Genomic DNA, 72,089 nt, shown 5'->3' on the forward strand with positions numbered 1-72,089 from the left:
AAGCTGCATGTCCGTATAAAAACACAAAACTGCAAATCAGAATCCAAAAAATTCTTGTCCAAAGTCAAATGTAAAAAAATCTCCATGCAATAAAGAACTATGTACAAAACTACCAAGGGTCCATGAGCCCAACTGAACAAAGGAAACCTACTAAAAAACCTACCTAAAAATCAACTATATACAAAAAGTGGAGCAGTGTCCGTCGACTCCAAATCAGAATAAGAAAGAAAGGAAACCTAAAACTAAAGAACTATATACAAAGGCGGCGGGCAAGTTAGCGGCTCACTCCGTGGTGTCCCGTGCCAGGGCATCATCGAACTCCTGTTTGATGTCCCGGAGGCGGTCCAGTTCCATGGCTCCGAGGGTCCGCAGGGACGACGCTGTGTCCTCCTCCAACCCCCTGCGGATTGCCTCGAGGCACTCGGCCCGCCTCAGGGCCCTCCGCATGGAGTTCTCCGCCCTGACCATTGTGAGCCGCGCCTCTTCCGCCCGCCGCCGCTCCGCACCTATGGCGTGGCCCAAGCGCTGCCACACGGAAGACACTCTCTGTCCTGGGTCCCCCTGCCCTCCGGCCGATGCCTGCCACTCCGATGTCGAAAGCCCCGAGCCTTCATGTCTCCCACCATGTTGCTGCTGCTGCTGCTCTGCCTCTGCCCGTGCACTGCCTCCTGCTGCCTGCACATCCTCCGCCGGCTGGGGTGCAGTTGTTGATGTGGCCACCCCTGCTGGACCTCCGACTCCCGACTGTGGCAGGGATGCCTCCTCCACCAGCCTGGCCGCACCGTCAGAGGCAGCTCCACAGGGCACCCAGGTGACTGATGGGTGGGAAGATGGCACAGAGGACGACTGGCGCGTAGGGGGTCCAGTTGAGGAGGGGGTCGGAGCAAGCCCCATCAGACGGAGGAATCCGGCCTGGGTGACCTGTCCCAGCAGGCTGACGTGGTCAACGAGCCATTCGAGATGACGTGCAGTCTCTCCATGAAAAGACTGCAGGTCACCTCGCATGGCCCGTTGACGCAACGCCACACCAGCCAGGACAGGCTCAACCCGGACCTGGATGGCCACGTCCGCAGGCAGAGGAAGGCCAGTTGACGTCAGCTCATCCCCTGCCTGAAAACGGGTCTGGACGTAGGCATCCCTGCTGGTGCAAGATGATGCAGGGACAGGATCGGGGACAGGATTGCACACAGGCACCTCCGTGGCCACCTGTGCTGCCTCCTGCCCCTGGTCCTGCACTGCACCACTAGCACCAGTGGGATCCCCACCTCCAGACCCCGTCTCTGGTGCTTGCATGGCCTCCTCCTCCACCAAACCCCCCACCAACCTGGATGACTCCGTGCCATCTTCCCCTGTTGGGCCCTGTGGGGTCCCAGCTGCCCCTTCTGCTGCCGAGGAGTCCAACTGCAACCTCCGCCTCTTGGACCTCCCCCCGGCAGCTGCGGCCTGGGACGCGGCACCGGACTCCTCACTCCCCGACGAGATGACAACACGGGAGGGGAGCCGGGCCTTGCGTCTCTGGCTGGCGGTCGGATCCCCGCCGCTGTGCTCCACAGCACCTTCTCCGCCCTCTTCATCAGTTGACGCTGCAGACAGGGAGAAACAAAACACTGGCATCAGGGCACTGTACAATGGACACATACACGCATGACAGTTGCACATGAGTGGCATTGGCAAACCTCAGACATGTCATCACAATCCCCAACACACATGTCACTGCAACTCGCACACATGAGCCATACCACAGCCATATTGCAACTGCCACCACCATCCATACACATACAACAGCATGAGCAGCCAAAGGGGAGCCAGACATCACATGCAACACAGGAAGTGCACCACACATGTACACACACCACCACACTTGCATGCATGTCTACACCTCTGCCAAGTGTCGCACTGTTCAGACGGGCATCCATGTCACATCTGCCAATCAGGCTTCCACATACCGCTGTCACATGCATCCATGTTGCATCACTGTTGCACCCTTGTCAAATACACACACATGCACATGTACACAGTGCTCATACATGCAGCCGAAAACAACATACATGCCTGACATGACGGACATGTCTACTTACATACACATTCATCCAAACATGTGTGCACGCACAACTGCATTTGCCATGCAAGCCCACACACACAAGCACCATCCATGTCTCACACATTACAGCCCTCGCATGTGTCAGCCCCACGGCCCTGTACACCCCCACCCATACTCGACCCCATACAAACAGATGTGCAACCGGCACAATGCCGAATAATCACCACACGCACTGCTCACAATCAGGATGCATGTACACTCACCGCTCGACTCCAGACGGGTCTGCTTCTCTAGGACCTGGACGTGGAGCACCGGGATATGCGTTCCAGGACCCCCATCTGTTCTTCCGACAAGTGGCCCCGGCGCCCCTTGGCATCCGCTGCCTTCAAGAGGCGCCGGGCCTTGTTCAGGGTCCTGGACCTGAAGTCCTCCCAGCGCTTCCTGACATGTTGTAAGTCCCGGACTGCCACCCCCTCCGCGTTGATGGCAGTCACGATGTCAGTCCAGATCCGAGTCCGTCCTTCCTTGTCGGCGCGGGAACTTCTGAAGAGGGCATCATACTTCCCCAGGACTTGCTCCACCAGGACACCAACTTCAGTGGCACTGAAGCTGGTGCCCCTCTGCCTCTCTGGCCGGGGGTTGTCAGTGGTCACAGATGGTGTTTGCCCCGACATGACAACCCCAGAGGCAGGAGTGGGTGGGCAACTGGGTCCTGGGGCTGGGCTGTGGAGCGATGGAATTCCAGTCGGGAGTCTTCGGTTCCAGCAGGGGTGGTCACAGCAACAGCACCCCTGGCTGATGTGCAGGCAGCAAATGGCAGTGCACGTGGGCAGCAGGCAGTCAGGCAGCAGCAGATGGCAGGTGGGAGCATGCTCGGGGCTCTGGGGGGCAGTAGTTCGGCCTTCTGGGCAGGAGCGTGGTCTTCCGTGTGCTTACGCGTGGCCAGCTTGGTACGGAGTGATTTGGCACGTGAAAATCCTGCACGTCAGCGTGAAAACCGAGGAAAGGCCCTTAGCGCGTAAGCGCGTCAGCACGCATACACGATTCTATTGGACCAAAGGCCCTCAGCGCGTAAGCGCGTCTGTGACGTGACCCGCACGGGTGTTTCCCACACAGCACGTGATGACAGAGCACACGTGGAAAGACTGCACGTCAGAGTGTCATCGCGTGTAATTGGACAGCATGTCAGAGTCTCATCGCGTGTAATTGGACAGCACGTCAGGGTGTCATCGCGTGTAATTGGACAACAGTGCGCGTACACGTGATTGGCCTATGTACGTGTATATCAGGTGTGCGCGGACACTTACACACGCAAGTACGTCAGCGCACCTGTATCCCGGTGTGCGCGGGAATTTCCACACGCTATTGGGCTGGGTACTGGATTTCAGGGGTGCGCGGGTCACACGCTCGCCTACAACACGCGCAACGCATTAATTTGCGCGCTAACAAAATAACAAGCTCAGACCCAGGATGAGCATACCGTTCCTAGCAGCAGTGGTCGTGGCCTACCAAAGGAGGAGGAGGAGGATAGTCAGGGCCAGAATATTCACACCCAGAACCAGCCTTTTCGGGATGCCTGATGACCAGGTGCATGGGAGGTACAGGTTTCCACCACACATCATACTGGACCTGGTGAGTGAGTGGGAGTATGACCTCACATCACCCACCCTGTGCTCCCAAGCACTCAGCCCCCTGGAGAAGGTCCTCAATGTACTGCACTTCTTAGCCACTGGATCATTTCAGCGGACAAGTACCATTGTGGGTGGTGTATCACAGGCCACCCAGTCACGCTGCCTACACCAGGTCTTGAACATCATCACTGCACGCCCATCAGTCAGCAGGCACATATACCTGCCCAGAACCCCTGCAGAAAGGCATGCTGCCGCCCTGGATTTCTACGCTGTGGCACGATTCCCCAAAGTGCTAGGTGCCATCGACTGCACCCATGTGGCTCTACGTCCCCCCAGGGCATCTGAGCACATCTATAGGAACCGCAAGCACTGGCATTCCATCAACGTGCAGGTAGTATGTAATGCCAAGGGAATCATCACCTCAGTATATGCCAACTATCCCGGGTCAACCCACGACAGCTTCATTTACCGAATGTCCACCCTAAGCCGGGACCTAGAAGCTGGGCGGCATGGCGATACATGGCTGCTTGGTGAGTATGAATGCCACTGCACATGCATGCATGTCAGATACTGAGCAAGGTCACAACCCCACCAATGATACCAATCACCACCTCCACAGGGGACAGTGCCTACCCTCTCAGCCCCCACATGATGACGCCAATTCGGAACCCCACCACGCCACCCCAGGTAAGATATAACGCAGCCCACATTACAACCCGGGGCATAGTGGAGCGCACATTCGGAGTGCTGAAGTCACGCTTTCGCTCCCTTGACCGTTCTGGCGGGCAGCTGTTGTACGCTCCCCCAGTAGTGTGCAGGATCATAGTGGCAGCATGTGTCCTGCACAACGTTGCAACATGCCGGGGCCTGGCCGTGGACATGGTGGTGCCCCCCCATCCCCAACCACATGCACAGCCGCTGCGCATGGGAGGGGAAAGGGCACGGGGGGAGGCAGCCCGTACACAGCTAGTGGCTAATTACTTCACATAGAAATCACACCCCTGTGGAGTGCACACTGCCCTGGCACATTCCATCTGACAATCAATGATGACTCAACCTGACACTGATCCTGAATGTCTGGAGAAAGAACCGTGAAAACCATATCAGCCTGAGATTGTTCACCTGGAAGTGTCACAATGTGTGCATCCCTACCCACACAGACACCACCAATGCAGTTTTGTGAAGTTACACATTCAAGCAGCTAAAATGAATACCCACTTGCAAAATGCAACAAGAGGACAGTGCCATGTCAGCCAACCCAACCCCAGCACCGCCACACGACACACCGTGCCACGTCATGCTATTTGCAGGTAAACAAAGTAATCCCCACAACATGACACTAGTGTCACAATGTACAGTGTCCCTATTAGAAACTTGAAACACCTGAAATGCTCACAGTAATGCCGGACCAACAACAAACTTGAGCACGTACTACCATTAACATGACATCACTAATGTTAAATATTAGTAGTCTCACCACCTGGAAATGCCTGCACTCCCACCACTACCAACTGTGCAGTGTTGCCGCCATGTAGAGTTGTAGGTGCACTGCTGCCAACATGGACCACATCTCCAGACTAGAGGTCCTTGTGTAGACATGAGGAAGGGACCTGCAAATTGGGAGGTAGACACAGAAGATGAGTTACACATCAATGCAACATGCAGTGTACAACACAACAGCAATATGCACTAGGAATGTATACACAGTATTGACTACAGACTGCCCACACAGCTCATGGGAGTCCAACGTCACTGTGTAATTCACTGTCACTTGGGCACACCCTTTGCAAGCCCATGGAAACTGGAAGCAGGAGGGGTGTGTGTGACTCAAACCCAAGCATCTGAACCAAATACATTACAAGCCTGCATGTGCCCAGCCACAATGCAGCGTATGCCCACAGGAACCACGGAAGCCAACAAATCGTCCCAAAAAAATTGGGAATAAAATAAATAAAAATAAAAATAAAAATGAAAAAAAATCAAAAATGGCCATTGAAGGGACCGGGGGTTTGGGGAGGCCACCCAGGAGGTCCGAGGAAAGGATGCACACCAGAACCCACCTGCGTGGATCCTGGGAAAATAAAACACCTCCATGGGCTCATGGCCCACACGGCTACCCTATTGTGGGAGTATCACTGCTGTCGCTATTATCACCCTGTGCAGCTGCATCCGGAGGTGGTTGCACTATGGGAGGCAGCCCACGCAAGGCCCTAGTCTGCTCCTCCATGGCTGCAAGCATGCGGGTGTGGTAGGTCTGGTTCTGGAGGATGAGTGTGCGGAGGTCCCCATGCAACAACTCACGGGATGCCCGGACCTCCGCCCTCGTTGCCTGCATCTCAGCTGAGAGCGTACGGGTGAGACGCTCCAGCTGCTGTTCTGTCCTTTGGTGTGTTGAAGCCTCAAGCTCAACAAGAGTCGTCCTGAGGTGAAGGAGCTCCTGCCTCAGGGCTTCCCTGTGGCCCTGGGACTCAATGGAGATGGCCTCCTGCAGAGTCGCCAGTGCCGCCCGCCTGTCCCTGTTGGACCCCAACATGTCCTCCCTGTGTGACTGGCAGATGGAGTCGGTTGCCTGCTGTAGTCGCTCCATCAGCCTTTCAGGGGGGACAATGGAAGTGGCCACCCTATCCATGGCCTGAGCCATCATCTCGGATGATGCTGCCTGTTGGGTTGCCATACCGTAAATGGATTGCGTCGGCGGGCACCACACCTGTCTGGGGCAAGGCGAACTGCGCCTTGCTGTGCCGGCACTGCCTGAGGCTGCAGGACTGCATTCCCCCCCTGATCTGCTGGCCCAGGAACAGGATCAGATGTCGCGGAGTGTGACCCTGCATCTGTAACCACCAAAGGCGTAGCTGCCAACACTGACATCCCCATTGAGGGTTCTGACCCTGGTGCAGGTGGGTGAGACAGAACAGAATCCCTCCCTGGAACACTCACCTGCGACGGCACGTAGGTCTCATCCGAATCAACACCTGAGTACAGCTCGGGGGAGGTGCAGCCAGAGACACCCCTTGAGAGCACGACCTGCAGCACTTGTGGGTTCTCACCCACCACCACACCACATCCCTCACTGGTGGTTGGTCGGCCCTCGGACCCCTCCTGGGTCTGCACCATCTCCACAACCCCAGCAGTATCAGGTGCGTCTTCCCCTGCAAAGACATAAAAACAAAGAAATGGAAACAGGCATTAGCACCATGGCACACAATGAGGGCTGAGAAGCAAGAGAACCAGTACTTGTTTGACACATGTCCCACATGACTAAAACCCTCCCATGCATGCACCCTCACTGCGTATGAAGGGTAGGCAAATGGCACACACTGATGACACCAAGATGGAAGATGAACACATTTTCTGCATGCTGCCTGGCAGTGGCATCACACATTGGCCTGTGATTGGCAGGTGAAACACACATGCCATCACACAGATGGCATGTACCATTGCTATTGAGTGAAGATGGAGAGGAGGGCAGCACCTATTCATTCAGTCCAGTTCCCGCATGTAATAGCTTTTCTAATTCAAACAGGTCAGATTCTTCACCTGGAGCTGCCAGTCCGAAATGGTGCAATTGCACAGGGACATGTCTGAACAAATGATATCCAGGTAACAAAGTCACTCCACTTTACCATAGCCATGTCAGACATGTGACTAGAGGACTGCGACATGCCTAGTAAAAGTGGTGGAATGCAAACAATCTGACTAAATGAACAGTGAAAAATTAAGCAACAATGTTGTGGCAAGGTGACACTTCAAGGGCAACTGGCGTGCAGTTGGGCTAGATGTCTACTGTTGGCAGAAGGGATACTGCTATGGCCAAATGCAGCTGCGCAGGATGTATTGCATGAAGCACATGGCTGACCCATACGACTCAGGCGCACACACTCTCACCTGGCACACAAACAGAAGCCCTCACACACACCATGCACATGGATGACACACACATGCATGTGCACTCACCGGACAATGCCTCGTAATCAGCCAAATCTCCCACGCCTTGGATCTGTTCCTCCGTGACGTAGGTCCCAGCGACTGACTCATGTGGAGTGAGTTCCATGTCTACTACTGGAGACCCACCTCCAGTCACTAGAGTTGCGGCATGACTTGAGGCCAGCTTACTCTTTGCCCTGCGCTTTAGGTCATTCCAGCGCTTATAGCAATCATTGGCTGTGCGCCTCACGATTCCAAGGGCACTTACGATGTCCGCAACGGTCTGCCAGTGTGCCTGGCGTTGTGCAGGTGTGGTCTTGGAACCTGCAACAATGACCATCTCGTTGTCATGTGCGGGCACATACTCGACAAGTGCATTCAGTTCGTCATCCGTGAAGCTGGGCTTCCTGGATGGGCCGGACTGTGTAGCCGTGTCTGGGGCATCAGCCTGTGCCGGACGAGCATTCTTCCTCTTCCGCTTGGAAGGTGGTGGTGATCCTGAGTGTCCTGCGCCGCTCTGGACACTAGGGGCAGGAGCCCTGGTGGACTCTGTATCAGGAGTGTGGGATTGCACACTCAGCATGGGAGTTGGTGCAGGCATTGGCTCTAGTGTGATGGTGTCAGGTGGAATGTCAGCAGCATGGACTAGGACCGACACTGTCCGGGCTGGGTGTGTGAGGGCTGGGGTAGATGGAGCCGCAGCTGCCCCTGCAGCCTCTTCGCCCTGCCTACTTGGTGCAGCAGATGACCTTGCTGCCCCAGATGCACGTGGCATGGTGACATCAACGTGCACCAGCGCACGTGTCATAGGCCTGCTGACCTGGAAGTCAGCCATGGAGTCAGCCAGGTCTGGTGCCACAATGGGCTGGTCCAACAAGGGCTGAGCATGGATGGTGTCAGCCACATCAGCCTCAACGGGAGGGGTGGGTGGGGGGATTATGGGTGCTCTTGACTGGTCCTCCACACATGGGGGGACAGGCTCACCCTGCAAGTAACGACCACGTCCCCTACCGGATCCACCACGGCCACCACTTGTGGCTCTTCCACCTTTGCCACCCTTATGGAATCCTCGCCTCCCAGCCATGGCACTGATGTTAATGTGCGTATGGGAGTGGCTGTAAAATATTGTCCTGGGCAATTGGGGGTCAAAGGGGTTGGGTACCAGATGGTAATTGTACCCTAGTGCTCTTGCAAGGCTGATTGTAACAGAAAGTTGACGGGTCATGCTACGCACAGGAGCCCCAAAAAAGGGAGATGACGTGCACGCAACCCCTCCTAGACCACGTGTGCAGAAAGAAAAACCTGCACTACGCTGTGGCCTCCATTAACACAAGAATGAACGTATGCGTGTCACACGCAGCCTAGAATGACCTCTGAAGGGGTAGGCTACACACGGGGCAAGCACAGATGTTAGATACGTGCGTGACTCACCGTCTGCCAGGTAAAAGAGAGTGAAAAAGGAGCGCGTTTGGTTGGCAACACCCCCGCCAAAAGAAGATTTGTACGCTGTCTGAGGAGACAGGACAACAGTAGAAGGGAACACTGTTTGAGGGAACACGCCCAGGTAAACCAGTAAAAGTGAAAAAAGAGAAAAAGCTGTCAGAGGTAACAGGGAATACGAACTTGAAACGCCGTGAAGTAAATCGCGTGTGAAACGACAAGAAGTACAGAATTCACCCACTCGCTCTCCACGAAAAGCACGTACAAGGAAATGGTGTTCTACGCGTACCTTTTATACAGGCCCACACGTCCAGCGTCACTTACGCGGCGTGTACGCGCTAGGGCCATTTCCACCAATTACACGCTTTGTCACTTATGCGTGTAGGGCCATTTCCACCAATTACACGCTTTGTCACTTATGCGTGTAGGGCCATTTCACCCAATTACACGCTTTGTCACTTCTGCGTGTAGGGCCATTTCCACCAATCACACGCGATGACACTCTGACGTGCAGTCTTTCCACGTGTGCTCTGTCATCACGTGCTGTGTGGGAAACACCCGTGCGGGTCACGTCACAGACGCGCTTACGCGCTGAGGGCCTTTGGTCCAATAGAATCGCGTATGCGTGCTGACGCGCTTACGCGCTAAGTGCCTTTCCTCGGTTTTCACGCTGACGTGCAGGATTTTCACGTGCCAAATCACTCCGTACCAAGCTGGCCACGCGTAAGCACACGGAAGACCACGCTCCTGCCCAGAAGGCCGAACTACTGCCCCCCAGAGCCCCGAGCACGCTCCCACCTGCCATCTGCTGCTGCCTGACTGCCTGCTGCCCACGTGCACTGCCATTTGCTGCCTGCACATCAGCCAGGGGTGCTGTTGCTGTGACCACCCCTGCTGGAACCGAAGACTCCCGACTGGAATTCCATCGCTCCACAGCCCAGCCCCAGGACCCAGTTGCCCACCCACTCCTGCCTCTGGGGTTGTCATGTCGGGGCAAACACCATCTGTGACCACTGACAACCCCCGGCCAGAGAGGCAGAGGAGCACCAGCTTCAGTGCCACCGAAGTTGGTGTCCTGGTGGAGCAAGTCCTGGGGCAGTATGATGCCCTCTTCGGAAGTTCCCGCGCCGACAAGGAAGGACGGACTCGGATCTGGACTGACATCGTGACTGCCATCAACGCGGAGGGGGTGGCAGTCCGGGACTTACAACATGTCAGGAAGCGCTGGGAGGACTTCAGGTCCAGGACCCTGAACAAGGCCCGGCGCCTCTTGAAGGCAGCGGATGCCAAGGGGCGCCGGGGCCACTTGTCGGAAGAACAGATGGGGGTCCTGGAACGCATATCCCCAGCGCTCCACATCCAGGTCCTAGAGAAGCAGACCCGTCTGGAGTCGAGCGGTGAGTGTACATGCATCCTGATTGTGAGCAGTGCGTGTGGTGATTATTCGGCATTGTGCCGGTTGCACATCTGTTTGTATGGGGTCGAGTATGGGTGGGGGTGTACAGGGCCGTGGGGCTGACACATGCGAGGGCTGTAATGTGTGAGACATGGATAGTGCTTGTGTGTGTGGGCTTGCATGGCAAATGCAGTTGTGCGTGCACACATGTTTGGATGAATGTGTATGTAAGTAGACATGTCCGTCATGTCAGGCATGTATGTTGTTTTCGGCTGCATGTATGAGCACTGTGTACATGTGCATGTGTGTGTATTTGACAAGGGTGCAACAGTGATGCAACATGGATGCATGTGACAGCGGTATGTGGAAGCCTGATTGGCAGATGTGACATGGATGCCCGTCTGAACAGTGCGACACTTGGCAGAGGTGTAGACATGCATGCAAGTGTGGTGGTGTGTGTACATGTGTGGTGCACTTCCTGTGTTGCATGTGATGTCTGGCTCCCCTTTGGCTGCTCATGCTGTTGTATGTGTATGGATGGTGGTGGCAGTTGCAATATGGCTGTGGTATGGCTCATGTGTGCGAGTTGCAGTGACATGTGTGTTGGGGATTGTGATGACATGTCTGAGGTTTGCCAATGCCACTCATGTGCAACTGTCATGCGTGTATGTGTCCATTGTACAGTGCCCTGATGCCTGTGTTTTGTTTCTCCCTGTCTGCAGCGTCAACTGATGAAGAGGGCGGAGAAGGTGCTGTGGAGCACAGCGGCGGGGATCCGACCGCCAGCCGGAGACGCAAGGCCCGGCTCCCCTCCCGTGTTGTCATCTCGTCGGGGAGTGAGGAGTCCGGTGCCGCGTCCCAGGCCGCAGCTGCCGGGGGGAGGTCCAAGAGGCGGAGGTTGCAGTTGGACTCCTCGGCAGCAGAAGGGGCAGCTGGGACCCCACAGGGCCCAACAGGGGAAGATGGCACGGAGTCATCCAGGTTGGTGGGGGGTTTGGTGGAGGAGGAGGCCGTGCAAGCACCAGAGACGGGGTCTGGAGGTGGGGATCCCACTAGTGCTAGTGGTGCAGTGCAGGACCAGGGACAGGAGGCAGCACAGGCGGCCGCGGAGGTGCCTGTGTGCAATCCTGTCCCCGATCCTGTCCCTGCATCATCTTGCACCAGCAGGGATGCCTACGTCCAGACCCGTTTTCAGGCAGGGGATGAGCTGACATCAACTGGCCTTCCTCTGCCTGCGGACGTGGCCATCCAGGTCCGGGTTGAGCCTGTCCTGGCAGGTGTGGCGTTGCGTCAACGGGCCATGCAAGGTGACCTGCAGTCTTTTCATGGAGAGACTGCACGTCATCTCGAATGGCTCGTTGACCACGTCAGCCTGCTGGGACAGGTCACCCAGGCCGGATTCCTCCGTCTGATGGGGCTTGCTCCGACCCCCTCCTCAACTGGACCCCCTATGAGCCAGTCGTCCTCTGTGCCATCTTCCCACCCATCAGTCACCTGGGTGCCCTGTGGAGCTGCCTCTGACGGTGCGGCCAGGCTGGTGGAGGAGGCATCCCTGCCACAGTCGGGAGTCGGAGGTCCAGCAGGGGTGGCCACATCAACAACTGCACCCCAGCCGGCGGAGGATGTGCAGGCAGCAGGAGGCAGTGCACAGGCAGAGGCAGAGCAGCAGCAGCAGCAACATGGTGGGAGACATGAAGGCTCTGGGCTTTCGACATCGGAGGGGCAGGCATTGGCCGGAGGGCAGGGGGACCCAGGACAGAGAGTGTCTTCCGTGTGGCAGCGGTTGGGCCACGCCATAGGTGCGGAGCGGCGGCGGGCGGAAGAGGCGCAGCTCACAATGGTCAGGGCGGAGAACTCCATGCGGAGTGCCCTGAGGCGGGCCGAGTGCCTCGAGGCAATCCGCAGCGGGTTGGAGGAGGACACGGCGTCGTCCCTGCGGACCCTCGGGGCCATGGAACTGGACCGCCTCCGGGACATCGAACAGGAGTTCGATGATGCCCTGGCCCGGGACACCACGGAGTGAGCCGCTGGACTTGCCCGCCGCCTTTGTATATAGTTCTTTAGTTTTAGGTTTCCTTTCTTTCTTATTATGATTTGGAGTGGACGGACTTTTTGTTCATAGTTGATTTTTAGGTAGGTTTTTTAGTAGGTTTCCTTTGTTCAGTTGGGCTCATAGACCCTTGGTAGTTTTGTACATAGTTCTTTATTGCATGGAGATTTTTTTACATTTGACTTTGGACAAAATATTTTTTGGATTCTGATTTGCAGTTTTGTGTTTTTATACGGACATGCAGCTTTTTTTTCTCATTCACATTGTAGTTTGTTTTCTTTCTTTAGCATTCTTTATTTTTTTCAATACAATTTTGTTTCCATACTTCACTGTGTGGTATCATCTCATTGGTTTCATGCATGTCATGTTGTGTGTTTTCCCATTCAATTGCAACCATTGTGTGTGACGGACATGGGTTCATTAGATTCATGAACATTGGGGGTGTAACATGTGATTTCCATTTCCATGTGGCTGAATGGGTTACTTGGTAGGGCTTTTTGGCTGTGGAGGCTGACCATTACGCACATGATTGGGGATTGTGAGGACCTGGTGGGGGCTGCCCATGGTGGCAGGGGGGTGGGGGTGGTGGGAGACATGAGTGGGGGCCTGGTGGAGGGTGACCCTGCACTGCTGGGGGGTGGGGGTGGTGGGAGACATGAGTGGGGGCCTGGTGGAGGGTGACCCTGCACTGCTGGGGGGTGGGGGTGGTGGGAGACATGAGTGGGGGCCTGGTGGAGGGTGACCCTGGATGCTGGGGGGTGGGGGTGGTGGGAGACATGAGTGGGGGCCTGGTGGAGGCTGCCCCTGCACTGCTGGGGGGTGGGGGTGGTGGGAGACATGAGTGGGGGCCTGGTGGAGGGTGACCCTGGATGCTGGGGGGTGGGGGTGGTGGGAGACATGAGTGGGGGCCTGGTGGAGGCTGCCCCTGCACTGCTGGGGGGTGGGGGTGGTGGGAGACATGGGTGGGGGCCTGGTGGGGGCTGCCCCTGGTGGCTGGGGGGTGGGGGTGGTGGGAGACATGGGTGGGGGCCTGGTGGAGGCTGCCCCTGCACTGCTGGGGGGTGGGGGTGGTGGGAGAAATGAGTGGGGGCCTGGTGGAGGGTGACCCTGGATGCTGGGGGGTGGGGGTGCAGGGGGACATGAGTGGGGGCCTGCTGGAAGCTGCCCCTGGTGGCTGGGGGGTGGGGGTGATGGGAGACATGAGTGGGTGCCTGGTGGAGGCTGCCCCTGCACTGCTGGGGGGTGGGGGTGGTGGGAGACATGAGTGGGGGCCTGGTGGAGGGTGACCCTGGATGCTGGGGGGTGGGGGTGGTGGGAGACATGAGTGGGGGCCTGGTGGAGGCTGCCCCTGCACTGCTGGGGGGTGGGGGTGGTGGGAGACATGAGTGGGGGCCTGGTGGAGGGTGCCCCTGGTGGCAGTGGGGTGGGGGTGGTGGGAGACATGGGTGGGGGCCTGGTGGAGGCTGCCCCTGGTGGCAGGGGGGTGGGGGTGGTGGGAGACATGAGTGGGGGCCTGGTGGAGGCTGCCCCTGCACTGCTGGGGGGTGGGGGTGGTGGGAGACATGGGTGGGGGCCTGGTGGAGGCTGCCCCTGGTGGCTGGGGGGTGGGGGTGGTGGGAGACATGAGTGGGTGCCTGGTGGAGGCTGCCCCTGCACTGCTGGGGGGTGGGGGTGGTGGGAGACATGAGTGGGGGCCTGGTGGAGGGTGACCCTGGATGCTGGGGGGTGGGGGTGGTGGGAGACATGAGTGGGGGCCTGGTGGAGGCTGCCCCTGCACTGCTGGGGGGTGGGGGTGGTGGGAGACATGGGCGGGGGCCTGGTGGAGGCTGCCCCTGGTGGCTGGGGGGTGGGGTGGTGGGAGACATGAGTGGGGGCCTGGTGGAGGCTGCCCCTGCACTGCTGGGGGTGGGGGTGGTGGGAGACATGGGTGGGGGCCTGGTGGAGGCTGCCCCTGGTGGCTGGGGGGTGGGGGTGGTGGGAGACATGAGTGGGTGCCTGGTGGAGGGTGACCCTGGATGCTGGGGGGTGGGGGTGGTGGGAGACATGGGTGGGGGCCTGGTGGAGGCTGCCCCTGCACTGCTGGGGGGTGGGGGTGGTGGGAGACATGGGTGGGGGCCTGGTGGGGGCTGCCCCTGGTGGCTGGGGGTGGGGGTGGTGGGAGACATGGGTGGGGGCCTGGTGGAGGCTGCCCCTGCACTGCTGGGGGGTGGGGGTGGTGGGAGACATGAGTGGGGGCCTGGTGGAGGGTGACCCTGGATGCTGGGGGGTGGGGGTGCAGGGGGACATGAGTGGGGGCCTGCTGGAGGCTGCCCCTGGTGGCTGGGGGGTGGGGGTGGTGGGAGACATGAGTGGGTGCCTGGTGGAGGCTGCCCCTGCACTGCTGGGGGGTGGGGGAGGTGGGAGACATGAGTGGGGGCCTGGTGGAGGGTGGCCCTGGATGCTGGGGGGTGGTGGTGGTGGGAGACATGAGTGGGGGCCTGGTGGAGGCTGCCCCTGCACTGCTGGGGGGAGGGGGTGGTGGGAGACATGGGTGGGGGCCTGGTGGAGGCTGCCCCTGGTGGCAGGGGGGTGGGGGTGGTGGGAGACATGAGTGGGGGCCTGGTGGAGGCTGCCCCTGCACTGCTGGGGGGTGCGGGGGGTGGGAGACATGGGTGGGGGCCTGGTGGAGGCTGCCCCTGGTGGCTGGGGGGTGGGGGTGGTGGGAGACATGAGTGGGTGCCTGGTGGAGGGTGACCCTGGATGCTGGGGGGTGGGGGTGGTGGGAGACATGCGTGGGGGCCTGGTGGAGGGTGACCCTGGATGCTGGGGGGTGGGGGTGCAGGGGGACATGAGTGGGGGCCTGGTGGAGGGTGGCCATGGTGGCAGGGGGTGGGGGTGGTGGTAGACATGAGTGGGGGCCTGGTGGAGGCTGCCCCTGCACTGCTGGGGGATGGGGGGGTGGGAGACATGAGTGGGGGCCTGGTGGAGGCTGCCCCTGCACTGCTGGGGGGGTGGGGGTGGTGGGAGACATGAGTGGGGGCCTGGTGGAGGGTGGCCCTGCACTGCTGGGGGGTGGGGGTGGTGGGAGACATGAATGGGGGCCTGGTGGAGGCTGCCCATGGTGGCAGGGGGGTGGGGTGGTGGGAGACATGAGTGGGGGCCTGGTGGAGGCTGCCCATGGTGGCAGGGGGGTGGGGGTGGTGGTAGACATGAGTGGGGGCCTGGTGGAGGGTGACCCTGGATGCTGGGGGGTGGGGGTGGTGGTAGACATGAGTGGGGGCCTGGTGGAGGCTGCCCCTGCACTGCTGGGGGGTGGGGGTGGTGGGAGACATGAGTGGGGGCCTGGTGGAGGCTGCCCCTGGTGGCTGGGGGGTGGGGGTGGTGGGAGACATGAGTGGGGGCCTGCTGGAGGCTGCCCCTGGTGGCTGGGGGGTGGGGGTGGTGGGAGACATGAGTGGGGGCCTGGTGGAGGCTGCCCCTGCACTGCTGGGGGGTGGGGGTGGTGGGAGACATGAGTGGGGGCCTGGTGGAGGGTGACCCTGGATGCTGGGGGGTGGGGGTGTTGTTAGACATGAGTGGGGGCCTGGTGGAGGCTGCCCATGGTGGCAGGGGGGTGGCGGTGGTGGTAGACATGAGTGGGGGCCTGGTGGAGGATGCCCATGGTGGCAGGGGAGTGGGGGTGGTGGTAGACATCCATTGTTGATCAGTAGTGCAAGGTGACATGTGGGTTGGCTGGGGGGCATGCCCATGGTGGATGGGCTGCCTGCGGGACATGAGCATGGGTGCAGGGTAGTCCCCCGTGGTGTGGGCTGCCTGCAGGGTCCGTGGAGGTTGTGGAGCGTACACCTGGGAGGGCCCACACGGCCAATTCACGTGTGGTACTCCCCAGAACCCCTGAAATACACATACCCTGCTGAAATCGCGTGTGGAACTTCCCGCGCACCCCTGAAATACACATACCTTGCTGAAATCGCGTGTGGAACTTCCCGCGCACCCCTGAAATACACGTACCCTGCTCGCACTGGGCCAATCGCGTGTGGAACTTCCCGCGCACCCCTGCAATACACGTACCCTGATGAAATCGCGTGTGGAACTTCCCGCGCACCCCTGAAATACACATACCTTGCTCGCACTGGGCCACTCGCATGTGGAACTTCCCGCGCACCCCTGCAATACACGTACCCTGATGAAATCGCGTGTGGAACTTCCCGCGCACCCCTGAAATACACATACCTTGCTCGCACTGGGCCAATCGCGTGTGGAACTTCCCGTGCACCCCCGAAATACACGTACCCTGCTGAAATCACGTGTGGAACTTCCCGCGCACCCCTGAAATACACATACCTTTCTGAAATCGCGTGTGGAACTTCCCGCGCACCCCTGAAATACACGTACCCTGCTCGCACTGGGCCAATCGCGTGTGGAACTTCCCGCGCACCCCTGAAATACACATACCTTGCTGAAATCGCGTGTGGAAATTCCCGCGCACCCCTGAAATACAGGTACCCTGCTCGCACTGGGCCAATCGCGTGTGGAACTTCCCGCGCACCCCTGAAATACACATACCTTGCTGAAATCCCGTGTGGAAATTCCCGTGCACCCCTGAAATACACGTACCCTGCTCGCACTGGGCCAATCGCGTGTGGAACTTCCCGCGCACCCCTGAAATACACATACCCTGATGAAATCGCGTGTGGAACTTCCCGCGCACCCCTGAAATACACGTTCCCTGATGAAATCGCGTGTGGAACTTCCCGCGCACCCCTAAAATACACGTACCCTGCTGAAATCGCGTGTGGAAATTCCCGCGCACTCCTGAAATACACGTACCCTGATGAAATCGCGTGTGGAACTTCCCGCGCACCCCTGAAATACACGTACCCTGCTGAAATCGCGTGTGGAACTTCCCGCGTACCCCTGAAATCCACGTACCCGGCCAAATCGCGTGTGAGACTTCCCGCGCACCCCGGTATACACGCACACGTATTTTTTGTCAGCGGGTGTCCGTGTTTGTGGGTACCCCTTTGCACGTCATTTGTCCTGGAGGGCCACAGTATAGGACATTCATCATGGCAGTATATAGGTGCTATTTGTTGGCGCACCTTTTGGCGCACATTTCTTACAGCCGCAGAGACGCTACCGCCTGCTTTCTTGTGGCGGTCGTGTTTGTGCCTGTGCGCTGGTTTGAGCGTGCGCTTTTTTGCCCTATTCTATTCCATGAATACGTGTTGTAGGCGAGCGTGTGGGCGTTCCGCGCACTATTGCCCTGTACTTCCCCCGTGACGCCCACGTTTTGGCAAGTTGTTCCCCATTCCGAGTGTTACGCCTGTGTTCCGCCTACTTTTGTTGCGTGCGCCGCGCTATGTGCGAATTTCGCTGTGGCCTGTGCGATTTTCGCTGTGACCTGGCGCACGCTGTTAGATGGCCTGTGCGCCAACGTGCGCCGCGCACTTTTTTATCGCACATCCGCTGGTTTTCTCGCGCACGGACTTCCATGAATCGATGTGCGCTGCTTTTCGTGAGATTTTCGCACTTGCACTGCGATTTTCGCTATTCCACTGCGATTCGCACGTTTTTGCCCACTTGCGCCGCGCTAATTATTCCATGAATCGGCCTCTATGGCTTTTATCTATGACTCTCTGGCACCCAGGATGTGTATTGGGACCAGACATCCCAGCCCACATCCTGTAGGCACACACAAGGCATGCAGAAGCCCGCGAAAGCGTTGTGTTTCGCGGTAAAGTGCATGACCAAATAAGGACTGCCCCAGGTCGGCTGGACCTGGGGGAAGGTGAAGGGGCAGGACGGTCAGCGGACAGGATAAAGAACCTCGTGGCATGGCCATTTCGGAGCCAGGCCACTTACTCGTGCCAAACGCGGTAAGCGCGGATAACATGGCAAAAAAGGGTTCAAAACACAAGACAAACGATAGCTGCCACCAGTCCAATCCGTGACACACTTGCACAGTTCATAATAAGTCCAGCGAGAGGTTTCTAGGGCCTTTGGAATGACTAGAGACCCAAGAGCGCGGTAAAGTAAGTTACAGTGCACCCTTGTTTCATGTTACACAAAAGCTGCAACATGAGGAAAGGACTAAGGGAAACAAGGTCTCCCAGTACTGACTGTCTTAAGGGCATGTCAGTTTCCCCATAAGAATTGAGCGAAAGCCCAGAGGAGTGCGGCGGAAGGCTGCGCTTCTCTGGCAAAATCTAGATCAGGGTGTAAAACAGCAGCAAAAAGTTTGGGTTTTGCCACATGGAGGGAAAATTACATACAATTATGAAATCTTTCCTAACACCTAATGTCAGAGTCAATATGCAGAGTGTTATTATCTTGCCCTCGGCCCCCAGCCAGCCAAACTGCACTCTCATCGCACTGTCAGGTGCGCGGGGCTCAGGGTTTTTCAGATGTCCCGATAATTAGTGGGAATGTCTTCTTTCGATGCAATGGAAATGTTGTGAATTACAGCCCAAATAACAGTTCAAAGGCACCAATAAATATAATAATGCTGTGGAGTATAATCAGGAGTTGCTAGACATATATAAAATCCAAGAAGAAATGATTTGACGAAATGCAGGTCAATATAAAACATCTTGCAGCCTTGGAAGGGAAGATACTTGGCAGCCAAACAGCACTCTCGTCGCACTCTCGAAGATATATAATTTGCCATGATTAGGCAGTCACCATGATGTATGAAACACGTGTCAGCATTCATTTGATCACAAATGTCAATTGGTGGATTACATATAAAATATGACAAAATATTCAGCTCCAAAAAGAATGTTTGAATGGCCTAGCGGACTGAAATGCAGATTTCAACAAACATATCTAATAAAATAACAACATTGACACAGCAAATAATTTGGGCTGATTAGGAGGATAATTACTCAAATTACAAAAAAAGGCAGGCCGAAAAAACCCGGGGGTGGTTCAATAATTGATAATTGCACCATGACCCCACCAAAACAGGTACCGGGAGATATATCCCTAATTGTTTCCCCCATGGCTACCTCCCCAGTGATTAATGGGGCCCGGCTGTGGGAAATTGCTATGGCTACGCCGAGAGTGATTTCCCCAGCCCTCATAGGGGACCGCATATCGGAGGTCCAGGCCTTGAGCCAATGTAGGAGGCAAAGGCTGCGGCAAAGGAGGCCCTCAGAGAGGGCAGACTTGTCCCCTCAGGCCACTTTGATGAATTATGGAAACACTGAATTGTCTATGGATAATCAGACAAAAGATGAGGCTACCAGTACCTTAAATCTTCAACACTCAGGGGGGGTACCTGCATGCCCTCCTCGTCCATAATGCCCTGCATTAATAGAGAGTTCTGAGATTAACCCTGAGCTCCAAGCCCCCATGGCAGTTCCGGCTTTGCCCAATTTAGAGGATGAGTTTCAGACACAGATCTCCTCTGATCAGTGAGTGTTGACAAAAGCGAATATAATCAAAGATCTGAATCGGTGATACAGTTTTGCTGATTTTTGCACATGGATGGACTCCCTGGAGAATGGTGTAGCGAATTACCATCTCATCAAGTTAGACGAATCCTGTCAAATGGATCCGCAAACTCCTCTGAAGATGCATCAACTTCCAGCCCAAGTGAACGCTTGTGCCCAGTTCGCTCCCCTACTAAAGAAACAGGACTGTGTTTTTACAACCTACACAGTCAACATTTGATGAACTGCATACCATTACTGACTTTAATAAAATAGTTGGGCTTCGGGCTCCACCTCCTGAAGGAGATAAGAGACCTGGAGGTCTGGGTGGCTTTTGCCCGGTACCATGGGTGGTCCGTGATAGGTCCACGTATGGTCTGAGTGTTTGTGAGCAGATCTCCCATTGGGTCCTCTTTGTTTTGGCATGAAGGGAACTTTGGATAAGAGGAGGCTGGAAACACCACTACCAGGTCGATCTCCTGAGTTCACACCGAAAAAAGGGATAAGGAGCCAAGTATCCTGCAACAAGAAGCTGAGTCGAGGAACCGCTGGTGACCCGCTGAAGATTTGGCAGCCTGAGCCGCTGTCGTTTTGCGAGACCCCTCCACATCTGATCGTCCTAGAAGGTCTGCGAAGGTGCTTCGACCCATTGGAATAGTGGGATCAACTATTCCTGGCACCTTCATCAAACACTGCAAGTAAGCCTCTTCGGAAGTGTCCCTGGGCCAACCAGTGGGCTGACCAGCTTACGCAGGACACTTTGCTCTGTCACTGCAGCAGGGGAAGCCTTCGAAACTTGGTTTACTGCTTGCTCTGTGTCCCCGGCACCCTCACACCGAATTTCAGACACTTGGCATTCCCAGGTCTGAAGTGAGACAAGTGCGCCTGGACCAGAGTAAACGCGGTTGCCGTGTTGCCCTGCTGTGGTAACAACCTGTGCACGTCTGCTGCATTTGGGTCCCCCTTTACCCTGCATCCTGCTACACAGAATCTACACGGTGTCGAGACGTCCTGATCATCACAGCTGAACCTGCCAGCAACGCAAACTGAACTGGAGAAGTCTGGCTCTGCCTGCGTCGGGGACCGGTGAGTAGTCCATACCCCAACCGGTGGCCCCTCGCGCAGGAGCCAATTTCTTTTCTACTGCTGTTGCAAAATAGCGACTCTATCCCGCACTCTCACCCTGCCTCTGCCCACAAGTGGAGGCCTTGTTTGAGTAGTGGGGACTTGTTCCGCATCGCTTCATTCACCTTCCTGAACTGCCTGATATCCTTGAAGAGGCCCTCTTTTGTCCAGTGGCACCAGCACGTGCGGGTACTTTTGAGCATAAGGCTCCTATCTTCGTAGGGCTCGGACTTCATCCTAGTTAGGTGTATTTCGGATGTCGAACTGGTCCTAATGATTATGCCTGTTTTCCTCCCCATCTAGGTGGTCTACATATTACGTGCTCCTAACTTCTTAGACCCCTCGGTCTTGTATATATATATGGTATTGATTGTGATGTGTTGGTTTACTTTAGTATTATTGTGATTCTTTGCTATGGTCGATGTTACAAAGGCCTTGTAATAAATCTGTCTATATTTTTCATATAACACCTGTCTGGAGTAATTTGTAGTGTCCTTGCTTTGTGTGCTCATTGAGGTCTTTCATTCACCCTCATCCCTCTTGAGACTTAGTCTTGACCGCCGACATCGCTACCCTGATTGGTCTGGCTTGTCCAGAGGTTACCCTGTTCCAAGAAACTAGGCTGGCCTTCTGAACCTCTGCCCCTCCAGGTCAGAGTTCAGAAATCCATCTTAACATCAGGGTAAGTGAACACTGCTTTTTATCGCCGGTCAAATATGTCATATGCATATACCCTCAAATCAACAATGCCTAGTATTCCGAAGCAGGTAACTCAAGAGTCAAAAAGTGCCACGTCCAGCTCCACCTCCTTATAGGCATTCTTACTTTTCTCTCCTTCCCTCCAGAAGCTCAATGTCTCCAGAGCTTTGGTCCTTTCCAGGCTGGACTACTGCAACAGCCTCTTTCTCAATCTCCATCTCTCCTCTCTTCACCCCCTCCAGTTAATCCAGAATAAGGCTGTAAGACTTATCCTTAGCCTCAAGCCCAGGGACTGTATCTCCCCACCCCAAAAATATCTTCATTGGCTCCCGGTGGCTGTAAAGATCAAATCCAAGACCCTCTGCATCATCCACAAGGCCTTCTGGGGCCTGGGACCAGGTATTAGCCAAATTGTTTTTTTCTAATTGATAGAATGGTACATTTGACCGAATTTGGCCAGTACCATTTGATCGAATATAAAACATAAACATGTGGCGTGGGGATTGTGGGGGTGTCCCCTGCTCCCCATGTTCGCTATTTCTGGTCTTGGGGGATTGCGTGGATGTCCCCTGCTTCAATCCACATGGGTGGCGGGGGACCTAAAAATAAAAAAATAAAAAAAAGGACCCTGTGGTGCCAGATCCGACCCAAAGGAATGGATCTGACCCTGCAGGGGTGCAGAGCATGTTGAGGCAAACAAACAAGTAAGTAGGAGAGGGTGGGTGGGAGCATCTGCATTTCAGTTCCATATTTATTGGGGTTGTTTGTTCGCCTGCTAATAGTTCTAATGCAAGCAGATTTATTGCAGACAGTTCTCCACAAACAATAATCAGACAAACAACCCCAATCCTGGGACTAGGCTATCTCCAACTTTCCCTCCCTAAATACTCCCCTAGTAGAGCCCTACACTCCTCTAATTCCAAATCTCTGACTGACAAATGCTTCTCTAAGCAGAGAATGGTGGGCAGATCACTCTCCATGGCTGACACCTCCCTTTGGAACAGCCTCCCTGCCCCTCTCAGATTTGAGCCGAACCTCCTTAAGTTCCGGAAACTGCTCAAAACTCTGCTCTTTTCTATCTCTTTCCCTCTCACCTTTCCTTGCTAATCACCCCACTGCCACTGTGACTGGGGGCCTGATCCTCATGTACCCCACAGGCCCTCAGGCCCTTTCTCCCAGTCATTACCAGTCATTACCAGCACCCCTTCCCCACTGCATTGCCCTGTGGGCCCCTGCGTGGTGGTTCCACACACCACCCTTGAGAGCTGCCTGTTCTAGCACTTAGTCTGAGGTGCTCCTCCTTGGCTCCCCTTAGCACTTCCCTCTTGGTCCCTACTCCAGCACTTGTCCACTCCTCTGCTCCCCCATCCCTTCCCCCTCCCCTGCACTTTTCATCAATGCACTTGCACATCTGAATGTCACAAGGCCCAGTGATAGCTCAGGGGCAACGTGCTTGCCTTGGAAGCAAGACAACACAAAGCAACGCAGGTTCGATCCCCTGGTCCGTGCTTAGAATCCTCAGGGTTACGCGTGTAATAAATAACCTATCATATCATATCATAGTGGGACCACAAGTGTATATATAATATTGTTGCTCTTTGTTTCTTGCCACTGTTATTTGTTTGTTCCCCTGTTCCCTTTCCCTTTAGCCTTGTGGTGCTTTGAAACACAATTCTGTTGTCTAAAGTGCCTTACAAATGATCAATAAATAAATAAACAAGTGTTTAAATATTTCCAAAATGTAAAATGGAAAGAAAGAGTTCACAAAGAAGGGAAAAAAAATCAAAATCAAAGGTCTCAAAGTCTAAACTGGAACATACTTTAAGGTCGCCAGTGGACACAGAACTTCTTAATGTATCAATATATTCAGCTATGGATGACATAACCATTGAAGATCCTCCTAAGAATGACCAAGAAGTATTTCACCCGAGTCAGCAATCATGAAACCTGGAGAATCTCTTCAAATGGTGGCATAACAACCCAATGAAAGGGCCCAGAAAGAGCCAGTATTTTATGCACTGGAGCAGAAGATAATTTTTACTTGTAAACAGCAGCCCCTTCCTCGACAGCATGATGTGGAAGCCAACCAGGCCCATAGAGGTAAAACGTCCTTTAGACCACATGGGTTCCTGTCAGGTGAAGATCTAACTGGGAGTAGGAGTCGTAGAAATCAACAACTTCCAAAGCAAAGGTTGGTATCCTCCTCCTTTACTAGCTGCTAACTCGATCCCTTAAAAGGTATCCAAACCTTTTTATTGCCTATTCCTGGAGAGTTTGGGTGGAATAGTGGAGGGATTATTGTTAAACATCTCCAATATTTTAAGATTGGTGGCAAACATACCTTGACTGAGGGCTATCAAATCAGGTGATATAGCTCAAGTTGAGCTTATTTACGATTATAATCTGGACATAGTCTATATGCATATTCCTTCACAACTGGATTTAGACCTGCTAGAAGCAAAAAAAGTGTTCCATTACTGTGGATATGCAATAGGCGAAGTGAATAAACCTCAATTCTTGTCAACGAACGTGTCAAGGGAGCTATCTCTGTCACCAAAAACAAGGAGGCCATCTTTCCTCCCACTAAGAATTACATGTTCCCAAGGGCAGAGGAGTGTGGGGCGAGAAATTGAGCTTTTGAAAGTCCATGCACATTAACAAGAAGAACAATGCACTTGGCTTCCTGGAGCACTGATGCAGGATACCCAATCCTATTAACTATCTACCATGTGTGACCTTTCCTTATTGAAGATGGGTTCCTAGAATACTCAGGGTTTCAATAATTGTTCTTTTATAACGCGCTTAATATCGGAGACCAGTTTCTAAGCCAGAGACCGGGATTCGTACCCCTGCTGCTATGCATTATCTTGCTTCCAAGACAAGAGTGTTGCCCCTGAGCTATCCTACCAGGTGTTATAATTGCAGGGATTTTAACATCTCATGCCTGCAAACAGAGGAGCATCTCTATGGCACCAAATACAAAAATGGCTAACCCCTATGAAAGAAAGGGAGTTCTATATGTTGAGTGGGGCGGTACTCAATTTGCAACACTTGATTATTTCTTCATCTCCAGGGACTTGTTCATGGGGATGAGGGAATTTAAGGTTGTTCCGCAGGTCAATAGTGATCATGATCTGCTGCTGGCTAACTGGGAACTTGTATTGCCTAAGGTCAAGAGAGGATTCTTCCACTTTAATGTGAAAGTGACCGAGGGCAGAAACAGGTTTAAATAAAAAAAAAAAGGTCTTTAGAGAAATTGTATTTGTGTTTAAATGAGGGACTGTTGCCACTCCTCTGTGCTTCTAGCAAAGCCTGGGACGGTTATGTCTCTGCTCTAAATGTATTTGTTCATATAGGTGTCTCTTTCACTTGGCCATCCTTTAAGCATAGAGACGTTTATGACGCTAGGGTCCAGATGAATAAAAAACAAGTAAATAAGAAATTACATGCATTAGTACATCTGGATTGGCCGTCTAGGCTTATCAAGATTAAAGCACGTGAAGTTAAGGTATAGAAATTGGCTTACAGGCCATAGATCTATTCTGTCTCAACAGATGGCGAAAATATGCTGCGGGTGATGGCATCCAAAAATAGTGGAGAAATGTGGTTGCTCTTAAAGACTTATAATTCAGACCTACTGCTGCCCTTGCAGGTCAACCCTATCCAAGAGGAAGTATGGGTGTCCAACCTTTCAAATATATATGCTTTGCCAGTTAGGACCAGCCTACAGATAGACAGGATCTGGGAAGCAAGTGGAGGCTGGCATTTGATAAAGATGACATTGTGATCCAATCAGTAAACTGAGTTCTTCTTGTGCTCCAGGTCCGACCGGCACGTTATACATTGGATGCTTAAATCTCACCCTGAGGCATGGTCCCAGATTCTGATGATTATATTTAGACAAGTCCTGGAGACCAAATTAATCCCAATATCATGGAAAATGAAAGTGGTGATTCTTGTGTCTAAGAAAGGAAACTGAGAGATTCCCCAGAATTATCGACCAATGGCCTGTTTAGACATTCCAGGCAAAATATTTGGTTGATTGTGGGACCAAATGGCCTGGGTAAAGAAGTCTGATTGTTTTGACATTTATCAGTCAGGCTTTGTTCCGGGCTTAGGCACCACGATTAACCTTTTAGCTATGAGCTTGGTGAGGAAAAGGCTGTTACAGTAAGGCCAGCCCACGTATATGGCTTTCACAGATTTTAAACTTGCATTTGATTGCGTAGACAGAGGAAGGTTATGCCCAGGATATCATGGGGTAATCATCTGCAAATTGTACTCTCAGACCTCTATGCAAGTGGGGCTTAATCAGCAGGGACTCCTATCAAAAATACAAATAGAGAGCTGAATCAGGGGTGCATCTTGGTCCCTGCACTTTTTTATCTTTATATAGCTGATATTGGGAAGCAATTGATTAGGACGGCTTCATACCTGCCGAAACTAGGGACATTTCCCATTTCATGGCTACTCTAAGAGGATGATGTGGTTCTTTTGGACCAGATGCCAGTGGGCCTTCAAAGGCAGCTAACGGTCCCAGAATATTATGTGAACGAGAACGCATTAAAAATTAATGTTGACAAATCCAATGTGTTCATTTTAAATTCGAGAACTGTTAAAAAGAAAACATCTTTTAATTGGTTTCTGTATAAACTCCCCTTAACTGTAGTAACGGAATATAGATATCAAAGAGTTAGCATGAATGACAACAGCTAAGAAGGCCCGTATAGAGCTGCAATTATACATAAGGCTGAAATGACTGCTTCTCAGGGCCTAATTATACTCAACACATTTGGTAGATGTTCATGTTCCCCAGTTATTACCTATTACAAACAAAAGGGGGTTCCTACACTGATTTATTGTGCATCAACAACACTATTAGATACTTGCCCTGATTGGAACAGACTGGATGGAATGTTTTGGAAGAGAGTTTTGAACCTTTTAGCAAGTCACCCTATTCAAATCATAGAATATAAATTGGGACTTTGGGAATAATGATTAAGTGGAGATCCTTGGTGTTGCTTAGAAAATGTATTTTAGGGCAATTTGATTCTAAATTGATACTTCCTTTGATTGACGATTTTATTGGAAGAGCAGATAGATCGATCATTACAACAGTGGAAGGCAGAGTGTCTAGAAATATTGCAAATAGCTGATATTCCTTTGGAATTATTGCTGTCCGCTCCCTATAGAGTGAAGCAGAAATGATGCTGCTATGATTGGATGATGACGAGAGACCAATGTAATTCTTATAAACTTTTTAAGAATTATCAACTTGAAATAAAAACGCAGAATTCACTGCCAACTTACCTGAAGAAATTCCCATGTTGTAAATACTGATCTTGGTTCTTAAGATTTTGTTTTAATTTATGGCCAAACAAGGTAGTCCTGGGTACGAGGATGAACAGGCCATCTGACCAGAGAGGCTGTCGCTTCTGTTAAAATCAGAATGAACTAGAAACATCGAGGCGTATCGTCATTTCTTGCCAACAGTTATAGGATCTAAGGACATTGTTTTTGTAAAAGTATTTTAAGGATTATAGATTTTTAAAAGAAGATACATTATGGGCAATGATTTTTAGTCTGCAGCATATCTCATTAATTTTAGCAGCTGTTAGATACTTGTTGGTTATTAAGATTTTAGCAACAGATGAATGAACTGGGGTAAATATTTTATCTTGTGGGGTATGAGCGTAAGGAATTAAATAATTATTTGGATAATGTTTTTGTCAAGTAGGTTTATAAACCAAATGTTAATAACATTTTAATTGTTGCTTTATTTTATCTTTTATAAGGTTATCAATGAACATAAGATGTGTTTTTTTATGTTTTTGGTTGTATTGAAATTTTGACATTTGTTCAGCTGTAACAATAGAGTTAAAATAAAATATATGTGGGTGGTGCAGTCCATGTTTTCAACTCTTGTCACCACTACATATTGTACTGTTTTGTTTGAATACATTTGGGACAAAGGTTAGTTTGAACAGCTAGTATAATAAACTCAAAGAAAGTCATATACATGTGCTTTTATTGTGGAAGAACAATGTTACAATTTAACTCTGAAAGCTTGGCATATAGGAACATTTTGGGCCATGGGCTAGAAATAGTCAATGCAACGCATTCAACTAGCTTATGTTTGTAAAAATGTCCCTGACAATAAATGGTGTTCCATGTTATTCTATTTTTTCAAACATTTCTCTATTAAGGTTTTTAGTTAACATATACAGTTCATTTCAAACCCAACAAGCAAATAAAACAAGAAGAGAAAAATATAAAGATGAACACAATAAGAACAATTTAAACTGTTCACCATGGTATATTTAAGTATTTATTTACAGTGCTCAATGAGCATTTCAACCCACTACAGCCGCTGTACACCAACCTTTTATTCGATTAACATGCACATGTCATATAATAGAGGGATACAGAAACCATGAAATTGTTTTTTTTTACTCTATAAACCTGTTTCCAGTACAATGAAAAGTTACACAGGGAACCAGGTCTATGAACAGTGTCTGGAATTGATTGGATTAAATCAATTAGCAGGAAACAGAAACAAGTCAATAGGAATGTATGCGAAGTGCTCTTCATTGCAAAAGATAATTTGTCAATTGATACTTGATGCCGTAGTTTACACCAAACAAGACCTGGGGAGAAGTGGGAGGATGGGTAGCTGGTTTTCATCCACCAATGAATAACTGCTAATTTAGATGCAATGAGATTCAGATTAATTAGCCTTTTTGTTGCATTTCTGAAGGAATAGGAGAGATAACGTCTTCTTTGAAGACATCTGCAACACTGATCCACTCCATCAAATATGAGTCATTGTACCTCGTGCCTGCAATTTCTCCATAATAAGTGTTTATCAGTGAGGTTTAAGGGAGACATTATTAGCGGGTTTCTTCGGTTGAATACAGTGTAAGGACCTTGTTGCCCTTCTCCAAATTTGTGCCAGTGCCCACTGGAATTTCTTTGTCTTTTCTGATTCTCAAAGCCAAATGTATGGTTAGTTATTCCTAGCAGCTTCAGGGTTTAAGGCCATGTATATTGCACAGACCACAATTGGCAGAAAAATCTTCTATGATCTGTTTTTCAAATTGTGTCTGTGGTTGTTTACGCTCTTCTTTTTTTAAACTCAGATTTTTCTGGGGCCTTAGTTGGATGTAGTTAAGTTAAGCATTTTTAACCAGTCCAAAGGTGGCTTTAAAATCAATAGGAGTCCATTCTGAATAATGAAATAAATACTGCCCACAAATTGAAGGCCCCTAAAGCATGCAAGTGCTTAAGGTTCTGTGCAGGGGAAAATAGATCATTCCCAAACACTCATTATAAAGTGGATAGTGTCAAGTGATACCACGGGTGGTAACAGCTTTCCTGAGATATAGAAGAGTAATGGTGGTTGTAGATGGGCGTCCTTTAGGTCACATTTGAATTTTACAGTCTCCGACAATATGCTCTTTACTGGGAATTTTGCTGAATCAAGTTTAAAGGGCTTATTAGGATGGGGCAGTGGGCTAATTGCCATTCCAATACTGACTACATCTGGGCTGCAAATGCAGGGTTGGGGATCACAGACCGCCATACACACAAAGTCAGCCGAGGATATATAGGAGGCTAATCCTTCCACAAAAAGTTGAACGTCTTTTTTCAAATTTGTTTCAACTGGATGAATGGAAATTCTAGTGGCAGAGCTTGGAGTACTTATAATAGACAGAGCGTAGAGCTCATTTAAAGCTTGCTTTTCTATCAGAAGGGATATATCCAGGGTTAAGAATTGAGGTAGATCCTGGCAGAGACCTGCCAGTGACTTGAGTATGTTGTGTTTGAAAAGAGGTAGTGTATGAAGGTTATTTTCAGCCTCACATATTGGATACTGCTGCTCCTATATGACTAAAGATTACTTTTCTTGTATTTGAATTATAATCTGAGATTACATAAGGTTTAGGCCTTTAGATATTGTCTGGCTATTTTAAACCCTAACATGTACTAAAAGATGTAACAGTCTTTGATAATATGAGGTCAATATTTTAGCGGGTTACCTAATAATAAAGATGACACTGCTAGAAAATAGTCCCAATTTATGATGCAGTGAAGTGGCTTGAAATCCAAAAATATTTTAATTTGACCAGAAACCCTGAGCACACAGAGTTTAGCCAGAGCACATTCCAAATGTCACCCATGTCCAGTAACTAGGTTACAGAGTTATCTTAGGCAAGATATGGCTGTCGACTCGGGTTATAGCCATAGGCTGTGTTAAGTTTGATTGGATGAGTTTGGACACTATTTTGTCAGGAGAGCATTGGCCTTTTCCAGAGACACTGTTTGGCTCTACTATTTTGCCTTTTATGTGTTTTTGCAAACAGCCCATATTGTTTGGTATCCTGTATTATTTATACCTCTGTATTGCTTTAACTGTTGCCTTTTGTACTACAGTGTCATTGACAAATTAATCATCTAGCTTCCATTTTAGATCTGTGTTAAGGACCTGTTACTGCATTAATTTAGTAAGACAAGAATCTTGTAAGTGATTGTCATGGAGCTTTGTCAGAGTTGCAAGTTATTCAAGATAATCTGAAGCAAAAGGAAATAGGACAACCAAGTGCAACAACAATTATGGAGGTTGAGTTGAATGCATAGTTGTACTCTTTACATAAAACTGTTCCCAGGCATACGAATGCTTGTGAAGAAGAAATTATTATTTACCCATTCTGCCTGCAAATCCCCATTTGTTAAACAGGGATTTGCAGGCAGAATGGCACACACATTCCCTGTTTTTAGGCCAAATAATTCCATGAATCAGCCCCAATATGACACAAACAATAATAATACATTGTAAGAACAGTGTAATAACAAGTATACATACTAAACTACAATTAAATAACTCCAGCTATATATAAAACCAAATTTACTTTAAAAAATAAATTCCCAAGTTTTAAAGAATATCTTTCTGTTGCAATTAACAGATTCTCAGATTCAGCACACGCTCAATAAATATATAAATATTTTGTGCACATTTCACATCCGGAAGTGATAAAATCTGGTTAAAAGCAACAGACAAGTGTCTTGTCCCCCACCTCCTTATAATCAGTAGAAGGTATTTGCGTCTTAATTCTGCATTGACTGTGCAAATTAGTAAGAAGTGTGGTAAGTCATCACTATCGTGCCAATCACAAAGGCATCTACTCTCTCCCTTACTAACAATCCTAACAAATGTGTTCTTCAAATGAAGCAGGAGGTTGTGTTGAACGCATAGTTGAGCTGTTTCCACAAAACTGTTTCCAGGCATGCAAATGCTTGTGATTGTCTATATACATTCCTAGGGATAAAGGGCCAGTGCAACCAAGAGACTTGCCTGATTCGATCTGTTGAGGGACTGGTTGATTTCTGTGCTAGGATGGCCACCTAACACAAGCTCCCCCAGTGCAAAGATCACATACCAGGGTGCATGTCGGCAATACAATCTGATGACCCTCTTTAGGCTCATAATAGAGAAGACAGTGGGGGTCATTACAAGTTTTCCGGTCCGGGAACTACGGTACCGGTAAGCTTGCTGGTACCGTAGTTCCTGGACCGGCCATTGTGGCCACCAGGTCTGTCCTGGCGGCCATACCGGCACCCACGAGCAGAGCATGTCGGATTCACTGGTACCATTCTCAATGGTGCTGGTTCATCCGACCTCCCTATTCCCATTGAGCCCTATGGGGCTCAAATGGGAATGGAGAGTAATGCATTCCGGCGCCTGCGAATGGGCAATTACTGGGTCCCATTCGCAGGTATCGGGAACAATTGCAAGTTTGGCAGCAGCCTTCCGGTTTTACTGGCAAGGCTACTGCCAAACTTGTAATGAGGCCCATCCTCTGGGACCCTTTACTCCAATCATTCTTCCTTCTGAGTTCCTGAGAACATCATGTAGCACAAAGGGAAGGCCAGCACAAAAACAGAGATTTACTTCTCTGTATTTGGTGCTAAAAGAGGAAAAAGGTTTTAATGGGAAATCCCTGTATTCTCGAGGACCTAAGACCCTGATCATGCTTTTCAGCACCTCTTCTGCTCTGACAGGCTCTCGTGGACGTTCTGGGGCTCTCTGGGGCTCTCTGCATTCCAGAAAAAGGACTCAGGCAGCAGGCAGGAGATGGAGCCAAGTTCATAAAAGACTTCAGGTTTTATTCACGCCAGACTGACACAAACAGCATCGTTGTCAAATGCACGTACTCTGGCCCCGTGCTGAAAATATATATCTTTCTGAGAAAGAGAGACAAACCCCCACCCTTTTCTAACACATGCCTGGCCACAACTCTCCATTGACTTTACTCGCGCACCAGGCAATTATTCCTTATCAGCTTAAACCATCAAATTGAAATGCATTTTGGCACACATCCTTGGATTTTCCCAGCCACACTACCCAAATATGGTCATGCAGCTGCGTTTGTTGGCTAGAAACTTAGACATGGCCCCATTATCTGTCTGGTTTCAGACTGCTTATCTAGTTTCTGCAGGGCACTGTGGCCTTGAAATTTTCCTGCTCTGGGCTGACTCATGCTACCACTGTCTGCAGATTTGATGCATTCAATTTACTCATTAAAGGCATTTGTTCGAATTAAAGACATTTGTCAGTTACACAAATGGTAGAGTTCTTTTCTGTCTGGGTATGGTAAAACACTTAACGTAATCATTTTCCTACTCAAATTTTTATAATATGCATTCTGTACCTTGCCTACTTACTAAACCATGATATAAAAGCATTTTCGACTTTATAAACATAACACCATTTAAAGTACTAATGTCTTTTAACCCTATGAGTTCTATTTTCACACATTTACAATACTAAATCACTCCATACAAATTTCTCTGCCGAGCTTTAAGTGGGGGGGGGGCTGCCCCCTAGTGCATTCAGTTGCTGGTACCTCATCTTCATATTGGTACCTCCATCACAATCCCCCGTCTTGAAAGTTCTTGGTTACTAAAGCAATTACTTTCAACCATATCCATGTCCACCCTTCTTGATACTTTATCTAAAAAAATTCTATCACACTCCTACAATTTGTCAAATACTAACACATTATTATTCTTAAAACGAAACATGTGTGTGTCTCTAAACTTCTTTTATCTTCTTTTATCTGAGACCCACCTTCCTTTCTCAATTTACTTTAAACTAACTGTATGCCTCAGATCATTTCACACCCATTGTGAGACTCGAGAGTTTGGTCATGCTTTGAGATAACTCATTAGCCCATTGTATTTTCATATGTCGTATCTTGTCTGTAACTCCCACCCCAATGAAATGCAATCTCTCCTTGATCTTCTTCTTCTGCCCATGCATATATACAATGTTTTTCAAACTGTATTTTTCCCTCTTGTTCCACACATCTTCTTCTTTCGTGTCTATCACTTGACTCATCTTAGTTTGGCATCAGTGGACCGTCCGTGTCCTGTCAACTTTGTCCTTTCTTTTGAGCTGTTCTCACAGTCAATCTCCCAGGTCCTTTGATATTTAGACCAGGGGTCCATTGTCTTTTTTCCTTTTTCACAAAAAGTTAAATTTTTTCTTCTCGAGTGTCTCTCTTTCAATAAATACATTGTTCAAATGAGTCTATAAGAGGGGACATTTCAGCATGGGCTCACAAGGTTGGGGGAGTCTTTTGCAGACACATTGCAGACATTTAAGGTGTTTTGCTGCACACCGTCCCTGTCTAACTTAATTCATTCTACCTCTGTTTTTCGAGACTATGGCACCAATTCTTACTATGTGCCTCCATTTTTTATTGTACACAAGAATGTTTGCCTGTTCTAATAATTGCATACCCCTATCACATCAACCCTTTTTTTGCATTATGAACATAAAAATAATTACTCACCTTCAATTTGACTTCTGTATTCTGTGGTTGTCTGAAATGGCCATGCTATCATCTATTTCCTACTCTTTCCACACCTGTTTGCACCTATCTTGGGAAAAACAGCTAAACACTTGAAGACATTGTGTCTCTTACTACCTCTTTTCCTGTTACTCTCATGGATCCTCTTACTTTTAGTGTTTATCCATTGTGTGTCCACACGCTTTTAGTGTGAACTAGTACTTACCTTTTTCTGTTTCTCCCTAATTGTTTTGCAGGCCATGCAGACATTTTTCGTGCTACCACGCAAGGTCCACGACTTTTATTTGTAACATAAATCAAAATCTTTACAGGCAATCAAAAAACATTTTTTTTACTTACCTCAATATGTTTTCTTAAAATGGTTTTGTGTACAATTTTCCTTGTTTGGTTGACCCAATTTTTTTTTGCCAACCATACTCATTTTCTCTGTCTTCATGGTCACTGATGCTTTTTATTGCCTTAAGCTCTTTTTTACTGTTGGCCAGGAAACCTCATTAGTGCTATTTGTTTTCAATTTTTTTTGTCTGTTTTATGCTTTTGGGCTTATTCCTTATCCTTTTATTAATTGGTCCAATTGTTCTCTTCCTCAATTTTTCTTTTATTCATATTTTAATTAAGATAATCAATAATTTTAATCTTTTTCCAATTTATTTTTCTGATTCTGTGTAACAAAGGCCCAAAGTCTCCCTAACGTTTTTAATCCTTTTTCTAACCATCTTTTATTTATGTTGAGCACTTAATTCATTTTTCTTTTTTTCATGTATACTAAAACATACTTCCTTTCTTTTTATGTGTGATGCTGTAAGGAAAGTACCACTTTATACTCCATTAAGCCCTGCATGACTATACCGTCATCTGTGACTTGCTTAACCTAAATCTGTTTATCTGAACCATTACTGTCCTTCATGATTCTTATTTCATTTTGTTTGCTTCTTAATCATTCAGCATGCTTCCCTAAGTTATGGCTCCCTCTAACTTCATGGAGGTCATCTGTCTCTTCCTTTTGTTCATAAATGTTCATGCCCTGCACCTGAATTTATTAAATATTTTCATAATTTTTCCATCAGGTCACACAGCTGGCTATATTATTACCATGCTTTGCCATAATACTAAAATCCTTTAGTTTTTACCCAAACAATCTCATTGGCCTTCTGCCGTGTTATTTTTTTCATGCCTTCAACATTAGGCTCGTGTCTAAATGGTGCATGTCCCAAAAAAACAAAACATGCTTTCCTTGGTAACCTAAACACCATCATTATGCCTTCAGGCTTTATCATTCAATCCTTTCTTCAATCATCTGAATCTTATAATTATAGAATCTCAACTGTTAGTCCTGAATCAAAAAGGTTTTTCACTATTTTTCAAAAGATGTATTCCACGCCAGCTGCCAAGGCCTTAAAAATTATAAAATACTAACCCTGGTGTAACACCATTCAGGCTGTCCCATCACACAAGGTGAAGCTCCTGAAAAAGGACTTTTAGGAGCACCCCACAACCCCTCTTCAGTCCATTATACTATCCTCAAAACTCCCCAAAAACACAGGTCATAGAGGACCCAATAACCCCCTTCAACTTCAGAGGGCTTTCTAAGTCAAAAATAATAGAGAACATGAATAACATTAGACCATTCAGCTGTAAAGGCGATGCCTGCCCCTGCCTGCACATTATTTTAAAATACCTGTGTAAAATCACTTGCTCCGCATCTCACAACGTTCACCAATGCCTCTTTCAATCCCAATATTATTTCTGCAGCTGTAAAACAACCCTTAGGAGTCCTTCACTCACCTTTGTCCATGTCATGCCAGGTTAAATGCTACAATCTGTTCTGTTGCAATTATCATTGAGTGCCATTGCCTCCGCTTCACTACCACGTTCACTAACGCCATCAGCTCTTTTCTTTCCCCACAATGCTTGCAGAAAATTGCTTATTCATTGCCTGTGTCATTATCAGAGTTAAATTGGACTACTATACTGCCATCTTGTCAGGCATCCTAGCAAAAAACCTTCACAGGCTCTAAATAGTGCAGGGTGATGCTGTGTGCAGCTCTCAGCATTCCCAAAAGAGTACACATTACTCATGCCAGGCGAGCTACTCACTGGCTACCCATGAAGGAATGGTTAATTTCGAAACTCTAACCATTATGCACAAATGCATGTCTCACACAGCACCAGTATATCTAACTGATACTGTCAATAGTGTCAGTTCAGCCTAACCCAAAAATAAGTCACCATGTCACTCAACTGCAAGTCCCACTAATCAAAAGAGCTAATGCCGGAGGTCTAGGCTTCCCCCACATTGTTCCTAAACCATGGAATGCTTTCCCTAGCAAACTTAGAGCAGGACCATCCATCTGCTTCCGCAAAAAACCCTCAAAACTACCCTGTTTAAATAACCCTATTAGTTCCCCCAGCAGTGTCTGTGCATATTCCCCCTTGCTGCTTAATTAACCACTATGCCATGTATTTACTCAATTTCTACTGTATCCAATGTAAGCTAAACATGCAACTTATCCATTGTAACTACAATGTGTATTTGTTTGTCCTATAACTACAGGCGAAGCTGTGGCATACAACCACTTATGTATGCCATTTTCTTTGTAATCTGCAAACCTCTTCTTTGTAAAAGCACCACGATGTTTAAGGGCTTCTGTGTGCTCTATACATTCTAATAAATAAATATATAAAAAGGTTTTTCATGCATTTAAGCCTTTCCTCTCTAATAGGAATTGCTTATTTCTTACCAAACTACAGTAGGCACCACTACTGGATCACTACAATGCCCCTTCTCTGGGCACTCCTGGACAACTCAATAAAATATATATATCACACAGAATAATGCCTCTAGGCCATACAAAAGCCTTTCATAAGCCAGGAAAGAAGCGCCCTGGCTATCAGTAAACAGATGCATTCCTTTTTTAAACTCATGTCCATCACACAAGGATGCCTTTTTGTCCACGTCCCTTCATACTTATCAGAGTGAATCAATCTTGTTAGTCCTTCAGACCCTCCTAGTCAGTCCAATATATATGCCTGCCTTTACAAATCCACAAATGGGGGGCCTAGCTCAAGCCATCTGGCTCCTAAAAAGCTGAAATGCCCTCCCACATGCACTAGGAAATGACCTTGTATTTTAAAACCCTAGTGCCCTTTAACTCTTCTAAACACATCCGGTCATCCTCTGAGGCTGTCCTACTGTGAAACACATTCATTTTTTCTGTTTTGCAAAAAGATTCCTTATTTTTAGGTTGACACCTTTTATTCCTAGGATTCTGTGTATCCTGTATTTACTTAAAGCTGAGCCTACATGTAAGCTCACTTACTCGTCCTCTGCACCAAAGTCTCGGGAGGATAGCCCAGGGGCAACGTGCTTGCCTTGGAAGCAAGACGACACGTACCACCACAGGTTCGATCCCCGTGTCCGCGCTTAGAAACCTCTGGGTATTAAGCGCGTTATAAATAACCTATCATATCATATCCTATCATATCATTTAGCATGTAATGCACTTTATTTTCACAATAAATGCAACATATAAAACATGACTACCTTGAGCATTTTCCAGATAGCTAAAAATAGCTTTCATCCAACAATTACACCAGCTGCACACATAGCTGATACAACCATGCATCAAACAATGCTATCTCTCTCGACTGACTTGACCTATGGTTCGCGAGGGTGTTCAACCTATCAGAGCTTTAAAGTAATACCACTGATATGTAAGGGGCTATATGACTACCAAATTACATGACATGACATCTTTGCTCTTTTTAATGTGTTTTTTTACCACACATTTTAAAATAATGTATCTAGTTTACTGCCCTGCTCAAAAAATGACCACCACGAGTCATAATGAAACATACATTTAGAATGCAATGACCCAACCAAATCCGAGCCCTGCACCCACCAGAAGTGGGGCACGCAAACACGGCCCACATCAACTCTCTTCTCACTTCAATAGTTGCCCCCAAACTTTTCAAATGTTTTGGCAAGTGTTTCGGAAATGCGCGACAATGTTCGACAAACGCCTCATATCTACAATCTGCATTTGGCACATGCATTTGCCTGCGATGCTCATTCTGCACTCCTTCAACATGGGCCAATTTCCTGAACTTGGCAATCTTATCTTCAAGGCTGACATTGTGCACTCCTGCCCAAAGCCCTTTCATTTGAGCTCTTGCCTTGCTTTTAAGCAAACCGAAAACACAATTGGTATTCATGTGCCAGTTTGCCCACTTTGTTCTGCACATAGCAAACACATGTTTCTTAACTGTGCGCTTTTATGCAATTTTCTCTAATTTTATATTCAACAATGTTTTTACACTTTATAAACAAAATGCCAACTGAGTTTGTTAACACTGCATTTCTTTTTAACAAAACCACAGTCTAAACATAACATTTATTTGCTAAATATACGCTTAGTTTCAAACACATAAACAGACTGGAATTCCACAATACCACACTTCTTATCTAAACCTCATTAAATCATATCATCTCCATCATAAATCATCTCCACCATTCTTTGTCCATTAATCACTGTAAATTCAACGCGATTCTCTGTTCGCACAAAGTTTCTAAAGGTCCTGACCTCTCATTCTGTCTTTCAACTCTGCACATTTTCAGTCTAACATACAACAGCCCTCTTTAAATCACTGTAACTTAGTCATTTAAATGTGAAACTCTATTGTTCTTGGCGCGATTCATTAATTATCTTGTCTGGTACTAGGAAATCACAAATTTAACTTCATAGCTGCTAGTTTTAATTTTTTGTGATGTCTACAAGTGCAACAGCTTTTTACACTCATCTCAGAACTGTTTATCTTTTTTGAGGTGAAATCACCACAAATTTGTGTGCCTTAAGTCACAGCATCTGATCACCTACATTTGTGTTATGTTTTGGCATTTTCTAAATTAGTTTGAAAATATAATTTTATATTGTTCTAATATTTTACAGTGCACACAGACAATATGACACATAAAATGAAATCAAAACAAACAACATAACATATAAAATCAGACAAAACAACATATCATGACATGTGACATAATCAGACCGACTGCGGCCGGCTACATAAATATCTGCCCCTAAAACCTACCCCGACATGTCTTTTAAACCCATCCCTTTCACAAAGTGTATTTAAACGCTGTGGCAACCTATTTGTTCCTCTTCATTCAGGACTCTGGATGCAAGTTTCTTCTAGCCGCTATATTAAAGTGTAGGAATTAGGCGAATCCTCTCTCTTCTTGGGTGTCCCCCCCGGTATCCTCTCTCTTCTCAGATATTCTCCAGGTATCTCTCTCTATTGCTCGAGTATCTCGAGTCAATATTTTTTCTTCATATATATACATTATACTCTTATTCTTTTTTTTGGAAAGATTTATTTTATTAATTTCATGTACAAACTGGGAACACATAACCGTCCCCTGACTCCCCCCAACCCTCCCCCCTCCCGCCCCGGAAGATTTCTAATTATCTCTGTTGCTCCTGGGAAAGTCTATGATCTGAAAATGTCCGATATTCTTATAGTATGCGGGCACCATTGTTCCATATAGTCTGATTGTAGGTAGTCCAAAATCTCTCCCCATTCCTTTGTAAATGTCTAATTTGATCCTTGTATTGTGTGTGTAAGCTTTTCCATGGTCAGTTGTGCCCAAACTTTTTGGAGCCATGTATATATCAGTGGGGGTTCTTGTTTTTTTCCAGTTTTGGGCTATTGTCGCCCATGCTGCTATGAGTAGTCCCATAAAACTTCTCCATTGTGGTTTCCTGAATTTCTTCGCCGCCTGATCTTTTATACCACATAGCCAAACTTTTTCCCCTAGTTGTTCTGCCTCAGAGAATATCTTAATGATTTCTGTCTTTATTTCCCACCAAAAAGATTTGATCCCCATGCAGTCCCACCAGATGTGTTTCCATGTGCCCACCTCTGAGCAGCCTCTCCAGCAGGTATTAGGTGTTTGGGGGTACATGGCGTGCAGCCTTTCCGGTGTGTGGTGCCATTGGGTTATTATTTTTAGCCACATTTCCCTTTTTTGGACTGATCGGGTCATTTTTGGAATGGTATTCCACAGATCCTCCCACTGCTGTTTGTGGACATCCTCACCCAGTGTCCTTGCCCACTTGACCATATATGCCTATTTGACTTCCTCTTCCTTGGAGTTGATAAAAGCGTAGAGTGAGCAGACCAGTTTACGTGAACCAGTGTTGGTTATTAGGAACTTCTCAAATGGCTTGAGTTCTCTAGTGGCTGCTGTTCTGACGTCTGGCGTTGCCAGCCAGTGTCTGAGCTGTTCATATTTGTATCTGTCTGCTTCGTTAGTTTTAGTATAGATTTGCATTCTTTGAATGATCTTATTTCTTCATTTTGGTACATTTCGCCTATTTTTGTGTATCTCCCTGCCTCCCATTTCTCATAGGCTCTGTGCTCCATTCCCGGTGGGAACTGGGGGTTCCGGCATATGGGTGTGAAGGGACCAACCACTGTGGTCATGATGCCCCTCCGTGTTTGTTCATCCCATGCCTCTAGGGTGGTTTTCATGATCTCACTTATACAGAGGTTGGGATGTCTATGTTGTTTTGCTTTACATTGGGTTTCCTCTAAGGGGGATCTGGCGACCGCCCGGTCTTGTGTCACCCATACTGTTTGTTGATTGTCGCCCAGCCATTCTCTCAGGACCCAAAGTTGTGCTGCCTGATAGTATTTGTGGAAGTGTGGCAAGGACATTCCCCCCTCCCTCGATGGTGCTGTAAGGGTCGCTCTAGTGATCCTCGGGGGCTTTTTATTCCAAATATAGGAATATAAATATAGGATTGCTTTGGAGAGTGCCTTAAAGAATGAGTTGGGAACTTTGATTGGGAGAGCGTGAAAGTGATAAAGCATTTTAGGGAGGACGTTCATTTTTACTGCTTGAATTCTACCCCACCAGGACACCATTAGGGGGGTCGAACGCTCCAGGTCCCTCTTTACCCGTTCGAGGAGGGGGGTAATACACATTATACAGTGCTTCTATCTTGTGTGTCAAGGTTATCCCCAGATATTTGATTCTTTTGTCAGCTATTGTCAAGTCCAGTGTTGCTGCTATTCTTTCTATTTCCGGCCTCTCCCCCGCTAAAAGTAACAGTTCTGATTTTTTCTTGTTTATTTTTAGACCCGAGATTGCCCCAAAAAATTCCAGCTCCCTAAGTGATTTGGGCAGTACTGTCCCCGGGTTCGTTAGGGCAAGCAGCATATCGTCTGCGTACGCTATTACCTTATGATGTGTGCCTCCCATTTCTATCCCCGTTATGTGGGCTGACTCCCTTAGTCTAATTAGGAGTGGTTCCAGGAAGATGGCGTATAGGAGGGGGGACAGTGGGCAGCCCTGTTTGGTACCCCGTGTTATCTCAATTTTGTCTGTGACCATCCCATTTATGGCAATCCTGATGTTTGGGGAGGTGTAATTGGCTTTTACCATTTTCATAAACTGTTCCCCAAATCCCATATGTTGTAGAGTTTTGAATAGTATTGACCACTCCACCCTATCGAACGCCTTTTCGGCGTCTAGTGAGAGTAAGACTGCCGGTGTGCTGGTGATCTCTGTCTTTTCCACTAGGTGTATTATTCTTCTCAGGTTATCGTGCGTTTGTCTCCCTGGGATAAAGCTGATTGGTCTGGGTTTATTATGGACGGGAGGAGTGGAGATATCCTATTTGCCAGTATTTTGGTATATATTTTGGCATCTAAATTAATCAAAGTAATGGGACGGTAGGAGCTTGGGAGGGATGGGTCTTTCCCTCGTTTATGGAATAGTAATACCTTTGCTTCATTCATTGAGTGAGTCACATTACCACTGACTTTAAAAGAGTTTAGAAGTCTCGTCATGACGGGGACGAGTATCTCTGCATATTTTTTGTAAAAGGGGGCGGTAAAGCCATCCGGACCTGGAGCCTTGTCATTTGGAAGTGCCGCTATTGCCTTTTTTACTTCCTTTTCCGTGATCGGATTCTCTAATGCTTCTCTGTCTTCTTCTGGAATTTTTGGGATGGGGAGAGATTGCAGATATGTGTCTTGGTCGGCCACATTCGGACGAGTCTTCCGGGAATTCTACCAAACACTGTATGGTAGAATTCATGGAAGACTTTTCATATATTCTGGGTTCTTGTTTGTATTTTTCCTTGCGGGCCTCGAATGCTCTTAATGTTTATAGTCTTTTGTTTTTCTCGGAGCTGTCTCGCTAGGAGTCTGTCAGCCTTATTGGCTTTTACATACAGACGTTGTTTAAGGTATTGGAGGGATCTTTCGGCCCCTTTGGTGCGCAGCATTTCTAGTTGTCCCTGTACATGTTTTAGGGCCTTCTTGAGGGTTCTTGAGGGGTGGGACATAAGTTCTTCTTGTATGTCCGCTACTTTTTTTTCAAGTTCTTTTTCCCATCAATGTCTCTGGTTTTCCTTGGTAGCCTGTAGTGTTATGAAGTGTCCGCGGGCTACCGCTTTGAATGGCTCCCAGACTGTATTTAGTGGGACCTCCCCTGTGTCATTGTGAGTGAAGTATTCTATTATTTTGTCCCTGTTTGTTTCTCCCAAAACTGGGTCCTGGAGAATATCCTGTGAGAGCCTCCAGCGCCAAAGCCCTCCCCCCTTTTCTCGGGTCCTTATGTCTAGCCAGAGCGGGGCGTGATCTGAAAGAGATATCGATCCCGTTTCTATATCTTGGATTTTACCCATGAGGTCCATCAACACCCAGAAATAGTCTATCCTTGACATCGTATTATATACGTGCGAAAAGTACGTGTAGCCTCTCTGCTGGCCTTTTTGTTGCCTCCATACATCGCAAAGTGCCAGTTGGTCCATTTTTTGGCTGAGTTGTTTAGAAGGGGCGCCCTGGGTACAAGATCCCCCGTGCTCCGTACTGTTTGCGGATGCCATGCTAGGTTTAGGTCTCCATCCATGATCACTTCCCCCTTTGCAAATCCCTCGAGCTTCTCCAGAGTGTCTCGAACGAAGCCGTCTTGACCCGTGTTAGGTGCATATATTGAGTCCAGAGTCAGGTGGCATACATCCAGCTAAATATTAACGATCGCAAGCCTCCCTTCCTTGTCTGTTAGCTTGTCTATTAGGACTACGTTCGCTTCTTCTTTTATCGCTATCAGGACTCCTGCCTTTTTCTCTTTGGCGATGGATTGCGCCCATATCCGGTATCCCCTGATATGTATTTTCTGTTTGCCCTGGGCTTTAATGTGAGTTTCTTGAAGTAGGAGAATGCTCGCCTTTACTCTATTCAGCAGGGACTCTACTTTCTTCCTCTTGACCGGAGAGTTCAGGCCTCTTACATTGTATGTTAGGATTCTAAGTTTCCCCATATCGTATTATGGCGTTGTGAGTTTTAATGATTCCCTGTGCTGTGCGATCTTGGCTTCTTCCGGTGCATTTCCCTCCCCCCCTCCCACCCTGTGCCCCCAACTTAGCCCCAACTTCAAACTGTGAAACATAGAACTTCCCGAGGAGGGCCCGGGTACCTAAGTTTGCTAGGGCGTTGAGCCTATCGCTCCTGGCCCTCAATGCGCTCGGTATCAACTTCGCGGGGGATCCTATACCCCGCATTTCCTAAGACCTTCCTGAGTTTCAGTTGCAGGGTCTCCTTACCGGGCTGCCAGTGTATGCTTTTCACGGACATTTAAATATGTTACGTAATTACCCATTTTGCTTCTTCTTTTGCTGTATCTCTTCCCAGCCTCTCGGCCTTTTGTGGTACCCACCGCTTGTTCTGTTGGGCCCTTCCGTCTCCCCCTCTGTTTGTATGTCCAATACGTGTAGACCTTCATTGCATGTGGCCACTTTTCTTTGTTTGCCTTCCCATGTGAATAAGAGGCCGAACGGGAACGTCCATTTGTATCGTATTTCCTTCTCCACAAGTTCCTTTACAAGTGGTGCCACATCCCTCTGTTTTTGCAATGTCACCGAGGCGAGATCCTGGTACAGGTGGATGTCCGTCCCGTTCATCCTAATATGATCCAATTGTCGCGCCCTCTTCAGTATTTGTTCCCTTCGTGGGTATGAAGATAGGGCTGCTAGGACATCTCTAGGTCTTTCTCCGGGCGCCCCTATTCTTGTTGGGCCCACTCTGTGGACCCTGTCGATCCCTATGGAGTCTGCTTCCTGTTCTTCCAGGATATCTCTGAACACTTCCTGGACTGCCTTCTTGAGATCCTTGTCCAGTACCGTCTCCGTGATGTTCTTGATTCTAATGTTGGATCCCCGGGATCGATTTTCTAGGTCCTCGCACTGGATCTCTAGGTTGTGGGTTAAGCACACCAAGCGTTCCTGGGTCTCTCTGTATTGGCGTGTTTCGTCTTTGAGGTTTTGGATAATTCTCTCAGCCGTGTCGGTCCTCTCTTCGAGTTTAGCGACGTCCCTCTTGAGTTCTTAGACCACCTGTTTCATTTCGTTTCTCATTGTGGCAAACTGGTCCTGGACCGTGTTCATAAACTTATCCTGAAGCCCCACGAACCATGAGTGCATATCCTCCATTGATGGAGGTGGTGGGTGGGGGCGATGGGGTGGTTGCGATCATCTGTGGGGTCTTCCTGAACCCTACCTCTTGTGTGAGCCTGGGGGTCCGCTGACCACATCTGTACTAAATTTGCATCTTGTTTGGCAGGCTGTGAGTTAGGAGGTGCAGAGCTCCCCTTCCCTTTAGCTCTAGACATGCCTTCCCTTGAGTGTATCTTTCTCCTGTGGTTGCTGGGTGGCGTGATGTACTTTGGAGGGTCCCCAGGGGCTGTCTCTTGTTTGTCGCCCTTATGGTCCTCCCCCTTCTTGTGTGGAGAGTCGTGGAGGGCCGAGGGTCTTCCTTTGAGGGGTAGGAGCCCTCGTGGGGGGCCTTAAGCAACATCTTTAAATTCCTTGGTTCCCCCTCTGCCCCTCTCCCACTCCTATGGGCCCCAGCGGTAGGCCTGAGCGTGGTTTTGGGGTCGGGCCCGTGTCCACCAGTGTTCTCTTGTGTTGTGCGGGGGGCTCACCTTGTGAGCCTCCGGGTGGCCGATGACGTGCGGTGTGTTGATCAGGCCATGGCCCCTCCCCAGAACGGGGCCCCACGGTCCTGCATTGATTACGCTGCCCCCCCGCTGCTCATCTCCTCGGTGGGGGGGCGGGTGTGCTCCAAAGGTGGGGGTAGCTTCTCGGTCACATGCGAGCCCGCTCCGGGGGCCTCACAGTGTGCGATATGTTACCGCGGCCACCTGCGCCTCCCTGCTGGTTCCCTGCCTCCGCAGAGGCCCGCGGCTGGCTCCGGTTGGGGAGGGGCGGCCGCGTCGACCAGCCTCAGTGGCCCCGCGTCTCTTGGACCTCGCTCGGAAGGCCGACTCTCGCCTGCCGGGTGCTGCCTGAAATATATCGGGTAGGTTTTCGTGCCAAATTACTCGTTTCTGTCCAGCTTTGTTGTAGTTTTAGTGGCGGCCCGGGCGGAGAGAGATCTATGTGCGTCTCCCTGTCCCAGTGGCCATCTTGGATCCATATATTCTAACATTATTTTTGTTCCTATCCCACCTCCCTCCGCTACCTTTTGCTGGGGTTCCCCATGAATGTTTTACACTTGTGATTTTTAAATGCTTTTTAATTTCTTGGCTGTTTCCCAAATCTGGACTGACATTATTATTTTTCCCTGAAAAGTTACCACACATATATATATAGGCCCTCATTCCAAGGTGGGCTGTAAGGGATACCGGGCACCGGTAAGGAGACCGGTGCCGGTAATCCCTTACCACCCTTTTACAAGGTCCCTTTGTGGGTCCCACCATAAATGGCTGGTCTGACCAGCCATTGTGGAGGGGACCCGTTAAGGGACCAGGGCGCAAATAACAGGCTCGCAAGTCGCGAGCCCGCTATTAGCGCCCTCCCCATTCCCATTGAGCCCTATCGGGGCTGAAATGGGAATGGGGAATGGCATTTTCAATGGGGACTTGCCGGTCCCGCAAAGGTCAGACTACATCGGTAAGTCCCCATTGCACCATACTGGTGCCGGACCCGTTATTGGTGGCAGTCATGGTGCAAATTGCGCCATTACTACCACCAACCTCGGAATGAGGGCCATAGTTTCTTTCTGCCATACTGTTCTCCCTCCCTGTCCCTGTCCCTTCTTTTCTATTGGCAAGTGCAGCTGCAGTCTGCCCCATCCCTATCTTATGTTCTATCCCCTTTATTCCACTTTTATCTTGGGCAGAACAGTATGGCTCACCTTAGTCTCTTAGTTTTGACTGTCCAGGCTCTTTTCGGTTTGAAGAGATGTCATATTTTCATCATCCTATCCGTCCTGGGTTGGCTTGCCATGTGTTCTCGTGGTCCTAAGACCCCGATCTTGCTTTTTAGCACCTCTTCCACTCTGACAGGCTCTCCTCGACATTCTGGGGCTCTCTGGGGCTCTCCGGGGCTCTCCGGGGCTCTCTGCATTTCAAAAAAAGGACTCAGACAGCAGGCAGGAGGCAGAGCCAAGTTCAGAAAAGACTTCAGGTTTTATTCATGCCAGACTGACACAAACAGCATTGTTGTCAAATACACATACTCTGGCCCCATGCTGAAAACAGAGCTTTTTTTTATATCTTTCTGAGCAAGAGAGTCAGACCCCCACCCTTTTGTAACACATGCCCGGGCAAAACTCTCCATTGATTTTCCTTACTCACCAGGCAATTATTCCTTATCTGCTTAAACCTTCAAATTGAAATACATTTTGGCACACATCCTTCCATTTTCCCGGCCATGCTACACAAATATGGTCACGGAGCTGCTTTCCTTGGCTAGAAACTTAGACATGGCCTCATTATCTGTCTGGCTTCAGACTGCTTATCTAGTTTCTGCAGGGCACTGTGGCCTTGAAACTTTCCTGCTCCGGGCTGACTCATGCTACCACTGACTGCAGATTTGATGCATTCAATTTACTCATTAAAGGCGTTTGTTCAAATTAAAGGCATTTGTCAGTTACACAAATGGTAGAGTTCTTTTATGTCTGGGTATAGTTAAACACTTAATAATTCTCCTACTCAATTTTTTGTAATATGCATTCTGTACCTTGCCTACTTACTAAACCATGATTAAGAGCATTTTCGACTTTATAAACATAACACCATTTAAAGTACTAATGTCTTTTAACCCAATGTGTTCTATTGTCACACATTTACAATACTAAATCACTCCATACACATTGCTCTGCCTAGCTTTAAGTGGGGGGGAGGCTGGCCCCTACTGCATTTAGTTGCTGGTACCTCATCTTCATATTGGTACCTCCGTTACACCTGCAAAAAAATCTGTGTCTCTCTAATAGCTTTAGCATAGACTTTATTAATGCGCTGTACATTAGTGAATTTAGGGCCTTGGAATTGAGTGTAATGTGTTTGACTTTTAACATGAGTTGCTGTTTTATTATTCAGATGAAATTTGAATGAGAAACCACATTGGTAGGAGACTTACCTTTTCCATTGCTCATCCTTTACTGGTTTCATTCCATGACTCTTTGGCACGTGAGGGTTGACAGGTCCTGGTGGAGATGGAGGACTGCTAACCTGAAATCGTTTTTTCACTTCACAGAGGATGACTACATTCATTTCTAAGAAGTGTACTCATGCGAGAATGACAAGGGTGAGTGTAGTCCAGTTGAAAAGCAGGTTTCTTTGGTGCATTCCGGATCATTTCAAGCAGCTGTTTAAAAAATAATTCTAGGCTTTCATTGAAGATTGTTTTTTTCTTGCCCCCTTCTTAGGTGTTTAAAAATACTTTACTATTATTCCCCAGTGCCAATTCTTCATTGTATGCCTGCTGTGATCATGTGAAAATGCTGTTTCTATGAGTTATACTTCTCCTAGATATGTCTTGCTAATGTCTCACAAAGGTTCTGAAGGTCAAATGTCATATCCATGCATGCATCCTGGGGCGAATCTGGGGTTGATTGTTGTGAGGCTACAATGTGTTGCAAATTTAAGAGAGCAAGCTCATGAGCACCGTCTTACAATTCCCATATGGTTTTGATCCTGGCTGTGTCTTTTCTTAAATTTTTTCCACGTGCAGGAAGAATGGAGACTGCACTTTCTCACATTGTTGCAATAGTTGGCAGGATCAATGAGCACTTTCTTAGAGGTGGCATTTTATAAAGGGTACGTGGGGGAGTGAAGCACGTTGGCACAGCTGCGGATATTGCTAGTTCTTCCGACATCTTGTGTGGCACATCAGATGAGACTCCTGGTCCCCCAAATGCTTTCTTTTGTTTTTAGGGCTAAGTGTGCCCTATGGACTGGGCCCCTTTGGCACTAGCACTGTATTTATTCCCACTTAGGTACTGTCATCTTTTGTCAGGATAGCATAAAGTGGGCAATGCCCTCGATCTTCACATCACCCTCAGTGATGTTACTATGATGTGGTTTGGACCTAGAATAGGGATGGTTGCATCTAATGTCTCTTTGCATGGCAGCAGCATTCTCTCTGGGATCAATCACTCATTGCTCTCCAATGATGGGCAACATGATATGACATGACATGATATTTTATTCATATCGCGCTTATACACAGGTGTTTCAGAGCGCAACCAGGGAAAGGGAGGGGAACAGGGCAACAGGGGAGAGAACAAAAACAATGATCTTACTAGGCCCAGTGACATTGAGAATGTGCAAGTGCATGGGGAAGGGAAAAGGGGCAAAGTGCATGAGAAGGGGGATAAATTGGAGAGTGCAGAGCATAATAGAGGACAAGATAAATAATAAGTAAATAATAAATAAATGCAGTGGTAGTGCAGCCTGTGAGGGTCATATGTTGATGTCATATGACTTCAGACAGGTGAGCATCTTTTCTTCTTAATGTTTCTCTACCAAGGTCAGGGAGTCCATAATGATAACCCTTCTCCCAGTGCACAGAAATGTCAGACACTCTTTGCACCCATCCTGAAGTCTCTAAGTGAGGATCTGAGTAAGATTCATGGAGAAATCCTTCCGATGGCTAGGGAGATATGAGAAAAGACTAATGCTCTGCTCATGACATTGCCCCATCCATTATAATCTGAAATTGGACAAAAATGACAAATGCTGGAAGGAGACTGAAACGGCCAGGTAATGAGAACTAGACAGAAACTGACAGTGGAGGTGCAATGCCTTGCCGTAAAGGGTGCTTTACTTATGTTTTAGGATCCCATTAGCGATTTAGACAATATTTACTTTTTTCAGGATCTTTCTAAGTATGAAGTTTAGGGATTTTTGCTGAATAATCTTTCCTTTTCACTTGTTGGTGTGGTGCCTGGCCACAGGTAGAGGGTTGGTGAAATTATAATTGGCAAACAAGTGTATATTTGTGTGGATAGTGGATGCAAAATGTGAATTACAGGGATCCTACCACTCCTTGCTTTGGAAGGTCTTCTCATAATTCTGAGTCTTGCTATGAAAAAAGTGCAGGCAGTGCCTAGCATCTTCAGTAACTTAGGTTTGAGAATGTGCTTGAGGAGATGATGATCCGCAAGTCGCGCTACCTCCTAGATCTAATCAGTAATATTCAATATTTGACAAGTCTTGGTTAAACAAATCATAAGTTCATATATAGGTGAGGTTTATTAACACTCTTTATCAGCCAGAGAATGTGAGCTCACACAAATCTAGAGATGTCTAGAAAGGTGTGTGTTAGAATCTGCATAGATTTTTAAGGTGGACAGGTGCTGTGCCTTGTGCCCTTGAATTCCGCCGAAGGGGGATATAGATGATGTCCAGTCTACGTACGAGTTCAAGAGGTAATGTGATTACAGAGAGCCACTATGGCCAAGGCTCAATCCAGAGGATACTTTCCAGTTGTAGGACTAGGGCCTTTTGCATGTCTGCAATTTGTCAAGAAGAATATAACTAATGGTCCAGTGTTGTATATTTAAGGAAGTCATGTGGTTACTGCCAGACACTAGGGCCTGGGTTCAGACAAAGGGATGGTGTCCAGCTGTGATAGGGCTCCTTCTGGTCCCCTGCAATGGAGAGAGCATATGGCTCACCTCCATAGCACAAAGCTAGTAACAATGCGAGAATGTTACTTCCCCCAGCATTTGATTCGTAAAGACTGTTTTATAGGTTACATTGCTTTGCAATGTGGGTCTTTGAAATGCAGCTTAAACATCCTTTCCTACTGTATGAAGCAATGCCTTTCGAAACCAGAAGAAGTGTTTCGAAGTGTAAAGAACTACATTGACCACCAAATGCACCTTTAAACCCCATCATGAAGTTGCATGATCAATTGTTATCTTGGGGTGAATTTGTTAGAAAAAAAGCACATGCTCAAAACAGCATCATAATGTCATGTTCCACTGATCCTATAATTTAAAGTATTAAAACAAAATGTCCCCAAACTAAACTAAAATAATAAATCTCTCTGTACCGTGTGCATTTCAAGCATATGCCAATTCTCAGAAATGGAATCTGTAGCTGAAAGGCTCTGTAATGTGTTTCTAAGCGTTTGAAAGCTCTAGATGAGCCAGATATCAGGAAAGGTTTAATGACATATAGATAAATAATTGAATGTTATTTTTTTCAATAGCTTGCACTGATATGTATATTTACATCCATGCCCATTATCCTTGCAAATATTTTGTCTTTGTTCATTAGTTAGGAATTAATTATTGGTATGTGTACCAGTCTTTTTTTGATGTGCCCTTATTTCCAGGCTAGAAGGTGTTTTAGCATCAGTCGCTGTTTGTGTGATAAGCATGAGACTATTCGATTATTTTAACATTGGTTGGCTGGCCTCGAACTATGATATAAATATGGTTCTGTTGTTATAAACTGCGATTTCAATTACTTTCTAAAGATTTCGTACATATAAAATGTCATTTTGTTTCAATCCTATGCAAATGAAAAAGGCTGACTTTGTCCTGAAACACAGCGGCATAAGGTGAAAACGTCTGTTTTGAAACTTGTCAAGATTATAATTATTGATTTGGAGAATTAATACTAAGGATAACAATAAGAAATATTCTTGAAATACAATAAATTGTGAAGATATCATTTCAATGTGAAGGCTTTCTGGATTAAAAAAAAAGAGTAGCCATATTTGTCATATAGAATCTCATATAGCTCCGGAGTAAACCTAGGACACCGAGGGCCTGATTCACAGAACGTCTTCCTATGAGATTGCGCCATTACAACAGCTTTTGTGAGTCTTTTGTTTTCTATTGAAAGGGATACATAGCTAATAATATTACATGATTTGAAACCAAAAATCTTTTTGCAGTATACTTTATTTCTTCTCTTAAAGTTAAATATGACCATAGTTGGAAATAACCTGTTGTATGTACCACAGCACTGGACCTCATATCATACACGTTTTCAGTCAAGAAACCATTACTCATCTATCTGAATAGGGATAACTATTACGGTATCCCTGCCGATTGCAGGCAGTATGTTACGTAATACGTGTTTTCTTTATGTCATGGCGGCAACAGCATTCCAATGTCTCCACTATCAGCTCATTCTAAAGAATCATCCTTAAATCAAACCGTGTTGAAGGACTGGCTGATATCCTGCACGCCAGTTGCGTGGGGAAAGATACATTGGTTATTAATCATGCTTCCTAATCGTCTCCCCAGACTGGACTCTCACATTACTATGCCAATTGTAATGAATTAGGTCAAATATCTATGCTTACCCTTTCTTGCTGGTGAAGCCATGACCATTTACTATATCATACCTTTGCTAGAAATGTAGGGGGCCTCATGTTCCAGGTCCACATACATTGCACAGAGGCGACCTGTTAGGTTTGTACTAAGTGCAAAAGGGACGTGTAAATAACAGATGAAATCGCCTTTACACCTTCCTTTTGCACTTCTCAGAGGCGTAGCCAGGATACTCTAACAAGTGGGGCCGGAAGCTAATGTAGTTGCACCCACTGCATTGACCTATGCCTCTGGCACTTCTTAAAGCAAACTGAGTAAACACTGACTGCCATGTGCACATGGCAGGCAGTGTTAATACTGGATTCCTTGGAACCCACCTACTTTTTGTTGGTGTACAAATCAGGCATGTTCCATAGCATTTGCACCAGCATGAAAATGTCAAGCTGGTGTTGAAAATGTCATGCTGGTGTAAATGCTGTTGCATCTGTTTGGTGCAGAGAATGGGGGTGGTAGAAACAAAATTCCATTCTGAACCCACCTCTCCACCATAGAAATTAATGAAAATATGGCGTGGCATAAAATATATGTGTATAATTTACATGCATTCATTTTAAACATGCATTTTGTGCAATGCCCGAAGGAACATGAGCTCCATAATGTTTTCTATCCTAATGAATACTATTAGAGTCCACAGGATTGTATCTGTACATGAGCCATGGCCATACATAAGTCCTGGACAGAACAATGCTACAGCCTTAATACAGAATGATGCGGTATCTGCAGCCATGCTTGGGGAGCTGGCACAGTGAAAGTCAGGAGCCCAGAAGGTAGTGTGAATGTGACATCGGACTCTTTCCTATGGGGAGGTATGGCCAATTCTCAGCCCAGTGTCATCAATGCAGGCGATCCATGCAGCCTGAGAATGGAATTAGAGTCACTTGGGCACGAGCTGCCGGATCAGGCTTTAGTACCTGTAATGGAAAAGCCCTATTAGAGGTAATGATTTTGTCATGCTCTTAGGCAGTCGGAAATGTACAGGTCTCGAATGGTCCTGTAAAGCCATGCCATTGTTCAAAGGCCAGATGCTTTACTATTAGGCATTCCATTGTCAATGTAAACAACAAAATGCATCATACTGATTTTTCTGTATAAGGCTCATTGTGTAAATCCTTATACAAACCCTGCAGTTTCTGTGTTCAGGGCCTTCTCAGAAAGGGGTTATATACCACCTCCTGTATCCATTTGATTCACAGTCTTATGGAATTATTGATCTCTTTCACATGCAATTCTCATGCAGGCGTAATGTGAAGTGCTCACACAAGACGAAGGAGGAAGGCACGGCAGAGATGTTAACTCCACTCAATGCCTCCACTCTGCTTTGTGTCAGCATGGAAATGGGACAGGGTAGAAACTAGGCTTGAAAGCAATACCCCCTTTACCCCACTGTTTTGCAGTCTAACAGGTGCCAAATGACCCCTGTGATGTTTATAATAAGAATTATCTCCATTCACACATATATGTGTTCATGTTACCCTGCGTTTTCCTAATTTCTTTACTCAAATTCAGAAATTCCCACTGAGGATCATTTTGTACTGGGCTGTGCCCCATTTTGGTGCTGACACAAGGTGGAGGAGAGGCCCAGAGGGGATTATTCACCATTCTTTCCCCTTCCATCTTGTGTGAGTCTCTTAATTTCTACGCCTGCATGAGGTTTTTCGTGTAACACAAATGTATTCCTATGGAATCTGCTTGCCTTAGCACTTGCAAATGAGCAGTTGGATTCATAGTAATCCATTTGTAAGCACCATCTGCAAAGCATAATTAGCAGGCAGTGTTTACTTTGTTACAAACCGGAGAGTAAATGTGAAGAGTAAAGCATTTTCTCTCGGTTTTACTTTTCATTTTTACACTATATTCTGTAAATTTTCAAAATTGCATACAAGGGACCCAACAGAATGTAAGTGCAGATGTTGGTGGCCCCGTGCATGTGATTTGCATTTTACATACATTAACCTCCAATGTCCCTTAGACTGTTACTCCTGCATGATCAATTGTTATCTTTGGTTGAATTTTTCAAAAAATTGACTGTTTGTCTTCCCCTAGTTGAAGACCATTGTCTGAATCTCCCTTTCCGCTGATTATGTCACCCTCAATCTTTCTTCAACATTGTTTAAGGTCGGTTTGACTTTCAAGCCTTTCTCTTTCACCATAATAAATAAAATGTGTTCTCACACTTGAATGTTTCACTAACAATCAACACTTCTCTTTTGCTTTTCCACCTAATGTAGCCTAATCACATACTTTTTGGTTTGGTAAGATTAAACACTACTCTGTTTGTTTATATATAGTTATGACTGTTTTTAATTCTAGCGGCACATGCTTTTGGTGCAAAGGAAAGGTGAAAATAAAAGATTAAATCACCTTTACACCTTCCTTTTGGACTTTATAGTGCACATTGAGTAAACACTGACTGCCGTGTATGCATGGCAAGCAGCTTATGTAATGGGTTTATTTGGAATCACCTGTTTTTTGTTGGTGTAAAAAGCAGGCAGATTGTATTGGAATTCTCACACTTTGCGCCGGCATTAATACATCATGGAGGTGTAATTGTTTTTGTATTTGTATTGCCAAGAGGATGGGGGTGGTGTACCCCCTCTACACCATACATATTAATGAAAACATTTCATGGTATAAAATGCATGCATATGGTGTGAATGCATTTATTTTAAGCATGCATTTGACGCTTTAATTCTTGATTACTCGTCTCTGCAGGGAGTTCAACTTTGCAACATGACGCTGGTGTCCTGACCACGGTTTAATATGATACATTTTGGACATGTCTGATGAGCTGTAACTGGAAATTCTAGGCTGTCGGAGAGATGACAAAATGTACTTAATTCCGAAAACACACTTCGGGTGTTTTTGCCTGTTGTCACGTTGAGTTGCATTGGCACTGATGGGGGGACGGTGTCGAATTAGCCGTGGATTTGAGGGTTCCCATGTGTTGAAGTGCCTTCCTTTCAAAGAAATTATCGAGACAGCTGTTGTTATGTCTCACTCCACAACCAAAACGTTTCTGCCCTAAAGAAGGCTGGGTTTATTGAAAAGGTGAAAACCCTGGAATCTAAACCTCGAGTAGGCATGTGGAACCTGAACATCATACTCAATTAACTTGTTTACTAAAGTTGTGTAATTATCACCATGTGTTCCAGAGTTATGGCACACGGTTACTTTACACGCATGGTGCCACATGGTATTAGGTACCAGCTGTAATTTAAAACCATATACATCATTGTTTTACATACGTGCCTATTTGCACAAAAACTATTTTGCACATGTATGGATGTTGGCTTTGTGTGTGAGTATATGTGTTTTGTTGTGCGAGTGGGGTTTTGTGAATTGATACAATCTTTGGTATATTCTATTTGATTAATTACACATGTTTGCACGTTGCACTTTATATATATGTATCTATAAAGAGTAGGAGTTGTGGGGAACAAAGGTCAGGTGTTGTGGTGCTGTCCAAGTATGACAAGTGTCCACATCTCACACACGGTGAGAGGGCTAACATTCGAAAGGGTGACTGCTTGAGCAGGCAACGATTGCTTGTCCCATTTCAAATTGCATTATTTTTTATATCTGTAAATATTTCAAAATGGTAATCAGAGATTACGCTTGGGAGCAGGGTGCCATCGTTTTTGTAACATGAATACTCAACATATCGTTGACTTTCAGGAAGTCTGGACAGTATCAGACATGAGACTGACTAGAACCCCAAGCACGCACAGGGTAGATTGCCAATTAAAAGGGTAATTCATAGAAAATCGCACAAAAGTGGCACACGCGACTGGCGCACAGCATGCTCGTGCGAATGTCTGCGCCAGCCGCGTGCGCTAAAACCGATTTCCGCGCACAGCGTATTCATGGATTTTCGCATCCAAAACCAGCCATGGCGCAGCGACCCTGCAGCAGCGCCAGTTACGCCCCCAAGAACGCCCTCGCGCAAGGAAAAGCCCTCAAAATCCCCAAATAATCGCAAAGGGCTGCGCCAACCCTGGACCAGTTCACAGGGCTGGCAAACAGCAAACGCCAAGCGGGGACCGTGTATTTCAGTGGTTCGCGGGAAGTTCCACACGCGATTGTCCTGTGTACGTGTGCATCAGGGGTGCGCGGGAAGTATCACACGCAAATTCAGCTGGGTACGTGTATTTCAGGGGAGCGCGGGAAGTTCCACACACGATTGGCCCAGTGCGAGCAGGGTACGTGTATTCCAGGGGTGCGCGGGAAGTTCCACACGCAATTCCATCAGGGTACGTGTATTTCAGAGGTGCGCGGGAAGTTCCACACGCGATTGGCCCCGTGCGAGCAGGGTACGTGTATTCCAGGGGTGCGCCAGAAGTTCCACACGCGATTCCATCAGGGTACGTGCATTGCAGGGGTGCGCGGGAAGTTCCACACGCGATTTCAGCAGGGTATGTGTATTTCAGTGGTTCGCGGGAAGTTCCACACGCGATTGTCCTGTGTACGTGTGCATCAGGGGTGCGCGGGAAGTATCACACGCAAATTCAGCTGGGTACGTGTATTTCAGGGGAGTGCGGGAAGTTCCACACACGATTGGCCCAGTGCGAGCAGGGTACGTGTATTCCAGGGGTGCGTGGGAAGTTCCACATGCAATTCCATCAGGGTACGTGTATTTCAGGGGTGCGCGGGAAGTTCCACACGCGATTGGCCCCATGCGAGCAGGGTACGTGTATTCCAGGGGTGCGCCAGAAGTTCCACACGCGATTCCATCAGGGTACGTGCATTGCAGGAGTGCGCGGGAAGTTCCACACGCGATTTCAGCAGGGTACGTGTATTGCAGGGGTGCGCGGGAAGTTCCACACGCGATTTCAGCAGGGTACATGTATTGCAGGGGTGCGCGGGAAGTTCCACACGCGATTACAGCAGGGTACGTGTATTTCAGGGGTTCTGGGGAGTACTACACGTGAATTGGCCGTGTGGGTCCTCCCAGGAGTACGCTCCACAACCTCCACGGCCCCTGCAGGCAGCCCACACCACGGGGGACTACCCTGCACCCCTGCCCATGTCCTGCAGGCAGCCCATCCACCATGGGCATGCCCCCCAGCCAACCCACATGTCACCTTGCACCACTGATCAACAATGCATGTCTCCCACCACCCCCACCGCCCAGCCACCAGGGGCACCCTGCACCAGGTCCCCACTCATGTCTCCCACCACCCCCACCCCCCAGCCACGAGGGGCAGCCTCCACCAGGCCCCCACTCATGTCCCCTATCACCCCCACCCACCCGCAGTGCAGGGGCAGCCTCCACCAGGTCCCCACCCATGTCTACCACCACCCCCACCCCCCAGCCACCAGGGGCAGCCTCCACCAGGCCCCCACTCATGTCTCCCACCACCCCCACCCCCCAGCAGTCAGGGGCAGCCTCCACCAAGCCCCCACTCATGTCCCCTATCACCCCCACCCCCCGCAGTGCAGGGGCAGCCTCCACCAGGCCCCCACTCATGTGTCCCACCACCCCCACCCCCCGCAGTCAGGGGCAGCCTCCACCAAGCCCCCACCCATGTCTACCACCACCCCCACCCCCCAGCCACCAGGGGCAGCCTCCACCAGGCCCCCACTCATGTCTCCCACCACCCCCACCCCCCAGCAGTCAGGGGCAGCCTCCACCAAGCCCCCACTCATGTCCCCTATCACCCCACCCCCCCGCAGTGCAGGGGCAGCCTCCACCAGGCCCCCACTCATGTCTCCCACCACCCCCACCCCCCAGCCACCAGGGGCAGCCTCCACCAGGCCCCCACTCATGTCTCCCACCACCCCCACCCCCAGCAGTCAGGGGCAGCCTCCACCAAGCCCCCACTCATGTCCCCTATCACCCCCACCCCCCGCAGTGCAGGGGCAGCCTCCACCAGGCCCCCACTCATGTCTCCCACCACCCCCACCCCCCCGCAGTCAGGGGCAGCCTCCACCAAGCCCCCACTTATGTCTCCCACCACCCCCACCCCCCAGCAGTCAGGGGCAGCCTCCACCAAGCCCCCACTCATATCCCCCATCACCCCCACCCCCTCACAGTGCAGGGGCAGCCTCCACCAGGCCCCCACCCATGTCTATCCCCACCCCCCAGCCACCAGGGGCAGCCTCCACCAGGCCCCCACTCATGTCTCCCACCCCCCCCACCCCCCGGCCACCAGGGGCAGCCTCCACCAGGCACCTACCCATGTACCCCTGCACCCCAACCCCCCAGCCACCAGGGGCAGCCTCCACCAGGCCCCCACTCATGTCTCCCACCACCCCTACCCCCCAGCCACCAGGGGCAGCCTCCACCAGGCCCCCACTCATGTCTCCCACCACCCCCACCACAGTCAGGGGCACCCTCCACCAGGCCCCCACTCATGTCTCCCACCACCCCTACCCCCCAGCCACCAGGGGCAGCCTCCACCAGGCCCCCACTCATGTCTCCCACCACCCCCACCCCCCAGCAGTCAGGGGCAGCCTCCACCAAGCCCCCACTCATGTCCCCTATCACCCCCACCCCTCAGCCACCAGGGGCAGCCTCCACCAGGCTCCCACTCATGTCTCCCACCACCCCCACCCCCAGCAGTCAGGGGCACCCTCCACCAGGCCCCCACTCATGTCTCCCACCACCCCCACCCCCCAGCCACCAGGGGCAGCCTCCACCAGGCCCCCACTCATGTCTCCCACCACCCCCACCCCCCAGCCACCAGCGGCAGCCTCCACCAGGCCCCCACCATGTCCAACCCATGTACCCCTGCACCCCCACCCCCCAGCACTGTGGGGCACCTGCCAGCAGACCCCCACTCATGTCCAACTCATGTACCCCTGCACCCCCACCCCCCAGCACTGTGGGGCACCTGCCAGCAGGCCCCCACTCATGTCCAACTCATGTACCCCTGCACCCCACCCCCCAGCACTGTGGGGCACCTGCCAGCAGGCCCCCACTCATGTCCAACTCATGTACCCCTGCACCCCCACCCCCCAGCACTGTGGGGCACCTGCCAGCAGACCCCCACTCATGTCCAACTCATGTACCCCTGCACCCCCACCCCCAGCACTGTGGGGCACCTGCCAGCAGGCCCCCACCATGTCCAACTCATGTACCCCTGCACCCCCATCCCCCAGCACTGTGGGGCACCTGCCAGCAGGCCCCCACTCATGTCCAACTCATGTACCCCTGCACCCCCACCCCCCAGCACTGTGGGGCACCTGCCAGCAGGCCCCCATCATGTCCAACTCATGTACCCCTGCACCCCCACCCCCCAGCACTGTGGGGCACCTGCCAGCAGGCCCCCACTCATGTCCAACTCATGTACCCCTGCACCCCCACCCCCAGCACTCTGGGGCACCTGCCAGCAGGCCCCCACTCATGTCCAACTCATGTACCCCTGCACCCCCACCCCCTAGCACTGTGGGGCACCTGCCAGCAGGCCCCCACCATGTCCAACTCATGTACCCCTGCACCCCCAACCCCCAGTACTGTGGGGCACCTACCAGCAGGCCCCCACTCATGTCCAACTCATGTACCCCTGCACCCCCACCCCCCAGCACTGTGGGGCACCTGCCAGCAGGCCCCCACTCATGTCCAACTCATGTTCCCCAGCCAACATGTCATCACAATCTAGATCCCTGGTCCCTATGGTCAGCCTCCAAATGCAAAACACCCACCCGAGTATTGCATCCACCCACTCATAATTGGCAATTACATGACAGAACACCAATTGCAAGTTCCGAAACAAACACATTTCCCTCACATACACCCAATGGGTGTCAGTGAATCTCAAAAGCCATATCATGATATGCATTAAACCAATGAGATGATACTACACATTGAAGTGTGATAAAAAAAATATGTATTGAAGGAAAAATAATTAGAATCAAAATTAAAGAAACAGAAATGTGAATGTACAAAAATGAAAAGAAGCATGTCCGTGAAAAAAAACAAAACCATAAATAAAAATCCTAATTAATGGTGTCCAAAGTCACTGTCCAGAAATCAAAATCCAATGTGAAAAAAAATAGAAAGCCATTGCTCCATGGTTAAAATGCAAAAGAAAAATACAATCCAACAGTGTACTATGTACATACGAACAAGCCAGGGTCCATTATACCAACAATAGAAAGGAAACCCATCTAACTACACTGACTAATAAAATAAACTATATACAAAAATGTGGCCAATGTCCGAAAGGTCCAAAATAAATAAAAAAAAAAATGAAACCTAACACTACCTACATAACTATGTACAAGGGCAGCGGGCTAGTTCGACGGCTCACTTGTGGATGTCCCGGGCCAGGGCATCATCGAACTCCTGCTCAATGTCCCGGAGGCGGTCCTCCTCCATGGCCCCGAGGGTCTGCAGGGCTGTCGACGTGTCCACCTCCAAACCCCTGCGGATTGCCTCGAGGCACTCGACCCGCCTCAGGGCCCTCCGCATGGATTTCTCAGCCCTGACCATTGTGAGCCGTGCCTCTTCCGCCCGCTGCCGCTCCGCATCTATGGCGTGGCCCAACCGCTGCCACACGGAAGACACTCTATGTCCTGGGTCCTCCTGCCCTCCGGCCGATGCCTGCCCCTCCGATGTTGAAGGCCCCGAGCCTTCATGGCTCCCACCACGTTGCTGCTGTGCCTCTGCCCGTGCACTGCCTCCTGCTGCCTGCACATCCTCCGCCGGCTGGGGTGCAGTCGTTGACGTGGCCACCCCTGCTGGACGTCCGACTCCCGACTGTGGCTGGGATGCCTCCTCCACCAGCCTGGCCGCACCGTTAGAGGCAGCTCCACAGGGCACCCAGGTGACTGATGGGTGGGAAGATGGCACAGAGGACGACTGGCGCGTAGGGGGTTCAGTTGAGGAGGGGGTCGTAGCAAGCCCCATCATACAGAGGAATCTGGCCTGGGTGACCTGTCCCAGCAGGCTGACGTGGTCAACGAGCCATTCGAGATGACGTGCAGTCTCCTCATGAAAAGACTGCAGGTCACCTCGCATGGCCCGTTGACGCAACGCCACACCACTCAGAACAGGCTCAACCCGGAACCGGATAGCCACGTCCGCAGGCAGAGGAAGGCCAGTTGTCGTGAGCTCATCCCCTGCCTGAAAACGGGTCTGAACATAGGCATCCCTGCTGGTGCAAGATGATGCAGGGACAGGATCAGGGACAGGATTGCACACATGCACCTCCGCGGCGGCCTGTGCTGCTTCCTGTCCCTGGTCCTGCACTGCACCACTAGCACCAGTGGGATCCCCACCTCCAGACTCCGTCTCTGTTGCTTGCACGGCCTCCTCCTCCACCAAACCCCCCACCAACCTGGATGACTCCGTGCCATCTTCCCCTGTTGGGCCCTGTGGGGTCCCAGCTGCCCCTTCTGCTGCCGAGGAGTCCAACTCCAACCTCTGCCTCTTGGACATCCCCCCAGCAGCTGCGGCCTGGGACGCGGCACCGGACTCCTCACTCCCCGACGAGATGACAACATGGGAGGGGAGCCGGGCCTTGCGTCTCCGGCTGGCGGTGGGATCCCCGCCGCTGTGCTTCACAGCACCTTCTCCGCCCTCTTCATCAGTTGACGCTGCAGACAGGGAGAAATAAAACACAGGCATCAGGACACTGTACAATGGACACATACACACATGACAGTTGTACATGAGTGGCATTGGCAAACCTCAGACATGGCATCACAATCACCAACACACATGTCATTTCAACTCGCACACATGAGCCATAGCACAGCCATATCGCAACTGCCAGCACCATCCATACACATACAACAGCATGAGCAGGCAAAGGTGAGCCAGACATCACATGCCACACAGGAAGTGCACCACACATGTACACACACCACCACACCTGCATGCATGTGTACACCTCTGCCAAGTGTCGCAGTGTTCAGATGGGCATCCATGTCACATCTGCCCATCAGGCTTCCACATACCGCTGTCACATGCATCCATGTTGCATCACTCTTGCACCCTTGTCAAATACACACACATGCACATGTACACAGGGCTGATACATGCAGCTGAAAACAACATACATGCGTGACATCACGGACATGTCTGCTTACATACACATTCATCCAAACATGTGTGCCCACACAACTGCATTTGGCATGCAAGCCTACACACACAAGCACCATCCATGTCTCACACATACCAGCCCTCGCATGTGTTAGCCCCACCGCCCTGTACACCCCCACCCATACTCGACCCCATATAAACAGATGTGCAACCTGCACACTACTGAAAAATCACCACACGCACAGCTCACAATCAGGATGCATGTACACTTACCGCTTGACTCCAGACGGGTCAGCCTCTCAAGGACCTGGACGTGGAGCGCTGGGGATATGCGTTCCAGGACCCTCATCTGTTCTTCCGACAAGTGGCCCCGGCGCCCCTTGGCATCCGCTGCCTTCAAGAGGCGCCGGGCCTTGTTCAGGGTCCTGGACCTGAAGTCTTCCCAGCGCTTCTTGACATGTTGAAAGTCGCGGACTGCCACCCCCTCCGCGTTGATGGCAGTCACGATGTCAGTCCAGATCCGAGTCCGTCCTTCCTTGTCGGCGCGGGAACTTCCAAAGAGGGCATCATACTGCCCCAGGACTTGCTCCACCAGGACACCAACTTCGGTGGCACTGAAGCTGGTGCCCCTCTGCCTCTCTGGCCGGGGGTTGTCAGTGGTCTCAGATGGTGTTTGCCCCGACATGACAACCCCAGAGGCAGGAGTGGGTGGGAAACTGGGTCCTGGGGCTGGGCTGTGGAGCGATGTAATCCCAGTCGGGAGTCTTCGGTTCCAGCAGGGGTGGTCACAGCAACAGCACCCCTGGCTGATGTGCCTCTTCCTAAACATTCTTGCCAAAAGCATTTGGGTATAGCAGCATTCCTTCGGCCAACATTAGACATCCAGCCCAACACCACGCCAGTTGCTCTTGGAGTGTCATCTTGCCACTACACTGTTGCTTATTTACCTCTGTTAATTCAGGCAGATTGTTTGCATACCACCACTTTTACTCGGAATTTCTCAGTCCTATTGTCACATGTCTGACATGGCTATGGTACAGTGGACTGGCTCAGTTTTGTGGACATGATTAGTTTGGACATGTGCCTGTGCTATGGGACCATTTTTGACTGGCAGCTGCATGTTAAACATTAGAACCATTACAATGAAAATAATCAATCATATGAACAATCTGGACTGAATGAACAATTGGTGACCTCCTCTCCCTCTTCACTTCATGGCTAGGGTACATGCCATCTGTGTGATGACATGTGTATTTGACCTGCCAATCACTGTCCAATGTGTGATGGCACTGCTAGGCAGCATGCAGCAAATGTGTTCATCTTCCATCTTGGTGTCATCAATGAGTGGCATCTGCCTCCGCATCACACGCAGTGACGGTGCATGCATGGGAGTGTTTTAGTCATGTGGGACATGTGTCAATCAAGTACTGTTTCTGTAGCCTCTCAGCACTCATTGTGTGCCATAGTGCTAATGCCTGTTTCCATTTGTTTTCTTTTATGTCTTTGCAGGGGAAGACGCACCTGATACTGCTGGGGTTGTGGAGATGGTGCAGACCCAGGAGGGGTCTGAGGGCCGACCGACCACCAATGAGGGACGTGGTGTGGTGGTGGGTGAGAACCCACAACTGCTGGAGGTCGTGCTCTCAAGGGGTGCCTCTGGCTGCACCTCCCCTGAGCTGTACTCAGGTGTTGATTCGGATGATGAGACCTACGTGCCGTCGCAGGTGAGTGTTCCTGGGAGGGATTCTGTTCTGTCCGACCCACCTGCACCAGGGTTAGAACCCTCAATGGGGATGTCAGTGTTGGCAGGTACGCCTTTGGTGGTTACGGATGCAGGGTCACACTCCACGACATCTGATCCTGTTCCTGGGCCAGCAGATCAGAGGGGGAATGCAGTCCTGCAGCCTCAGGCAGTGCCGGCACAGCAAGGCGCAGTTCGCCTTGCCCCAGACAGGTGTGGTGCCCGCCGACGTGGTGGCCGTACGCCACCCGGCAATACCACATGGGAGCAATCCATTTACGGTATGGCAACCCAACAGGCAGCATCATCAGAGATGATGGCTCAGGCCATGGATAGGGTGGCCACTTCCATTGTCCCCCCCGAAAGGCTGATGGAGCGACTACAGCAGGCAACCGACTCCATCTGCCAGTCACACAGGGAGGACATGTTGGCGTCCAACAGGGACAGGCGGGCGGCACTGGCGACTCTGCAGGAAGCCCTCTCCATAGAGTCCGAGGGCCACAGGGAAGCCCTGAGGCTGGAACTCCTTCACCTCAGGACGACTCTTGTTGAGCTTGAGGCTTCAACAAACCGGAGGACAGAACAGCAGCTGGAGCGTCTCACCCGTACGCTCTCAGCTGAGATGCAGGCAACTAGGGCGGAGGTCCGGGCATCCCGTGAGTTGTTGCATGGGGACCTCCGCACACTCATCCTCCAGAACGAGACCTACCACACCCGCATGCTTGCAGCCATGGAGGAACAGACTAGGGCCTTGCGTGGGCTGCCTCCCATAGTGCCACCACCTCCGGATGCAGCTGCACAGGGTGAGAATAGCGACAGCAGTGATACTCCCACAATAGGGTAGCCGTGTGGGCCATGAGCCCATGGAGGTGTTTTTTTTCGCAAGATCCACACAGGTGGGTTTTGGTGTGCACCCTGTCCTCGGACCTCCTGGGTGGCCTCCCCAACCCCCCCCCGGGCCCATTAATGGCCATTTTTTTTTTATTTTTTAATTTTTTTTAAATTCTTTTTGGGGACAGTGTGTTGCCTTGTGTGGCTCCCGTGGGCATACACTGCATTGTGGCTGGGCACATGCAGGCTTGTCATGGATTTGGTTCAGATGCTTGGGTTTTTGTCACACACACCCCTCCTGCTTCCCGTTTCCATGGGCTTGCAAAGGGTGTGCCCAAGTGACATTGACGTACATGGTGACATTGGACTCCCATGAGCTGTGTGGGCAGTCTGTAGTCAATACTGTGTATACATTCATAGTGCATATTGTTGTTGTATTGTACACTGCGCAGTGTATTGATATGTGCCTCTGCATCCATCTCATCCTCCATATTTGCAGGTCCATTCCTCATGTCTTCACAATGCGGTCCACCTTGGAACTGGAGTCCATGTTGTAAGCAGTGCACCTGCACTCTTGCGTGGCGCTAACACTGTATACTTGCAAGTGTTCGGAGGGCTGCCATCATCAGGTGGTGAGGCTAGCAAATTTTTAAGTCTGTAATGTCATGTTTAAGGTAGGTTGGAGGTTGTGTAGGTGATTGGTATTATTGGTAAGTATTTGGTAATGTGGGCTGTAGGTCCTGCATTACTGTGGGCATTTCATGTGTGGCCAGGTTTCCATTAGGGACACTGTAGCTGCTGACACTTGGGGCATGTTGTGGGGATTCATTTCTTTCCTCTCACATTGCATGACATGCCATGGTGTGTTGTGTGGCCGTGCCGTGGAAGGGGTGGGTGACATGGCACTGTTTTCATGTAGTATTTTGCAAGTGGGTATTCATTTCTGCAGCATGGAAGTGTATTTTCATGACACTGCATTGGTGGTGTTTGTGTAGGTAGGGATGCACACATTGTGACACTTCCACATGAACAATCTCAGGCTGCTATGGTTCTGACAGTTGACAGTCCCTTTGTTCGTCTTAATTGTCAGGTCGAGTCATCATTGCTTATCAGATGGTATTTGCCAGGCCTGTGTGCACTCCACTGGGGTGTGATTTCTATGTGAAGTAATTAGCCACCAGCTGCGTACGGGCTGCCTCACCCCGTGCCTTCTCCCCTCCCATGCGCAGCAGGCGTGCATGTGGTTGGGATGTGGGGGCACCACCATGTCCACGGCCAGGCCCCGGCGTGTTGCAACATTGTGCAGGACACATGCTGCCACTATGATCCTGCACACTACTGGGGGCGCATATAACAGCTGCCCGCCAGACCGGTCAAGGGAGCGAAAGCGTGACTTGAGCTCTCCGAATGTGTGCTCCACTATGCCCCGGGTTGCAATATGGGCTGTGTTGTATCTTACCTCTGGAGGCGTGATGGGGTTCCGAATTGGCGTCATCATGTGGGTGCTCAGAGGGTAGGCACTGTCCCCTGGTGAGGAGGTGATGGGTATCATTAGTGGGGTAGTGACATAGCTCTGCATCTGACATGCATGCATGTGCAGTGGCATTCATACTCACCAAGCAGCCATGTATCACCATGCCGGCCAGCTTCTAGGTCCCGGCTTAGGGTAGACATTCGGTAAATGAAGCTGTCGTGGGTGGACCCTGGATAGTTGGCATATACTGAGGTGATGATTCCCTTAGCATTAGATACTACCTGCACGTTGATGGAATGCCAGTGCTTGCGGTTCCTATAGATGTTCTCAGATGCCCTGGGGGGACATAGTGCCACATGGGTGCAGTCAATGGCACCTAGCACTTTTGGAAATTGTGCCACACCGTAGAAATCGAGGGCGGCAGCCTGCCTTTCTGCAGGTGTCCTGGGCAGGTATATGTGCCTACGGACTGATGGGCGTGCAGTGATGATGTTCAAGACCTGGTGTAGGCAGCGTGACTGCGTGGCCTGTGACACCCCACCCACTATGGCACTTGTCCGCTGAAATGATCCTGTGGCCAAGAAGTGCAGTACATTGAGGACCTTCTCCAGGGGGCTGAGTGCTTGGGAGCACAGGGTGGGTGATGTGAGGTCATCCTCCCACTCACTGACCAGGTCCAGTATTATGTGTGGGGGAAACCTGTACCTCCCATACACCTGGTCATCAGGCATCCCAAAAAGGCTGGTTCTGGGAGTGAAAATTTGGGTCCTCACTATCCTCCTCCTCCTCCTTTGGTAACCCACGGCCACTGCTGCTAGGAATGGTATATTCATCCTGGCGTATGAGCTTGTTTGTGGTTTGCGCGTACTTTTATGCTGCGCGGGTTGACGTACACCTGCTTCATGCTGGCGTACGTGTGTCAGGATTGGACCCTTTTTCAACACGTCGTAGGCGAACATGTGAATCTTCCCGCCCACACAAGGAATACATGTAGCACGCTCTCACAGGCACAGTCGCGGGTAAATATTCCCGCCCACCCCTGGAATACATGTGACCCACTCTCACAGCCCCAATCGCGTGTGGAAGTTCACGCGCACCCCGAAGTACACGTACCCAGGCAAATCGCGTGTGGAAGTTCACGTGCACCCCCAGTAATACATGTACCAAGACAAATCGCGTGTGGAAGTTCATGCGCACCCCGAAGTACACGTACAATCGCGTGTGGAACTTCACGCGCACCACGAAGTACACGTACCCAGGCGAATTGCACAGCTGGGGGGTGGGGGTGGTGGGAGACATGAGTGGGGGCTTGGTGGAGGCTGCCCCTGACTGCAGGGGGGTGGGGGTGGTGGGAGACATTAGTGGGGGCCTGGTGGAGGGTGCCCCTGGTGGCTGGGGGGTGGGGGTGGTGGGAGACATGAGTGGGGGCCTGGTGGAGGGTTCCCCAGCAGGGCGGGGGGTGAGGGTAATAGGGGACATGAGTGGGGGCTTGGTGGAGGCTGCCCCTGGTGGCTGGGGAGGTGCGGGTGCAGGGGTACATGGGTGGGGGCCTGGTGGAGGCTGCCCCTGGTGGCTGGGGGGTGGGGGTAATAGGGGACATGAGTGGGGGCCTGGTGGAGGCTGCCCCTGGTGGCTGGGGGGTAGGGGGTGGTGGGAGACATGAGTGGGGGCCTGGTGGAGGCTGCCCCTGCACTGCGGGGGGGTGGGGGTGATAGGGGACATGAGTGGGGGCTTGGTGGAGGCTGCCCCTGACTGCGGGGGGGTGGTGGGTGGTGGGAGACATGAGTGGGGGCCTGGTGGAGGCTGCCCCTGCACTGCGGGGGGGTGGGGGTGATAGGGGACATGAGTGGGGGCTTGGTGGAGGCTGCCCCTGACTGCTGGGGGGTGGGGGTGATAGGGGACATGAGTGGGGGCTTGGTGGAGGCTGCCCCTGACTGCTGGGGGGTGGGGGTGATAGGGGACATGAGTGGGGGCCTGGTGGACGCTGCCCCTAATGGCTGGTGGGGTGGCGGTGGTGGGAGACATGATTGGGGGCCTGGTGGAGGCTGTCCCTGGTGGCTGGGGGGTGGGGGTGATAGGGAACATGAGTGGGGGCTTGGTGGAGGCTGCCCCTGGTAGCTGGGGGGGTGGAGGTGGTGGGAGACATGAGTGGGGGCCTGGTGGAGGGTGCCCCTGCACTGCGGGGGGTGGGGGTGGTGGGAGACATGAGTGGGGGCCTGGTGGAGGCTGCCCCTGGTGGCTGGGGGGTGGGGGTGGTTGGAGACATGAGTGGGGGCCTGGTGGAGGCTGCCCCTGCACTGCAGGGGGGTGGGGGTGATAGGGGACATGAGTGGGGGCCTGGTGGAGGCTTCCCCTGGTGGCTGGGGAGTGGGGGTGGTGGGAGACATGGGTGGGGGCCTGGTGGAGGCTGCCCCTGGTGGCGGGGGGGTGGGGGTAATAGGGGACATGAGTGGGTGCCTGGTGGAGGGTGCCCCTGCACTGCGGGGGGGTGGGGGTAATAGGGGACATGAGTGGGGGCCTGGTGGAGGCAGCCCCTGGTGGCTGGGGGGTGGGGGTGGTGGGAGACATGGGTGGGGGCCTGGTGGAGGCTGCCCCTGGTGGCTGGGTGGTGGGGGTGGTGGGAGACATGAGTGGGGGCCTGGTGGAGGCTGCCCCTGCACTGCAGGGGGGTGGGGGTGATAGGGGACATGAGTGGGGGCTTGGTGGAGGGTGCCCCTGGTGGCTGGGGGGTGGGGGTGATGGGAGACATGAGTGGGGGCCTGGTGGAGGCTGCCCCTGGTGGCTGGGGGTGGGGGTGGTGGGAGACATGGGTGGGGGCCTGGTGGAGGCTGCCCCTGGTGGCTGGGGGGTGGGGGTGGTGGGAAACATGAGTGGGGGCCTGGTGGAGGGTGCCCCTGGTGGCGGGGGGGTGGGGGTAATAGGGGACATGAGTGGGGGCCTGGTGGAGGCTGCCCCTGGTGGCTGGGGGGTGGGGGTGGTGGGAGACATGTGTTGGTGATCAGTGGTGCAAGGTGACATGTGGGTTGGCTGGTGGGCATGGCCATGGTGGATGGGTTGCCTGTGGGACATGAGCAGGGGTGCAGGGTAGTACCCTGTGGTGTGGGCTGCCTGCAGGGGCCGTGGAGGGTGTAGAGGGAACACCTGGGGGGACCCACATGGCCATATCACGTGTTGCATTCCCCCGCAACACCGAAATACACGTACCCAGCCAAATCGCGTGTGAAACTTCGCACGCACCCCTGAAATCCACGTAACCAGCCAAATCGCGTGTGAAACTTCACACGCACCCCTGAAATCCACATACCCAGCCAAATCGCGTGTTGAACTTCCCGTGCACCCCTGAAATCCACGTACCCGGCCAAATCGCGTGTGAAACTTCCCGCACACCCCTGGAATCCACGTAACCAGCCAAATCGCATGTGAAACTTCGCGCGCACCCCTCATATCCACGTAACCAGCCAAATCGCGTGTGAAACTTCGCGCGCACCCCTGAAATCCACGTACCCAGCCAAATCGCGTGTTGAACTTCCCGCGCATCCCTGAAATCCACGTACCCAGCCAAATCGCATGTGAAACTTCGCACGCACCCCTGAAATCCACGTACCCAGCCAAATCGCGTGTTGAACTTCCCGCGCACCCCTGAAATCCACGTACCCGGCCAAATCGCGTGTGAAACTTCCCGCGCACCCCTGGAATCCACGTAACCAGCCAAATCGCATGTGAAACTTCGCGCGCACCCCTGAAATCCACGTAACTAGCCAAATTGTGTGTGAAACTTCGCGCGCACCCCTGAAATCCACGTACCTAGCCAAATCGCGTGTTGAACTTCCCGCGCATCCCTGAAATCCACATACCCAGCCAGATCGCGTGTGGAACTTCCCGCGCACCCCTGAAATCCACGTACCCAGCCAATTCGCGTGTGAAACTTCCCGCGCACCCCGAAATACACGCACACCTTATTTTTCAGTCAGCGGGTGTCCGTGTTTGTGGGTACCCCTTTGCACGTCATTTGTCCTGGAGGGCCACAGTATGGGACATTCATCATAGCTGTATATAGGTGCTATTTGTTGGCGCACCTTTTGGCGCACCTTTTTTACAGGTGCAGGGACGCTACCGCCTGCTTTCTTGTGGCGGTCGTGTTTGTGCCTGTGCGCTGCTTTGACCGTGCGCTGTTTTGCCCTATTCGATTCCATGAATACGTGTTGTAGGCGAGCGTGTGGGCGTTCCGCGCACTTGCACCCTGTACTTCCCCCGTGACGCCCACATTTTGGCAAGTTGTTCCCCATTCCGAGTGTTACGCCCCGTGTTCCGCCTACTTTTGTTGCGTGCGCCGCGCTATGTGCGATTTTCGCTGTGGCCTGTGCGATTTTCGCTGTGACCTGGCGCACGCCGTTAGATGGCCTGTACGCCAACGTGCGCCGCACACTTTTTTAGCGCACATCAGATGCTTTTTTCGCGCACGCCCTTCCATGAATCGATGTGCGCTGCTTTTCGTGCGATTTTCGCAATTCCACTGCGATTCGCACGTTTTTGCCCACTTGCGCCGCGCTAATTATTCCATGAATCGGCCTGTAAGTTGTTTCATGTTATAATGTTCTTGGAATAACAAAACAGACTTAACTTTTCTGAATTTCCTTCATGGATTAGGTATTCTCTCAGTTTGTATGACTTTTTCACAGTGATGAGCCACCCTGTCCATTTTTCCAGCGTTCCCACAGAGATGAGCCCTTACCTCAATGTTTGAGGCTCCGCACAACAAAGGGTCGGTATTTCAATGTTAATGGCTCTGTTAGAGAGATACGTCACTCACTTCAATTGTGAGTCTTTCCCACAGAACGCAGCCACTAATTAAATGTCTCCAGCTCTCACACAGATCTGAGCCTCCCTCAGATTTGACTGTTTACCCACTTGTCTTCCCTTTTCCTCAGCCACCTATAAAAAGGAAAGATGGTGTTGGAGCGCATGTTCGTCACTGCAGCATCTTCACGCATACTGTGCTACCCTGGCCACACTTCTGTCAGCACTGGCTGTGGTGGCCCCAGCAGATTAGCAGCTGACAACATAACTCTTGCCCACCGAGAGAGACAGAGGGAGAGAGAGGAGGGCATGAGAGCGAGAGAGAGAGAGAGAGAAAGAGAGACATGACTGACCAGAAAAAGAAAATTCAGACAATACAAAACCGCAAGCCTCATGAGCTGGTTGAACTGATTCATACCACATGGAGATTGGAGGCACATTGACTCCCTCCTTTATTGGACAATTTGTAGGCTCATGCAAATGCCACTAGCACTGTTAGTGTTTGTTTGCAGGTTGCTATGCAATCATTAATATTATTATTACTGAGTTTTCTGAGCGCAGACTTTACAAGTTATGGGGGGAAGTACAAGGTGAGGGAAGCAGACTGCAAAGGAGCAGACAATTTAGCAGGAAGATATCTACAACCAACCAGGGGAGGAAGCAGTGGGGAGCAGATCGCTCAGCCTAAGGTTGCGTGGGGAGTGGCGGGTGTGTGGACCTAGGTGTTAGAGAGGAGCCTTTCCTTAAAGAGCAAGGTCTTGAGCTCCTTCCTGAAATATGGAAGCTAGGTGGGTGAGTCTGGTATTGACAGGATCGAGATTCCTGAGTTTGTGGGCAGCTCCAGTGAAGACCAGTCTTCTTGTTCTTCCCTTCCTGCACTGGCAGAGTTCATGTCTGCACATGTCCTTGCTTCTGGTGGATTGTAGGTCTCCAGAGTTGCTGAGCATCACAATGAGGTTGATGTAGGCCGAGGACTTGAGGTTGATGACCTTGTAGGAGATGCCGAAGTATTTGAAGATGATATGTGCTTGCAGTGAAAGGCAGTGCAGATTGATGACGTCAGAGTAAAGTGGTGAAATTGACAGAGTCCTTTGGTGAGCCATGGTACAACAGGTACATGCACAACATGTAGGACACATCACAGATGCACCTAGGTGGTCACTGGAAGGCTTTGCAAGGCGGTATTGCAAGGAGGTATTGCCACAATGCCATTGGAATAGGACCTAAGGGATTAGGTAATAGCACATGAATTTTATGTATGCCATTATGCCATCTTTGACATTGTCGGTGCATGGCTGTGGTGCTGGTACACAAACCTTTGACTTATGGCTCTACCTCTCTGCCTTCTAGCAGAGGTCCTACAGCACAGTACATTCTCCTAACTGCACAGACATCTCTTCAGGTAGATATAAATACTGCCACAAAAATGATCATGTGTGCGGGAACTGTTGAAATGTAGTCAGGAAAATCTGTGCCTACCTCTTCCCCTCTGAAACACTTACCTGCTTCTGAGATTACTACTTCCTGCTTCTGCACACGAGGCTCCTGATCATGCACCTCCCCCTGCATCCTGAGTTGCTTAATCCATAACATCTTTAAGAGCTTCTTTGTCTGGATTCTTAGTCCCTAATCCATCTGCCTGAGCTGCAGACTGTACCTTCACAGACAACGCATACAATATGCTCGACAACATACCAGCATCCATTTTCACGTCTTGCAGCCCCAGCAATAAAACCAGCCTTCTCCAATAACTCTGGATGACACTTTTAATCAAATATCTCTGCCTTACAATACTCTAATATCCGCAGTTGTATCCTAAGCTTTGTCACCAATTTGCCACCTAACACCACAACATAGGCTCGCCATCTTTCTGCAGACCATGTGCTCCTTCATCAACAATAGACATGACCACCCACCTTTCTCTGATGAGTTGTTGGGTTACACATCTCAAGCACACAGTGTGCCCCCAACCATCTGCCCTATTCAGCAGTTCCTCCATTAAATTCACCTCAAAC

This window comes from Ambystoma mexicanum, chromosome 8, assembly GCF_040938575.1.
Source record: "Ambystoma mexicanum isolate Mex_15411 chromosome 8, UKY_AmexF1_1, whole genome shotgun sequence".
NCBI lineage: Eukaryota > Metazoa > Chordata > Amphibia > Caudata > Ambystomatidae > Ambystoma > Ambystoma mexicanum.